Genomic DNA, 60,948 nt, shown 5'->3' on the forward strand with positions numbered 1-60,948 from the left:
GGTGCGCTGGGACGGAGCTGGACAGGCATTACTGGCGCATGCAGACTCACCAGGGTGAGGAAGAAAAGTCCGCGGACCTCCTCTCAAAAAGCAGCCCCGAAACCCTGCGGAGTTCATGGTTCTTCTCCACGGGGGTGGTGCAGGACCAGGCAGTGTTGCAGGTTCACTGTGAGTCGGGCTGGCCGAATGAAAGCCAGCAACCTCCACAAACGATTCTTAACCGTTGACCCTGCCGCTGCTTATCTACACGAGAATCAGGAATCTGCGGTCTCCGACTTAGCACCCAGCCCATTGCCTGGAGTCCATGCGAGCTCACAGAGCACAGCGCTCGGGCTTTCCAAGTGGGAAGCAGGCGGCTGCATCTTGCTTCTGCAGAATGGCTGGTGGGTGTGAAACCTTGGCCTGACCCTGAGCAGACCAGTGCTGGTCCCGTGAGCCACCGTGGCTGCTGCTGCTTTGTCCCTTGAACTGTTGATTGGCATGCCTTCTTCCGATTGAGCACAAGGAAGGGGAGCGTGAAGGTGGACTATCTTTTTTAGGGCGTTCCTCAGGAAAACAGTGTGGCTCTGCCATTTGACCATGTTTGGAAAGCACACGTGTCTCTGAGGTTGACATTTGGATGTAGTTAACCCCGCAGATGAAAGGCAGCAAGACCACCAACCAATAGGTCTTCTAGAGTCAGCGTGTTATGGGCTGCATGACGGTCCATGTTGCAAACGCTGGCTTCTGGGCCTGTAGTTTTATACCCATTTAGCAAGAGGTTATCTTCCTTAGGTTCCTGATAAGGAGCTGGTGTGAGGACCCATCCTGAGTCCCTCTCCTTGGAGATGCAAACGCGATTAAGCCTGCAGGCTGAGCAGAGATGCGGTGAGATAGAGGCCAAGGCCCCTGGACAGCTCCCAGGAGCCACAAAGCAGAGGCTGAAGAGACCAGGATGTCCGCGAGGAAGCCACAGAGAGGGGAGACCTGCCCGCCCCGGGAGCCGGAGCTCTGAATCCAGGCTGCTAGCCTCTTAACCGATGAGGGAACAAGCGTCTCGTTTGTTAAGCCCATCAGTTGTGATATTTCTGCACAGCAGCCCCAGAAAAGCAAGACTCAGAGGACGAAGTGGATCTTGGAAATCATAGCTCAACACGGGAGGCCGCCCAGGGGTGCTGGGAGCTGCTAAGGAACACAGAAAAGGAAGGCTCTGTGGACCAGCCCTGTCCCGTTAAAGAGGCCAGCTCTGGAGCGCTCTGGAAGGTGCTGTCTTCCGGGGAGCAGTAAAAATCACAGCCCTCCCCTCGGAGAGCGCCTGGCTTTTACAGGTGCCTTTCAAGTGTAGCAAGCACGTTCACGTGCGTTATTGCATTCGCTCATGAGAAGTCCCCGAGAGGGAAGTTATTTTTATTCCTACTTTACAGATCAGGAAGGTTACGTGATCTGCAGAGTCACACGGTACGTATCACAAGATGACTGCCCGCCCTTTCTTTGGAACGATGTCTGGTTTCGTGAGTAACCTCCTGGGAGTGGGCGGGGGGAGCCTCAGTAAAGGGCAGGCGTTATCTGGGTGCGGGACTTCAATGTGTTCCATTCAGATTGTTCTTTCCCGTCTCAGTCCCCAAAACATGGCTGGCACCACGCAAACCCTCTGTGGAAATTGGTTGAGAGGCCTGAAAAGGCGCGTCCCTGCTGTAGGCCAGCTTCCAGCCCGGTGGCGACGGTGGGGAAGGTCCCGTTAGCACCCTACAGTCAGGCAGAGCGTGAGAAGGGACTGCAAGAGGGGAACGAAAACAATGGGAGGCATTCTAAGGAGGTCGGGACCATGTGGAGAAGGGAAGCGGGCATTTTTACCAGAGGTGGGACGGAAAGGCTGTTCTGTATTGTGAACTGCTGTTGAGCTGGGGGTGACTCAGGACGATGTTCTGGGCCGCAGAGTGTAACTCCACCCTGTCCTGCATCATCTTCTTGTACAGACCCATTGTCGGGGCCCTGAGCTGGTCCATCGCACGGCGGGCTTCCTTGTTTCCACTGGCACTCTGCTTTGGGCAAGTTTAGCTGCATGGGGCAGGGACCGAGACGGGCATTCGCGCCTCGGGTGTGCAGAGCCGTTGATGGGGCTGTGCTGGGCCACCCGTGGCTGAAGATGCCCACTGACATCAGGGCCCTGCAGGGGCATGAGGACTTGAGCAGAACACGGGGAAGCCAAGAGTGAGGGAGGCATGATGACGCTGGCACGGTGGAACGCATGGATCTCCTGAGGGCTTGGTGGGCCAGGTCCAGGCCCAGGCTCAGCTCCCACGTGACTCACTGAGAGCCCGTGTGCCGGCCCTGCAGCTCTGGCCTCCACCAGGGCCCATGACCTCACTCGAGGGCAGAGAGCCTGTGACTACCATGTGACCCAGCAGCAGCCCAGGGATGGGCACAGTGGGCTAGCAGGGAGAAGCTTGACTTAGAAAGGGCAGAGGGAAGGTTATTTCCAGCATGGAGACTGCCCTGGGTTCGTGAAGCCCATTCATTCACTCGTTCCTTCATTACGGTGGTCATTCAGGAGCCGTTTGTGGATAGGTTTGGGTCCTGTGGGAAGTAGAGAGCTGAGTGTGTCCCTAAGTGAAGCAGAGGTCAGAGGAAAGACAGCTCTCAGGAACATGGATTGACACCAGGCTGCACCAATGAGCTCAGCCGTACAAAGGTGGGAACGGGGGATTAAACCCGCAGGAAGGGACTCTGTCCAAAATCTGGACTCCAGGTGTCCGCAGGGCCATCCTTCCATGAGAGCATGCAGGGGAGACTTATCTTACCCTTTACAGGCCCCGGTGGCTGTCGGTAGTCCTTGGTTTGTGGCTGCATCGCTCTCCCGTTGCCTTCCCCTCTGGGTGGCTGTGTCTTCTCTCCTATCTCCACGCTCCCTTTGTCTTCTGATGAGGACAGTTGCCATTGGATTCAGGGTCTGCCAGCCCTGGTGGCACTGTGGGCAAACATAACTAACCACAAGGTCGGCGGTTCCAAACCGCCATCCACTCTGAAGAAGAAGGATGCAACTCCCTGTTCTTATAATGATTTACAGCCTCAGAAACCCCACCTCGGATTATGTAAATCGGCATGGGCTCAGTGGCAGTAGGGTTTAGGGTCTGATCACCAAAGATGATCTCCTCATCTCAAGATCCATCTTAATCGCTTGCAAAGACCCCCCCCACCCCACCCCCATTAGCAAGCAGTCACAGATCCAGGGATTTAAGCAGCTCTTTGAGGGACTGTTTTCCAGCGTGCTACATTCTGGCCTTAGAAGATCAGCCTGATTTCAACACGAAGACACGAGAGGGGTAGCACGGGCCAGGGACACCAGGTCCAAATGGACATGAGATCTGTGAGGATGGAGGCTGAGGCAGCTGGGTGCCCAGCTCTCCCTGGCAGGTACTCTGTAACCATTTGTCTCTATGTCTAAAGAAACAATGAACCCCTCCCACTTCCTCCACTCCCTGCCACCGGGCCTTCCACTGGCCACTTGAACTTGTTTCTCAAGAGCACTTGAAGTCTCTTGAGCCCCTCTCCTTCTGCCAAAGCCAGGAGCACAACCAGACCAGCTCAATAGCCTCGTTCCCTACATCATAGATGAATACTTGAACAATCTCATGATTGCCAGTTAGCTGGGCCCTGGCCACCACAGTGCCTTCATTTGTCCTGAGGTGGTTGTGGTAGTTATATAATCGTTTGCCGTATTCAGAGTGAAGGGGTGGAGTCTAGCCTATCAATCAGGCAATAGCCAATGAGGCCTCTGTGTGGGCATGGCCTTCTCCTGAGGATTCTGGGAACTCCAGTATTCCTCCTTGGAGGCAGGAGACTCTCTATCTCTGTCTCTCTGTGTCTGTCTCTCTCTTGGCTCACTCCCTGTGAGACATCCCTGTGGAGAAGACACATGGAGAGTGAGACTGATACAGCCAAACCTCTGGAGCTGGAAAAGCCATATGGAGACCACTGCCAGTGCTGAGACGCTCACAACGCCTCTGGGTCCACAAGGTTTCCCCCCCACTGACCTTCCTGTGACCTTCCTGTGTTCGTGTGTTTCGTGAGTCTGAAGAGGACTTCATAGGTTAGTGTCAGACATATGGACTACTACTGGACTTATGGACGTGATGTGGACTGGGCTGGGGTGTTTTCTTAATGTGCTCTTTACATATGAGCTCTTTACATATGAGCGAGATGGATTTGTTTCTCTGGTCTACCCGGGCTAACACAGTGGTCTCAGTGGCTGCATAGAAGCTGTACATGCCTTCCTCACTCTCCGGAAACTTCCTTTTTCCTCTCTCAGCAAGTGCGCTTGTCTGTCAACTACTCCCTCCCCTGCCTGCTCTTCTGTCTGCCAGTCCATCTCTAGCCTCAAGAAACCGCTGGCCTCAAAGGCAAAGCATCCCTCCTCCTGATCCGGAAGAACTTTTCCCCTCCCTTGATCCCACCCACCTTGCCTCCCTGGGAACCAGTTCCCTCAGTGTCTGCTATCTGTCCATCTGTTCAGCCTCTCCATCCTTGGGCTCCTTCTCTTTGGCTGATAAACATCCTTGTTTCTGGCATCTTCCAAGCCAGCTCACTTCCTGATCAGATGCTATATTTCCTGAGAGCAGGAGTCTATGCAGTACAATATGCACCCATTCCAGGGCCCCTGAGAACCCAAGGCCCATGGCCTCCACTTGGAAAATAATCTCTAACCGAATGTCTGATCCTATAACCTCCAAGCTCCTTAGTGTTCCCCAAGGTAAAGCCCAAATGTCATGTGTGTGTGATTAGATATACATATGACGTAACATCCCATGTATAGGCATACAGAGCATCTGAGCAATGCAGCTGGTCTGGCCTCTCACCCTCTTCTTCTGTTCTTCCATCCCAGCTTCAATCATCCCAGAATACTCATGCTGCCTGTCCCCCTGCCGTCCGCCTCTCCCGGGCCCTGGGCGTTGGCCCCATTTTCTCTGGAATGCCTCTTTCCCGATTCCGCACCTGTCACACTTTTGTCCCCCTGCAGGAATCCTCCCTGGCTCTCTCCTCCACGCTCCCATGGAGCACTGCTGAGCCGTGTGGCACAGTGTGTGTGTTCACGCACCTGCCCCGAGAGACGGGGAGCTTATCAGGAGCTACTGCTGGTGTTGGTTGCTGACCAGCCTGCTCTGTCTCATGTCTCCTTCCTAAAGGAAATGCTGCCCATCCTTAGGACATTGGAGCCCACTGTAACAATCCCCTATGACAATAGGCGAGGGCCCGTGCAAGCCAACAGGCTATTGTCTGGGGCCCCTCGGCAGCTCTGAGGGAGAAAGACCTGGCCACCCAACAAACTCCCTGGGGCAGCATCGCCCTGTCCCTTGGGGTCACAAGAAGATACCATCTGCTTGATGGTATCTAACGACAACTGCTTTCAGCCACAATGTCCCTTCCTGGTGGCTGGTCTTTCCTGATCACGTGTCTACACCAAGGACATGAAAGTCCAGCCATGGGTACATCGTCGGAGCAAGCTGTGACAGATTTTTTCCTCCTCCTGGCAGGTCCCAGCACAGGCTGGACCAATACCACAGTTCATTTCTGTCTTGGGAGTAGAGAGGGTCTGGTTCAGTGATTGTGGCCCTGGCGCCCCACACCCACCAGCAGGGGCTCAGCCAGTGTCCACTGGTGGAGAAGTGCCTGTGGGTCCAGAGGCAACTGCCCTTTTCTTCCCATGTCCTGGCTTCCACCTGTGAGAACGAGCACCGCTCGTTAGGAGCCCAGATCGTCCAAGGTGGGAGGAGCCCAGTTTGCTCAAAGGCTCAGCTCCAGGACCACCCCTCTACACTGGCTTTCAAAATGAAGGCTACGCACCACAGTTTTATGTCTCTGGAAGAGGATTTCTATTGTTGGCATCTAAAAACTACATTATCTCGTGGCTCTCTGTTTTCTTCACCATGGAGTCGTCTGGGCATGAGAGTCGTCTTGCGTAAAAGTGAAAGCACAGCTTGATAAAATGGCATGCGATTAGGGAAGCAGACAAGGCCCGGCGTCTGCTTTGGGGAGACTTGGGACTGGCAGGTACATCCAGCTTCTCACTGCCAGAATCCAGCATCAATCATCTTCAATGTACGGGCAAATATTTACTGGACAATTGAAGCTGTTAACTGAACGACGCACATGCGCTTGGGTTGCTGTCTTTTTATGGGAGTAGAAAGCCTTGTCTTTCTTTTGCGGAGCGGATAGTGGTTTTGAGCAGTGAGCAGCCCAAGGCTTACAGTGAGCCTTACAGTGAGCAGCCCAAGGCTTAACCTACTACGCCAACAGGGCTCTGGGTGGCTCTCGGTGGTGCGCTCCATCTGGTCATACCATTGCTCTCTTGCCTGTGGCGCACCAGAGTGGTCACCACGACAGTCACGCCACCCACTTTGCATCCGGGTCTGCTTACAGACTGGCACTTCCCGGAGCATGGGTTCCACTTCACAGAAGAGAAGACTGCGGCACAAAGGGGTTCATATTTTGCCCCAGGTTTCCCATCTCACAAGCAGCAGAGCTGGGATCTGAATGTAGGCCCCCTGGTTCCAAACCCCAAACCCACTGCATTGAGGGGATTCCCACAGTGGCACTCCCAGCGCCCCTACAGGACAGGACAGGACAGGACTGTCCCATGGGTTTCCGAGACTAGCTCTTTACAGGAGCAGAAAGTCTCATCCTTCGCCCGTGGCAGCTAGTGGCTTTGAACTGTATTCCTTGTGGTTTAGCAGGGGCCACCAGAGTCCCCGAATAACAGTATCCAGTATCTGCATGCTATTGTCCAGAGTATTTCCCAGGAAATTTCCGGTCTGACCCTGTCACTTATCTTGTAAGATCAAATGTCTTCTAATCCTCACTTCACAGATGAGAAAATCAAGGTTCCGAGGGTTCAAACCACTAGTCAAAATGGGTTATTTAGGTTTCGATGTGATATTGAACCCTGTCTTCCTTTTGCGATACCATGATGAGGGATGAGTCTTCCGTTTGGCTCCCTCAACTTCTAGCGCAGAGCTGAGCAACGCAGGCTTCTGGAAAGACATTAATTCCCGGAACATATAGCATGGAGCCCTGGTGGCAGCATAGTTATGCACTGGGCTGCTAACCACAGGGTCAGCGGTTTGAAAACACCAGCTGCTCTGCAGAAGACAGACGAGGCTGTCTACTCTTGTGAAGACCTACAGTCTCAGAGGGGGTTGTACTCGATCCTATCGGGTTGCTATGAGTCGGCATCCACTTGATGCCAGCGAGTATCTAGATTCCAGGCAGGAGTCTCTGGGTGCTGCAGACAGGAATGGGAAGGATGGAGGTTTGCGTCTACTCAGGAGCACTCCGGATGAAAGCTCTGCTGATCTCTGGCAGAGAACAAAACATCAGCCATTGAACACGCGATGGAGCCACGTTCGACTTTGATGCACACGGGTCGCTGTGAGTTGGCGTTGCCTGAACGGCAGCTGGTTTTATATTCCTGGCCATGTTCCAGGCATCGTTAAGGTGATACCGAAGACAGTTGGTCCTTACCACAGCACTATGCCTACCTGTCCTCCAGGGTAGCTGGGTGTCAGAATCAGCGCGATGCCGTGGTTCCCGTCACTTGACAGAAAGGCAGACAGAGGCTCAGGCAGCTCACAAAGCTGGCAGGAGGCAGAGCTGGGATCTCAGAGGCAGCTTTGGGCCACAACGCTCTTGTTCTTCTCAGCAGACTTCACCACTCAGTCTCTCCATCTCCACCATGCAGAAGAAAGGAGACTGGTCAAGGGCTGGAGAGCCTGGGGCTGGACAGAAACCCTGCCTTGGGGACACGCTGGAAAGACTTTCTCTCTCCACTCACACCTACTCTAAGCCGCCTCCTCCCTACCCAGCCCAGCCCGCAGAGCAAGCTTCCTCTTGGACCCCTCTGTTGGCATTGAGAAAACCAACGGAGAGACCCCCCCACCCCCACCCAACATGGAGCCACCTGAAATCGCCCTCTGTGGAACAGAAGGGCCTGTGGCCACCACTGTATAAGGAGCCTGAGCTTCTCCACCCGCCTCCAGTCCAACCCAGTTCTTCTCTGTGCCAGGCTCCTGGCTCCCTTCCAGAAACCAAACCCCACCCTCTGCATGCCGGGGCACTTGGGGCATTTCTGCCTCATCTCACATCAGATGCTTCCTGAATGTATCAGTCTATGAATGGGGAGGGCATGTCGTTCAACGGACTGGGGACTCCTCTAGGGGCCAACTCACAGCAAACACTCAAAACTGGTTACTGTTTGAGCAGATGAATGCAGGTTGTCACTTCTTGTTTCTAAGCAATTCTCTGCCTCATTTGTTACGAAGTCACACAAAGCCAGCCGTTAGATCTAGAAGTGACCCCGTCAGCTGTCGGAGCATGGTACTCCTTCCAGTTCCCACCACCTACCCCAACCCCACCCCCTCGAGTCAGGGTTGAAACAAACTTTTATTCTAGAAGGATTCTCAGCTGAGAGGCTGGTGGCCCTAGAGAGCATTCAGGAAGCCACAATTCACCATGGAGAAGGGTTTCTTAACTTCTGGGTCAGATTGATGGTCCTCAGGAGCACTGTCCTGCCTAGGTGCTCGGGGGCGGAAGAAAGCAGCTGGGCAGTGGAGTCGGGTCTCTCTGCATTCCCCCCCTCTCCCCAGTGCTTGCCCTCCTAGGGGAAGATGCCTGGTGGTTCCGCCCTGAATTGGACACAGACGCTTCTGCAACCATGGGAACAAAGGACAGCTGGCTCCTTCAGCTAAAGGTTAGATGGCCTCAACAGCTGCATACCTAGTCCTCCTAGTGATCCTTTAAGACAGGCCACCAAACACAGACTTTCCCTGCCTGCCTGGGAAGTGGGCAGGCTCAGAGCTTCCTAGTGGGGATGAAATTGTGTACCCCAAATATGTTCGAATCCTACTCCCATAAAGAGTTAGAGTCTCAGAAACCCACAGGTGCAGTTTTACACAGTCCTGTCAGGCAGCGAGGTGTCGGAATCAACGTGATGGCCGCAAGTTCAGTTTATTGGTTATGTATGTAGATATCATTTCATTCAGAAAGAGGGAGTTCTCCATTATGTTAATGAGGCCCTGTCCCTGGAAAACATCACTGCTACTCGGTCCATTTCTGCTCTTAGGATTCCCACTCAGAGAAGAACTCTTCCCCACGGGTTCCGAGACTGGGAAACTGGGAATCTTTAGGAGAGCAGACAGTCTGGCCATTCTATCTATCTATCTATCTATCTATCTATCTATCTATCTATCTATCTATCTATCTATCTATCTATCTATCTCTGTCTCTCTCTCTCTCTCTCTCTCTCTCTCTCTCTCTCTCTCTCTCTCTCTCTCTCTCTCTCTCTCTCTCTGTCTCCAAAACTCACTGTCCATCGAGTCCATAGGACAGGGTAGAACTGTTCGGCGCCCCTTCCCTTAGCCCAATGTATCCCCAGGCATCTGACATCTGCGTAGGGTGTGACTTTTGAGACAGAGAAAGCAGATTAGGCACAGATGGAAGCCAGCGCCAGTGGCCAGACAGAGACGGTGGCCTGGAAAGATCAACAAAGAACGGAGCTCAAACAAGCAGCTTCCTTCAGAGAAAAGCCTTCCCTGCGAACGAGCGAGCTGCTGCCCTGACTTTGGACTTCTCGTCTCCTCAAGGGTGAGAACATAAATGTGTGTGAGTCCAGGCCACCACTTGTGGTCTTTCTGTTAGGGCAGCATCAGATAACTAAATGCCTTTGCATTTCATCGACAGCGAAGCTCACTCTGCTCACTCCCCTCCAAGGATCCCGACCTGACAGTTCTTCCTTTGCCTGCAGTCTGTGCAAAGGGGGACCTCCAGAGTCCGATTCCCCCTCTCTCCCCCGCCTAGTCGGGGGTCTCAGCACCCTCCAGACACACCAGGACAGGAGAGCAACACTGTCACAGCCAGAAGCAGAGAGCATGTCTGAGTTATCTGGTGCTGCCAAACAGAAAACCACAGAAGGGTGGCTTTGGGTCATGGCCGTTTGTTTTCTGACACTTTAAGGGGCTAGAGGTCTGGATTCTGTTCTGTGCTTGCTCTGTGCCTAATCTGTCCTCCCCACCCCCACCGCAGCCCCTGAATCTCTTATGGTACTTTGGGTGAGAGTCGCAGAGTGGATTGGTTTTCCATTCACCTGGGTGCAGGCATTTGGTTGTGCCATGGTGCTGGTCCAACACCTTCCCTCTTCCTCCCTGAGTTCCCTGTTTCCTGCTCCTTCCTCTCTCTGAGCTTTGTTTGTTTGGGGGGGGGGGCACAGGTGCTTCCCTGGAGTCTTCACTATCTTGTTGCACTAGAAATGCACCCCTCCCTGGAGGGATTATTCACTTGATAGGCCTGGCTGTTGTTTGTTGCGACCCCAGGGATGGATTCAGTTCCAGGTCTGAAAAATGGCTGAAGACCACAGTCCTGGGGGACCACCATCCTCTATCAGACCATTGTCTGGTGGTTTGTATGATTTTGCGTTTTGTTCTGCATTTTTTGTGTCCTCCCTCACTCTGGGACTTCTCATTGTGATCCTGATCAGAGCAGTTGGCTGTAATAGCCGGGCACCACCTAATTCTTCTGGTCTCAGGGCAGTGTGCCACGGTATCCCACTAGTACTTTCAGACAAGTTGTTTCCTTGAGACTTTGATGTTCTGCTTTGGCCCAAATAGTTGTATCTTTGATAGCAGCTGATAAGTTTTTTGTTTTTAAATTATTATCATCTATTTTTATAATTATTATTCATTGGGATCTAATACATGTATCATCTTAAATAATGCATTTGATCTAACTAAATCTATATAAAATGCCATTTTAAACTAGTTAATATACAACTTATCAATAAGATATTTAACTTCTTGTAATGCAAAGTCTTGGAAAGGCGGTGGTTTGTGCACTTATAGCACATTGCCTTTCGGACCAGCCTCATTTCAACTGCTCGGTACCCACACGTGACTCTCAGGCATTAAGGAATGGTTTTGTTTTTCAGGTATTTAAAAATTTTTGAAATTCAGATTATTCTCCAGCTGTTTTCTCCAGTGCAAAACGTCTCCCTCCCCAGTTCAGGCATGACTCAGGCTTGGAAAGGGTGGCTGCTTGGGGCACAAGGAGAAGCCTTTTCTCTCTTCTTTACCTACCTTTGCACCGCCCCACACCCCAGCACCAGAGAGGTGATTATAAGGGCAAAATCCTAAGCCAGCATGGCGCCTGGAAGTGCTCTCTGCCTTGAGCAATGCCCTGGGCAGGCCTGTTCTCTGATCCGTGCTTCTGCACTGGGACTCCAATTGTTACTCACCGGATTAAAATGTAAAATATTGTCTTTACAGACTATGTTGTGCTGATTGTCCTGGATGTCCTAGAGACTGTGGTCCCACTGGATCATCCCCTCAAAGTGCTGGTTATGGCTCACAAGTGTGCAGGACTTTGCCCTCGTGTGTGTTACCATAGCTTTGAATGTGTTCACCATGGCCTCTGCCATCAAGTCGATTCTGACTCACAGTGACCCCGTGGGGCAGGGTAGAACTGTCCCTGTGCGTTTCTGAGACTGTAGCTCTTATTTATTTGTGGGGGAATACAAATAAGAGGGGTACCCAAAAAAACCTGTAGTTTTTTTCAAAGCTATGTATTTAAATTTTTTTAACAAAACAGCCTGATTTTCTTCAAAGGACTCTCTGTTAGACTTAATATATTTGTCAAATCTGCGAGTCCATTCTTGGAAACATTTTTTCTAAGTCATTTTTTTAGATGGCTGACAGCACCTCCCTCTTTTTTTTCTTTCTTTACCTCTTCTAAATCACCAAATTGCTGTCTTTTCATGTCCCTCTTCATTCTGAGAAACAAAAAGAAGTCACACAGAGTGAGGTCAGGTGAGTCAGGTGCGTGGGGCAAGAGAGGCATGCTGGGTTGGTTTTTGTTTGTTTGTTGCCAAAACTGATGGACTGAGATGGCTAAGTGAACAGGTGCATTGTCGTGGTGGAAAAACCAGTCACCCATCTGCCACGAATCAGGTCTTTTTTGTCACACACTGTTGCACAATCTTTTCAGAACCTCTAAATAGAGAGCTTGATTAACAGTCTGACCTGGTGGAACAAACTCCAAATGCACTGTCCCCCTCTCATCAAATAAACAAATGGCCAAAATGAGAAAACAGAGCTTGTAAGGACCTCTTCGATTCTTCCTTTTTAATTTTGTCATTCATGTTGTGGATATAAATTATATGATTAGGTTTGATATCATGTTTTGGGTTATACTGTCCAGACAACTGATGCCTTCTCCTGCTAGAGCCCCAAAGAGACTCCAACGCTTCACAGGAATATGCAGCCTCGTCTTCCTCCAGTGGTGCACTGGCGGTTTCGAAGTACTGACTTTGTGGTTAGTCGCCCAACACATAACCACTACGCCATCAGGACTCCCACACAGGTGTAGAAATATCCTGTGCCAAGCCTCTATACCAAAGGACTTCAAAAACTTCATGGAAAATATAATTAAAAGGTACCAGAATTTTTCCACAAAGTTCCCGCATAGATACTTCTTGGTGATTTTCCATTCACCTTCTGTTCCACCTGCCTGTCTACCTATCAATCTGCCTGTAGAGATTGTGTGTTCTTACGATGGCTGCAGGATTGTGAGTGTCATAGTAACCTTTGCTGTCATTTTTTTAATCCTTGACCTCCCCCACATGATACATTGCCTTTCCCTTGACCCAAGTGAATAGTCCTGTAGCCGCTAGGTAGTGATTTACTCTCCTTTCCCCCTCTCAACCCTGCCTAGCCTGCTCTTTCACATTTCAAAACTGAAAGGTTTTAAACATGCCTTGCACTGATATTGCCCCCATTGACATAACCAAGAATACCTCACCCCCCAGTACAATTATACCCACAGGCATAGGATTTAGGGTTTACACTACATAGTTTAGGGGAGCACAACTCAACTCAACTCACCTCAGAGAGAGAGAGAGATTAAGGAACAGAGAGTGAGCAAGTAAGCCCTTCATGCTGGAAGACCATGCCCTAGAAAAGATCTCAGAGGGAAATTGCCTGACAAAGAATGTCAAGGAAATGACATTTTGACAACTGGCAAAGAGGCTTGCCTCCCACTTCCTGCCATCCATCTCCATTCTCCCTCTTCAGTCCCTCTCCTCCCACCCTGGATCGTTTCTCTGGCAAGCAGGGTCCCTCCTCAACTCCCTCTGCCCTCCTTGATGATGCTACATTGGGAAATCGTTGAAACCTCAAATCACGGATTGTTCCAAATTCCTCTCAGCCTCCCCCAGGGCCCGGCTCCGGACATGACTCCACCAGGAGTCAGCAGGGGACAGTGGCTAATCTGATGAGGGAGCAAGGAGAGCCCTCCCACCCCTGCCCCCACCCCACCCCCACTTCTGACACCTCTACCCCAGACCTTACATGGGTCCACTTTGGAGGTGGGGGCCTCGGCATCTTCCTCTGAGGCAATATGGGGCGGAAAAGCATCCAGTTCCAGGCTTCCCACACTCCTTGCCCAGGGAAGGGCACACACTGTCTTGCAAGGGAACGAGAATCCAAGGAACCACATGAAAATGGGCCACAGATCCAGCCCAGAAGTGCCCACCCAAGGTCTCCCAACCAGACAGGCAGAGGCAGGGGACAGGAGTATCAGACCCAGTGCAGGAACAAGCTGCTCAGCGGAGCAGGCATGCCACGTGCTCTCCTAGCCTGGACTGCCCCTTGTCCAGTGTCAAAGCTGGTCTGGGGTCAAGACTATGGAGAATCTCTTATCTTAAGACAACTGACTCAGAAGCTGCAGTGCATCATGAAGGCGCCGTCAGTAAGGGCCTCACGCCTCCCTCCACAGCCCCAGCTCTGCCTCCCAGCATCCCACAGCCAAAGAGTCCAATGAGAGCTTTCATAACTCAGTACCCATTCCTGGCCGGCCATTCCCTGATGAAGAGCTTATCATGGCCGTTGTATGTATGGGGACAGAGAAGGTTGGAAGAATTAAGGGGTTTGTCCCAAGTCACACAGCAAGCGAGTAGCAGAGTTGGAACTTAAATCTGTCACTGGGACTTCCAAATTCACTTTGCCGCTCTGTTGTTTGTGATTAAGACTCATACAAGTGGTCACGATAATAATAATACCGTCTACTTCATGGGCAATGTCTCCTTCAATCTTTACAAGACCCTCCTGAGAACAGTAAGCCAACATCTCCATTTCACAGGTGAAAACACCACAGCTGAAACAATGTGGACTTTGTCTGAAGTCATACACCAAATGGCCGAGCAGAGCTGTCAAGATCAGACTGCTTGAAAGTCGTGGAGTCAGAGTTCAGACCAGGGTTTATAAAGAATTTCACCATCAAAGAAAGCTGATGGTGCCTGGCTATCAAAAGATATAGTATTTGTGGTCTTAAAGGCTTGAAGATAAACAATCAGCCATCTTGCTGAGAAGCAACGATGTCCACATGGAATTAAGCACACCAGCCTGTGTGATCACGAGGTGTCGATAGGATCAAGTATCAGACATCAAAGAACAAAAAAAAACATATCATTGTGAATGAGGGGGAGTGTGGAGTGGAGACCCAAAGCCCATCTGTAGGCAACTGGACATCCCCTTATAGAAGAATCGTGGGGAGGAAATGAGTTTGTCAGGGTGCAGTGTAGCCACAATGAAACATTGAAAAGTGTAGCCACAATGAAACAACTTTCCTCTAGTTCTTAGATGTTTCCTCACCTCCCAGCGCCACTACCCCCCCCCCCACCACTGCCAAACAATCATGATCCCAATTCTACCTTACAAATCTGGCTGAACCAGAGGGTGTACACTGGTACAAATAGGAACTGAAAACACAGGGAATCCAGGGCAGATGACCCCTTCAGGACCAGTGGTGAGAGTGGCGATATGTGAAAGGTGGAGGGAAGGTGGGGTAGAAAGGGAGAACTGATCTCAAGGATCTACATATAACCCCCTCCCTGGGCGATGGACAATAGAAAAGTGGGTGAAGGGAGACGTCAGACAATGTAAGACATGACAAAATACTAATAATTTATAAATTATCAAGGGTTCATGAGGAGTGGGTGGGGAGGGAGGGAAAATGAGCTAATAGCAAGAGCTCAAGTAGAAAGCAAATGTTTTGAGAATGATGAGGGTAACAAATGTACAAATGTGCTTGACACAAGGGATGTGTGTATGGATTGTGATAAGAGTTGTATGAGCCCCCAATAAAATGATTTTTTTTTAAATCTTGCCATCGGGGAAACAAGGACCCAGTCTCAGACTAAGGCAGAATGACATCCCTCTTCAACTGGCAGGGTTAGGTTCTAACGGTGAACTTGAAGAGGGAGTGGGTTGGGGAAAGAGGGAGTGTGATCATTTGTTTTCAACTTTTTATTGTATGTTAGGTAGGAATTTATATTCCAAATCAACTTCTCTACGCTCTCTTTAGCTTGCCCTGGCCCACAGGAGAAGAAAAATGTTGACTCTCAAGAAGCTTAGCATTTTATCTTTCTTGCATTACTTCCTCTAATATTTCACCAGCCTCAACAACTGTGGTGTCTGTGTCAACATGTTATCTTCAATCCTTATCGGACAGGGACCACTTAAAAAAAATGTTCCCAGGGGAAGTAAGTGCTCAGCCTGCTTCCTCTGGCAGGGTCTCAGCCTCTAGCCTCCCTTCCTGAGAGTTACAGGCTGGGAGGTGGGCGGGCAGGGGGTGGGAGGGGCCTCTCCTCAGTGGCCAGCTCAGTGCCTGGCACCTAGTAGGCACTTGGTGCACATTTGTCCCATGAATAAATTATTCTCTGATGGCTTTGTACAATTCAACCCTTACCTGGGCATCAGTTAGACTTTAAACACCATAGATTCAGGGCTAAGTAAATACAGGTGCCACCCTGGAAGACGGCTCAGAGCAGGATGGGGCCTGACGAAAGCCCCCACCACCTTAACCATTGGTGTGCTACCTTATCAGGGCCACCTTAAAGATATTTTTTCAAACAATGTGAAGAAGGAGTGAATGACAAGCCACTGATAGGATGACTAAGAACAACCAAGTCTGCTGTGAGCACAGGAAAAGGGACCACTGATCTACTGAGGGAGTCTAGGGAGATGAGCAGCAATTTCATTCAGGAAGCAGCAACCGTTAGCAGTTAACGGTCCCATGTTTCACCCACTAGCCACAGGTCTCCTGAGCAAAGACTGAAATCACTGTTGCCAGTTGGAGCCAGCCTTGCCCAGGAATGAACTGGCTCATTTGGACTCAAGTCTCTGCTAAGAAGGCACCTTTTTACCCCCAAAGATGTATGGGATCCAGAGATTCTTATGCAAATCCTCAGCAAAGGGTCAAAGGGAAACGACCCCCTTGGAAGCCCTGGGGCAAGGGGTCTGTTGAGCAAGTGACAAGAGATGCTATATATGTAAACACACACAGAGGTATATGTAATTCCAACTTTATACAGGCTTCGAAAAAAAATGGAATTTCCCCACGAACTTTTTGAAGTCCCCTGGCATTTCCCAGGGGATGGGGGATGGAAAGTCTCACAGAAGGGACGGAAACACTTTGAATCACAATGAACCCAAGAGTGGACAAGGTCCTGCAGTTGGCATGGTAATTAACAGGCTCGTCTTAATTAGGTTTCATTTAGATTTATTCTCTCGTGTGCAGACATAAAATGTGATTCATCAACTCTCCAAAAGCATTTTCCAAATCATCGGGGAAATGTGGGGCTGGGGACCTGGCCTCTAGTCCTGCACGGGGCTGGGGAGCACGGGTCCCAGCCAGTTACATCAGCCGAAGGTCCAGTGCCCCTGTCTTCTGGCATCCAGAACAGTCTCCGAGGACACATTCCCTCCCCTCCTGGCCAGGTTGGCCTCTCTGCCGGTCCCCTTCCACCGGGTCTGGAGACCCGAGGCTGGGCGGGCTGCTCCCGGGAACCCGCTAGGAGGGAAGGGGCTGCGCAAACCCGCTGCCTCCTGCTGGCTCCCGAGGGGCTGCAGCGCGCGTTCCGAAAGGCCGGGCTCTTCTCTCCCGCCGCCGGTCCTCGCTCTCGGCTCATTTCCTGCTCCTAGCTGGGAATTTTCGGGCCTAGAGGGAAAGTCCCCCAGGACAATTCATGGAACGAGAGTGACAGCGTCAGCTCTGCCGCGAGAGCCAGGGACGAGGCGCTCGGCGAGGCCCGGCGAGGCGCGCGGGCGCAGGGCAGGGAGGCGGGGGCCCCGCGTCCCCGCTGCGAAGAAAGGGGAGCGCTGCTACCGAGCGGAGCCGCGGGGCTGGCCCGACGGAGGGCGGGGGAGGGGCGCGGGCGCGAGGCTGCTCAGTGGGCCTGCGGAGCGAGCGTCGGTGTCGGTGCCTGTGCGCGCGCCCGCGCCCCCGCGCGCGCGCGTGAGTGTGTATGTGTGCGTGTGTGTGTTTGGCGCCTGTCCAGGGTGATTTCCCATAAACCACATGTTCAGCCCGCTTAAAAGGCTGTGCCGAGGAGCTGGCCGGTGAAGCGCGCCTGGGGAAAGTGAAAGTTTGCCTCGGCGCTCTCGCCGCCGCCGCCGCTCCCTGGGCACCCGGCATCCCGGCACGGCGGCGCCGCCCGGCCCGGCCCCGCGCCGACTCCAGCCGCGGCGAGAGCGAGCCAGCTCGGCCGACGCGCCCGCCGGGGACCCCGCTGCCCGCATGACCGCGCGCGGCGCTGCCGGGCGCTGCCCTCCCACGGTAAGCCGCGCCGGTGGCGGGCCGGGCCCAGGGCGGGAGGGACGGGGAAACGCGGCCCCTTCGCCTCCGACCCGCCGGCCGCCCGAGGCTTTCCCGCCGCGCCGGAGGGTCGCGGCTGCCTTCCCGCCTTGGCGCGCGGAGCTGCCCCGGAGGCCCGGGCGCTCAGCGCTGGGTGGGCCCTGCAGCTGCGCCGGGGGATGCGGTGCTTCCCGGGCACGGGGCTGGCTGCTCACCCCACTGCAAGGCGACGAGTGACGCCGAGAAGCTACCCACGGGCAGCAGAGAGGGGTCCCCTGGCGCGGCAGAGGCTCTGTGAGCCAGGGCGCCCCTGCCTCCACTGGCCTCTCGACCTTTTGACCAGCCAACTGCTAAGGGACCAGCGTGGCTGTGCTGCCGGTGTGGGTCTCATGCCTTCCCCACTGGTCACCTTCGCCCCTGCCACACACAGGCTTCTAGATCCTGGAGGGGTGTGGGGAAGTTCAGGACCACAGGGTTCCGACAGTGTCAAGCCCAGCAACCTGCTGGCAGGAGGGAAGGAGGCCGGCAAGCCACTACTTGTTCCAGCCCACAGGCAACCGATGGGGACATCCCCAAGCCTACGTTCGTTCGGGGAACAGGGCCTCCGAGCTGACTTGATGCCTGGCTGTGGAGGGACTAGCCCTGGAATGTTTGCGTGCAAAATGTCATATGGAGGGAGGGAGGAAAGTGGAAGGAAGGCTTGGTGCTTCGGAGACTGGCACAGAGGCAGGGCGGCTCAGGGCTGAATGGGGGTGCAGGGCCCCTGAGCAGGCAGCTCTCAGAAGGTGCTGTGTGACATTGTTAATGAACTGTAAGTGGCCTACCAGTGGGTCTGCTTCCGAGGATCTGTGGAGTGGATGGGAGGCGGAACCTGGCAGGCCGGGAGCAGCAAAATGTTTGGAGATGGGGGAAGGGGTTGCAGAAGAGGGAGAGGGAAGGATTGAGCCACGGGGGAGGCAGAGTCCAACGAGAGAGAGGAGATGAGGCTGAGGAGGGAAAGGGGGCAGGGTGAGGGGATGGGCAAGGCACCAGGAAAGACCGTGAAGGCTAAGCCCAAGGAAAGCTGAGCTGACTTCCAGAGGAGTGGAAGGGGCCCGCTGGCTTCAGGCAGGCAGGGTCTGAGGGCCAGCCATCCCAGTCTCCCCAGAGACCTGTGGACAGTGTTGACGGGCTAGAGGCTGGCCTGCTACCTCCCAGCATCCCCAAAAAGCCGGCAGCAGGGACACTGTCCTGAGGCTGCCCCGCAGAGGCAGAGGCTGGTGAGTAGGAGGAGAAGGCAAGACGGAGAGCAGCCTGCCCAGCCAGATACAAGTTATTGCCTTAACCTTTGGGTGGCTACGCAGCTCTCCCTAGGAGGCAGAACCCGGATACCAGGGCCAGGGTCAGCTCCCCCTGCCCCAACCATGGGGCGGCTGAGTGATCTTTGAATGGTGCCTGAAATAGCTCCAAAAGTCACGAAGCCCTGCGACTTCGCACTGCCCTCCCCTGGCTGGCCTCAGTTACCAGTATCTTGCAGTGGCTGTGATAGGGTGGTCTTCCTCCGCATCCCATCCCCTTCCAGCCTGGGGCCTCGGAGGCTCCGTGGCAGCGAGTTTAGGGTAGAGGTACACCTTTGGCATGACCCAGTTTCCTGCATTGGGCCCTGGACCTGAGGCACCTGGCCTGGGCAACCATTCCCACCCAGGACTGCCTTCTAAACCACCTAGCAGAACCTCCAAACCCCTGCATAACCACCCTCCCGCCCCTCCGCATCCACCCCGGTGAGGCCTGCTGGGATCCTGTATTGAGTGGCATTGGGCCATCCAGGGCCTCTTCCCTTCAGTCCTTGCCCCCTTTCTCTCTACCTCCAACTGCTCTCCATCCTTCAAGGCCTTGCTGAGGTCTCTCTTCTTGCTCCCTGCCTGGCTGTGCAGAGCCAAAGAGGCATTTCCGCAAGGGTAGGTGTCTGCACGCACTTGGGCTTCTCATTGTATGTAAATAAGCATGTTAGTGTAGGCTGCTGCATGACTTCTTTGAGTTTTTCCCATGTGCTGTTTATTTGCCATATTTGTCTCATTGTCTGGATTACTGGGGCTGAGCCCAGATCCCAGAGGCCAGGAAGGTGCCAGCTCTCACCCCACCCTCCCAGCACTTCCCTGAATCTGGAGGCATGCACAGCAGCGAGGAAGGATCGCCCTGGAGCCTGGCAGCCTCTGTCTGGAGAAAGGGAGCGCTGAGGCCCAGGGATAGGGGCCCTTCATGAGGAGGGGGGCATGGCAAAGGGTCAGCAATGACCCTCACTCTGGAGGTGAACAGCAACAGGGTCAGTGGATGCTAAAAGAGGGAGTGAGCTGTCAGAAAAGTGCCCCCACTATGGTAAGAGCTGAGCAGGCTGCATGCAGAGCTTGCTGGAGCCCGAGAGGCAGGTTCCTGTCTGGGCTGGCTAAGCGCCGGCCTTGGAACCTGAAATCATTCCGTGGGTCTCCTTGAAACTTACACCCAGAGCTCTAAGAGGTCTCCAGCAAGGGAAGGGTCTCCTAGGGAACTATGTTTGGCCATGGACACAGCCAGGCCTGTGTGAAACCAGTAGGGAGGAAGGCGTGGGCCCGGGAAGCAGGTCTCCGGCAGGCAGTCTGGAAGTTGGTCCATGAAAGTGGCCCAGAGAGGAGGGGTGCCCGGCTTGGTGTTTGCCGTCGCAGAGACAGAATGACCGGCAGATGCCAGTCCTGTCCTCGGGGATTTTCCTGTGCCCTGAGGGAGTTGGACTGGTGGGCCCACCACCCACGTTGTCATCAGAAGTTCATTGTAGTTAAGCGTAGCCTGGGTAAATCTGGGACTGCTCCTCAGAGGAGGGGGCATTTGGGTGGTTTGCAAGGTTGTGCCGTGGCTGTTAGGAAATCGAGAGAAGCGGGTTCCAGGGTCACGACTGGCTCGAGGCAAGAATCGATTACGTAGGATTACGGGGTTGAGGTTTTTGTTTTCCTGCCCTCCGCAGGTCCTGGGCGCCCTTGTTGAGGGTGGGGGGGGTCTTGTGAGCTGGGACGAAATGACGCCTTCTCTGTCCCAGGCATGGCTGGGCCCCTGGCTGCTCTTGGCCAGCCTCCTGGTGGGCAGGAGTGTTCCCGAGAAGGTGCCCGGCTACTGCAAAGACATGATTACCAACGGCCACTTGAAGATCCTGCAGCACCTGGTGAGAGCGCCACTGTACTGACCTCCCCATGTCCCCCCTGGAAAAACTGAGGCAGGGAGCAGGGTCAGAGAGAGGTGTTGCCAATGACGATGAAGAATCAGGCTGGCTGCGTGATCGGACCTGTTGCTCCCACCCAGCTCCATCGATGCTCCCTCACTTCCAAAACCCTCCCTACCTGCCTGGGTGACCTTTCAGCCGGTGTCCTGTGCTGCCCAGCCGGCTGCCCAGGAATATCATTCACAAATTCTGAGAAGGACTCAGAGGCCTGCTGTCCCTCAGCGAGCTGTGGCCTCCTCCAGGGAGCCTGCGTGGCACCTGGTGTGTCACAGTCCTCCAGCCCCGGTCAGGAGCCAGGCCCTGGACCAGATCTGCAGGGGAAGTGCCTAACTCTCCACCTCTGATTCCTTGGCCCTTGCCTTGCCCAAGTCCCAGGGCTGGAATGGCTTGCTCATCCAGACCACGAAGGGGTTGGTGCCCATCCTACATGGGCCCACGGAGTCTTTCCAAGCATGGTCCAGTCAGGCGGAATCAGTTGAATGTCTCGGCTGCTAGCCTGCTCAGATAGCAATTTACCATCCTTCTGGCCAGTCGAGCAGGGAGGGGCAGCATGGGCTGAGGCCAGCTCTAGGGCCAGCTGGACCCCCACGTGGCCTCCCCACCCTGCACTGCCTGTACCACTCTCCCTGGGTGCCACGGCCGTAGGCACCCACAGTGTTCTCTGAGTTTACAGCCAAGAGCCACTGCTCCGGGGTTTGGGTTGGGGGTAGGTGGGCTGGAGGGCATCAGGCACCAGACCCTGTAGCTCCTGGGTCCCCAGAGCTGATCCATCCTCTGTTTGAATTCCTGTCATGACAGGGATCTCACTACTTCTCAGAGGAAGATTTTGTTCTGCACACGCTTAGATAATCCTTCCTTATAACAAGCTGGCACGGGAGGTGGAGGGAGGAAGCGTCTTGTTCTTCTACGTCCCTCCCCCTGCCTTGGCTCTATCTTTCCAGGGCTGGTGGGGAGAAGTCAAAACACTCAAGCCTCGATCCACTCCCCCAAACGCCAATCCTTGTTAGAAGGAGGCAGGCTCGGGACATCTCAGCCACCCTGACCCCACCGGCCTCCTCTCTCTTACAGATTGACAGTCAGATGCAGACATCCTGCCAAATCGCCTTTGAGTTTGTAGACCGGGACCAGTTGGTGAGTCCCACGTGACAGCCTGTGTAAGCCAAGCGCATGTGGATGTGAGAGCGTGGTAGGAAGGCCTGGACCCAGGCCGGGAGGTGGATGTGGGGCGCCAGGGCCTGTTTGGGTCCAGGACTCAAGGTCCCTGCTTCTCTTTTCTCACACATCATACATCAAGGGCTTCCTCTGGGCCAGGCCCGTTTCTAGCTCATTCTGCCAAGAGCATGATGTGGCACAGGAAGGTTGCTCATCTGTCACCTTCTGAGAGGCTAAGGGAGCTGCCCAGTGATGCTGGACATGGGTTCCAGGGCCTCAGACAAATCTATGCTTCCCTCCGGGGTATCACCTCCATCCTCCCGACACCAGGGAACCGTCCAGCCCTTCCCACCCCCACGTGACACTGCTCACCTGGTGGTGGTTTGGGGAATTTCAGGAGCCTCCGAACTGGCCACCTGCTTCCAGTGGCATGCGCATGCCGCCACTAGGCGGAGCTTTCTGAAACCCCAGCCTGTGGCTCTCACTTCCTTCCCCCAAAGGTGTAGACGGCCCCCTTCACAGCAAGAGAAAGCACAGGTTGCTTAGCCAGACAGTTATGAACTCCCGTCCCCACCGCACAACCTGCTCACCCTTTCCCCCCTATCCCTTGCCAACTTTCTGCCTCCAAGTCTTTGTTCAAACCCTTCCAGTTGCCCCCGCTGCTTCACCTGCTACCCGGAGGTCGTGCTCATCTGAGTTTCCACAGGCCCCCCCAGACACACCTCTGTTAGAACCCAGGCCACGGCCCACCACAATGAGGGTTTGCACTGTCTCCTTGAAGAGATGGTGGTCTCTGCAGACCAAGACTCTGCCTGAATGCTATCTCTAGTACCTGCCCCATTGGGCTTCTCGTTCCTGTGGCTAAAGGCCCAGGTGGGGAGTGAGTGGATGCATGGAACACTGAGCCACTTCTCTGCACCATAAGGAGTCTCTGAAACCTCTGCGTGCTGGAGAGCTAAAGGGATTCATGGGGCAGAACTTTCATAAAGCCACTCTGAGAGGGAAGGAGGGGAGAAGAGAGGAAAAGCGATAGAGGCATTCTCCAGAACCCATCTTCCTGGGTGCCTCTGTCCCGACGAATGCCCCACTCCCAGAACGCCGCAAGTCTCACTGACCAGAAGCCACATCTCCTTCTCTCAGCCCTAACTCCCAGGAGTGGCAGACCCCACAGAGCGAGCTTAAAAGAGCAACTGAGGACAGCATAGTGCCCTTGCCCCAGGGGGGAGGGTGCAGCCCCTGGAGTGTGAGGCAAGAGGGTGTGAGGGGGTTATTCAGCACAGAGCCCACTTCCCCAGGGTGCACAGTCAGACCACACGACTTATATTCTCTCTCTCCTCCCTCTCTCTTTCCCCAGAGTGACCCCGTGTGCTACCTTAAGAAGGCCTTTCTCCTGGTGCAAGACATAATGGAGGACACCTTGCGCTTCAAAGACAACACCCCCAATGCCAATGCCACTGTGCAGCTCCAAGAGCTTTCTTTGAGGCTGAAGCACTGCTTCGCCACGGATCATGAAGAACAAGGCAAGGTAGGATGGTCCCGGAGCTGCCTGCTCTGAGTTAAGGCAGAGGGTGGCTGTGGGGAGCACAAGTAGTGGGGGGACCACTCACTGCCCAAGGACCCCTAGGCACCTGGCCTTGGCCTTCACTGCCATTGTACCCGTAAGCACTGAGTGTTTTCCCTTACCTTGCTTCCCGGCATCATTCACTCACTGACATCCATTCCTCAATCCCACAAGCCTCTGCTGAGGACTCATTATTCAGGAGATGCAGTCTTGGCTTTGACTGTGTCATTGTGGACAAGAAATCCTCATAGGGCTTCTAATCATGGGAGGCTCCGAAAGCCAAACTCAGCCACTGCTACCGAGTCTACTCCAACTCCTTAAGACCCTACTGAGGGCTTGTAAGACTGCGACTCTTTAGAGGAACAGAGAGCCTCGTCTTTCTCTCAAGGAGCAGCAGGTCGGTTTGAACTGCCAACCTTGCATAACCCATAGCACCAATGCCTACCCATAGCACCACCATTGTCTCCTTCAAATGAGGTCAGCAGCCATGAAGCAAACAATGTCACAAACAGATAATAATTAAAGCAGAATTATATTCTTTTAATAACAACTAGCCATCGAGGGCCTACTGGATAGCAGGCACTGTTCTGGGCACTAGGAAACAGTTGTGATGGAAATAGACAAAAAAGCCATGACATTCATGGAACTCGGGTTTGGAGGTGGTGTGGAGAGTGTGAGTCCGTCAACTATGTGGAGGGTAGGACGGCAACAGTGGTGTTGGAGAAGAAGCCAGGGAGACAAAGGCATGAGCTGACAAGATAGTGGGCAGTAAGCACAAGCCCCAGAGAAAGAAATGGGGTGGGATGGGATGTCTCTTGTTGGAATGGGGTGGGAACAGGGATAAAGAGGCAGGCTCTGAGTGAGGAATGTATTCATTTGAGATACAAAGCTGAGTAAGAGGTCGCAAACCATCAGCTGAGAAGTGCCCCAGCCCAGGGTGCAGGAGACGCAAACTTCCGGGGGACAGGGATGTGCGTACCCCAAAACCCCACAGGCAGTGAGCAGGCTGGACATGGGACATGGAAGGGAAAGGACAGAGGAGGCAGAAGCCATCTCCTGGGGGCTTTAAAGATATGGAACTTGGTCTTACTGGCAAAGGAAGCCATTGAGAGGAGGCAAGTGACCGAACCTGACTCAGGCATCATAAGGCCTCCTGGTTGCTGAGTGGAGGATGGACCATAGGGGTGCACATGAAAACAGAGAGACAGCTTGGCTTGGGCCAGGTGGTGCGGTGAAGGGGCAGGCCAGTGGTCGTGTTCTCACCACGTTTGGAGGCAGAGACCCAGCGAGACTTGGTCCACGCGGCTGCTGGGAGGAGCTGAGGGAAAGGGCCAGGGAGGAGTCCCAGGGCATGTTCTTGAGCCGCCGGATGTTTCATCGGTGCTGTTATGGGGCCGGTCAGATGGTGGAGCAGGTGTGGGGGCTCGACCAGGAGCTCTGTTTGGGGACACTGATCTTGAGGTGTGTGGAAATGGCCAAAGAGAGATTTTGAGCAGGTCGCTAAATAGACATCTTGTTGTTGTTGTTGTTGTTGTTGTGTGCTGTGCAGTACGTTCTGACTCAGAGAGAGACTCCGCCGTTTGCACAATTGCCCTTATGTTTGGGCCCATCGACCCAGCCACTGTGTCCGTCATCCTTTTCACGGCACTGCTACTTTATCAAGCATGCTATCTTGAACTATAGATAAGTAGAGATGATAGCTAGCGATGATTGACAGACAGACAAGGATCGCAGGATCAGCAGCATCTGAGTCGTCTGTGCAGCCTGGCGACTGTACTGGGCGAAGAGAATGAGTCGCAGGCTGAGCCCAGAGTCACCCAAGCATTTAGAGTCTGGCAGAAGAGGGGCAGCCTCAAAGGTGAGAGGGAAACCAGGGGGAACTGGGGCGTGGGGGAACCACTGGACCCAAGACACAGCGTTTCAAGATAGAGGAAGGAGCTTTATCAGCTTTATCAAATAATGTTACAAAACCAAGCCTGATAAGGGCCACAAACTCTCCGACAGATGCGCTGCCGGAGGCCAGGACCAGATCAGAGGCAACGGAGAAGCGGAGACACTGACATGGAGGAAGGGTGAGGGGAGGGGCGGCAGACACAGACTCGGGGAACTTTTTTTGTTGAAGGCTAGGTTTTCCATGTGTGGCTCTCCGTCTCGAGGGTCGTAGGTATTGCTTGGGGAGCTTATTTGAAATGCAGGCTCCCAGGCTACTGCCCACAAGAGTCTGACTCACGGGGTCTTAGGGGGTGCCCAGGAATATGCATTCCGCCAAGTAGCCCCACCTAAGCGATGCTGATAAGTGGCTGATAAGACCCTGCTTGGGCTGACACTGGATGGTGAGGGGCAGAGTCCAAGAGTGAGGGACCCCTTGAAGCTAAGGAGACCTGGGCTCCGGAGGGCATCTCACTGCTGTCACAGAGCACGGGGCACTTTGGGGGCACTTTGCACCACCAAGTCCTGTTTCCTCTGTGAGGGATGCAGGGAGGTGTCGGGGGGACAGAAGTTAATGAAGGGAGGAGAGCCAGCCGGTGGACCTCTTTCCTACAACAACTTCAGGGGAGTGGCTGGCAGGAGGGGTTATTTCAATTTTATAGGTGAGGATGTTAGCTCCAATCGGATGATGCGTTCGGTCAGTGCTCCATAGCTGCTGAGTGCCGGAGCTGGACCCCGGAATCCTGTCCACTCACTCATTCATTCATCCACGAGTCTGGTTAGCATTCCCTTCATTGAAGTCCTGTCATGCGCAGAAGAAAGGTCTGGAGACCCAGCTCTAAAACTCCAGCTGTTGAAAACCCACTGGAGCCTTGTTCTCCTCTGATGCCCGTGGGGTGGCCATGAGGTGGAGTTGGCCACCGACGGGTCATTTTTTTCTTCTGTTTTACACACAGGCCCGAGTGGGCAGTGAGTAGGGGAGGGGTTGGTACGTTGCAATGTAGTCAGGCCCAGAGCTCTGCCCAGCCTGGCTCCGTTTCAGGAACTCCTTGTTACTGGGGAGTCCTGAAATGGTCGGCATGTGTGAGAGGAGAGGCAGGCCCAGGCCTGAGCCCCAGGAATGTGGGCACATAGGGGTCAGTATTGAAAGTACCACGGACGGCTGAAGGGACAGGCCGATCTCTCTTGGAAGAAGTTCGGCCAGAGTGCTCCTTAGAGACAAGCACATACTGTGGACGTGTTGTCAGGAGAGGCCAGGCCCCGGAGGGGCAGCAAAGACAAGAAATGCCCTCCAGGACAGGGATTGACACCGAGGCTGCAGCCATGGGCTCGGGCACAGGAACACGTGTGAGGACTACTGGGGACTGGGCCAGTGTGTCGCTCTGTTGTGGGTCGGAACCAACTCCAGGGCCCGTAACAAGAACAGCGGGAGCCAGGTTGAGAAGGGTCTGGTATGGGGGTCTGAGAGGGAGGGAAAACCAGGAGTGGGAAAGCTGCTCAGGGCCTCAGTGGGTGTAGGGCCCAGGTGGCACCAAGCCAGAGAGGGACCTATGCCCCACCACGCCACAGAGGAAAGCTTTCTAAAACCCAAGGCTTGCCGCCGCCTCGCCAGCCCCCAGGTCTGTGTCTTTGCCGTTTTCCTCTCCCCTCTGTGGATAAGATGAAGGAGCCCGGTGGTTCTGGGGTAGGCACTGGGCTGCTGACTGCAAAGCCGGCAGTTCAAACCCACCAGCTGCTCTGCAGGAGAGAGACGAGGCTGACGGTAAGATTCACCATCTCAGAAACCTTACATAGGGTCACTGTGAGTCGGAATGGACTTGAGGGCAGTGGGTATGGATAAGGCGGGTTGTTCCTTTAATTAGATTAAATCATTTTATTGGAGGCTCTCACAGCTCTTATCACAATCCATCCATCCAGGGCATCAAGCACATTTATACATAAGTTGCCATCCTCATTCTCAAAACAGGTCTCTCACACCACGTTCCCTGTCACTCTCTCCACACACCACCACCCACCCGACGCCCGAGCCACTCCTGCTCCTCTTCAGCCAGATCCTGGGGACATTCTCCCTAGAGCCGGGGGCTGCTTACTCCCCTGGTTATACACCCTCAGAGCACTCACACTTGGAACAGTGGGGGGCCGGGCAAGTGACCCTGATGGACCCACCCTCCGAGGGCTCCTCCAGGGATCCCCTCCCCAGGCTCGCTCCCTGTGCAGCTCCCTGCGAATCCCCACAAGGTTGTGTGCGGGTGTCTGAGAGCCTCCCCCAACCTCAGGGCTGAGCGGCAGCCAAGCGCTCAGCCAAGGAAGCAGGGCCGGATGGGAGAAAGAAGATGGAGAGTTTGGCAGTGGGGTGGGGAGCTGGGGCCCACGGTCCCACTGAGCACGGGGCTTCCCTCCCGCGCTCTTGGCAGGCCTGCGTGCGCACCTTCAATGAGACGCCCCTCCAGTTGCTGGAGAAGGTCAAGAACGTCTTTAATGAAACAAAGCAGCTCCTTCAAAACAACGGCAACGTTTTCAGCAAGGACTGCAGGGACAGCTTTGCCAAGTGCTCTGGCCAAGGTAAGTCAGAGGGGAGAGAGGGAGGGGCCGGACTGGCAGGGGCAGGGGTAGGGCTGGCGGGTTGGAGGCAGTGAGGGGAGGGGAGGGACTACTTGTTCTGCTACTCGTGCTCCTGTGTGTGTAGATGTGCTTGTGTCATGTACATGTGTGGCTTCATGTACCTCTGGGTCTTCCTGGGCACATGTCTCCTCTGGCATGTGTGTGCATGTCCACTCACATGTGTCTGCATGCCAAGGCACCAAGATCACACTGCTGCCTGAGAGATCAGGGAGGAGCACAGCCCTCTCTTTGAGGAGCCTGTCGGCGGGAGGCTGTTCCCACGGGCGCTATCTGGCTGAACGTGTGGAGGGCCTGGTGTAGGGGCCAGGGCCCATGCCCCAGCAGCCCTGCTGAGCATCACCAGGACAGCCCGGCTCCGAAAGTCCCCAGGATGCCTGGAGTGTGTCCCCTCAAGGGACACAGGCAGGAGTTGAAGTCTGAGCATCATTCAAACTCTCCCAGTGCTGGCTCAGCTGCATACCTGTGTGTCCTGCGTGTCTTCGTCTCTGCGTCCTGTGCCACACGTGTCCCCCTACAGCTCCCCCGAGACTCGGCCACCTGCCGGTGGCCAAGTCCTATCTCATTGCTTCCGTACCAAGGCCTCAAGCCACGGCCGTGTTCTAGCTCCAGTGGGTTCTTGCCTGTGGCTGTGGCCGTGTGGTCGCTGGCTGTGCATGAAACTCTCTGCTTTCCACCCCGCATGGTGTCTGGGCCAGAGGGGTTCTTGTGTGAGTCCTGGAGGCCCCTTCTCAAGCATGAGGCTCTGGCTGCTGGCACCCTGGCATGGCATCTGGCTGGCCGGAATTCTAGCAAGGCCAGTGGTTCTCTCGTCTTCCCTGACCTTACCCACAGGCTGTGTACGAAGCCCTCTCCCTGCACTGACCCCTGAGACCCCTCACTCCCTCCACCCCCAGGTGGAGTGTGCGCATCCACGCCATCCCATAGTCCTCTCCTTGGCCCCAAGGCCGGGTTAGTGGGTGTGGGGACCCCCAGGCCCAGGCCCCCATTTTCTCGGCCCCTCTAAGAAAGCTGTGCTAGATGCTGGTGACTCTATCTCCTCCCCATCTTTCTCTCTCCCCCTCTCTCTCTGTGGTTCTTTCAGATGTGGTGACCAGGCCTGATTGCAACTGCCTATACCCCAAAGCCTCCCCTAGCAGTGACCTGGCCTCAGCCTCCCCTCACCAACCCCTCGCCCCCTCCATGGCCCCCATGGCTGCCTTGAGCTGGGCGGACTCCGAGGGGGTGGAGGGCAGCTCCTCCTTGCCCAGCGAGCAGGCCTTTCAGTCAGTGGACCCCGGAAATGCCAAGCAACGACCCCCAAGGAGCACCTGCCAGAGTTTGGGGAGTCCAGAGACCCCAGGCGTCGAGGGCAGCCCCCCGGCCAGCTCACCTCCGCCCCACACCTCTGCCGGGGACCCTAGTCCTGGGATGGATGGCATCCTTGACCCTCTGTTGGGCACCAACTGGGCCCCAGAAGAGTCCTCTGGAGAGGCCAATGAGGGTCCTGCACCTCAAGGAACCGAACCCACCACCTCCAGGTCGGGAGAGGGCAGCATCCAGGCAGAGAGTGCCAGGCCCAGCGACCGCCTCTTGGTAGCCTCTCCACCAGCCGGAGCAGATGAGGCCCAGGAGCCGGCAGACAGCGCTGGCCCTGCTTTGCCCAGTGAAGACCCTGCCCTGCCCATGGGCCAAGCCTGGACATCTGAGAAGACAGACAGGACGCTGGCCCTGCCCAGAGGCCATCAGACACCGGGCGCCCCTAGGACACTGACTCTGCGCCCACAAGGCCTCCGCAGAGTTTCCACTCTTTCTGCTCAGCCAAGCCTCCCCAGAAGCCGCTCAGGGGGCAATGTGCTGCCTCTCGGGGAGCTGGAGGGCAAGCGGAGCACCAGGGATCGCAGGAGCCCCACGGAGCTGGAAGGAGGACAAGCAAGGGAGGGGGCAGCCAGGCCCCAGGCCCACCTTAACCCCATCCCTTTGACTGATGCAGGCAGTGAGAGGCAGCATGTGGGACCCTCCGACCCCAAACTCCCTGGCTTTGTCTTCCGCCTGCTGGTGCCCAGCATCATCCTGGTCTTGCTGGCCGTCGGCGGCCTCCTGTTCTACAGGCGGAGGCGGCGGGTAAGAAGAAGGGCGGCGGAGGGAGAGGAGCTGCCGGGGCGGGGTGGAGGGACAGCCCCCCATCCTATAGGCACAGAAAGGGAGCGGACTGAGCACAGCATAGAGAGATGGGGGGCGAGAGCCTCTTCAAGACTGCTGAAGACTCAGCTGACTCAGGGGTCAGCAGAAAGGAATGGGTCCAGCGGAGAAGGAAAATGTGTGTGTGTGTGTGTGTGTGTGTGTGTGTGTGTGTGTGTGTGTGTGTGTGTCTGTCTGTCTGTCTGTCTGTCTGAGCCTTGGGGCTCTGCAGCACTGGGCATGAGGACCCATGATGATTTCCAGTGGGGAGGCCACACAGCTGTCTCTTGGCCCCTGGGTAGCCGGGGACAGAAGGGGAGACTTGCCACTCTTCTGGGCTATGCTGGCTGGGGAAGGGGCCCTTGCTTCGCCTGGGTCTCCCAGCCCCTCAGGAGCCGGCTTTCCTCTCTCCAGAGCCATCGAGAGCCTCAGGCAGCAGAATCCCCCCTGGAACAGCCAGAGGACAGGTGAGGGGCCTCAGGGGAAGGCCTGGGAGCCTAGCTTTCCCTGTATAGTTGCATTGGGTTGGGAGCGGTGGGGGTTGGGGGTGGGGACGGGACGGCTTCTCCCACTTAAATTGAGGAATTGGCAGTGCAGAGGGAATGGGGTGTGGGGGGAGACTCCCCTCATTCTAGGTATCTGGGATTTCTCCTGGCTTCTCGCTGGGGCGTTACTTAGGGGGCCCTTTCTCCCTAAGCCTGCTGACGTCTCATACCAGCTCCATGTCCGTCTGCAGCCCTCTGACCCAGGATGAGGACAAACAGATGGAGCTGCCAGTATAGAGGGATGCTAAGGTAAGACGCTGGTTTTGAGCTCACTCTACCACTTAAAACGAGCTACACCCTTTTCAGGTTCCCCCGGTGCCCCAGACACTCGTACACCCCCTCCCCCCACCCGAAACCCCCCCTCTCCTCTGCTCCCTTTTTCCGTCCATCCCCTGGTGTGGACCACCCTCTCCAGGCCGGCCCTCGGGTCAGTCCTACCGCCGCCGCCTCGGAGACCAGCACCATGCCCTCTCCCCTGCATCTCTGTGTGCAGTCCGCTGTCTTGCAGCCATCTCCTGGACCCACAGAAACCCCAGCCCTCTCTCTGTACTGCCAAGGAATCTGCAGTAGCTCTGGGCTGCTGTTTCAAACCCAACATGTGCGCCGGTGGCTTCCGAGCCCCCACCGCAGCTGCCCTTCCCATGCTTCCCGCTCTTGTTTGCTCCCCCCTCTGGCCGTTCTCCTCAGCCAAGGTCCTTTCCACCTCCCTGGCCCTTAATCACGGGGCCTTCGAACCTCGAACCTCGGGCGTGGAGGGTTCTCAGAGGTCAGTTGGCTCAGTATCCCCCCTCTCTCCGCCAACTGAAGGCCACACACTCCCGATTCCAGGCAGCCACAGCCCGGGCCATCTCCGGTGAGCGTGGAGAGAAGGCTCTGCTGCCTTCCCTGCCCCCTCTACACCAGTCCTTCTGAGCGCCTCATGTCTTTCAAGTCAGTTAGTCATAGCCCCTTGCAGGGTTTTCTGAGCTCCATGGAGTCAAGTCCCTCAAACATTCCTTATATGATGTGGTTTTCAGACCCCTCACCATCCTGGTCGCCCACCTTTGGACATACTCGTTTGTCAATGTCCCTCTGAAAATGTGGCAGCCAGCCCTGGACACAGTCCTCCAGATGTTGTGTGACCAGCTCAGAGTACAGTGGGCCCATAACCCTCCTTGATCGGGACAGTATTCTTCCCCCCATGCACACCTCTTTCCGCACTAAGACCTCAGCACTCTGTGGTCACGTGGTGAACGGGTGCCCTCTTTAAACTCCTAGTCCCGGTCCCCATCCACCTCCATGCAAGCCGGACCTTTTACTTGGACAAGTCTTTTTTTTTTTTAACGGAACTGCAGGACTTGATATGCACCCTTGCTAAAACACCTGCTTATTTCTGTCCATCACCCAGGCCTGGGGAAAATGCTAGCCCCAACTGGGGCCCCCAGGCCTTGAAGAGGGTCTCCTAGTGTCTTTGCCCACGTTCTTGGTAAAGATTCGGCCCTTACTCTTCTGACCCCCACTCCCTGGCACCCCAGACCACGGCCCCATGCCCCCTTCCCTCGGCCCACCACTAGCCCATCAGAAGCCCGCTGTCCTCTGGCGGTTTCCTTCATTCCCAGCCCTCCTGCTCTGTTTCACTAATACTAGAACGGTTTTGCACTTATTTGAATGTTGTTGTTGTAAGTTCTTAAGTCTTAGCTTCTGTGTCTATGTATCTCCCACACCCTACCCAGGTTGTAATCTCCTCTAGGGCAGGGAATATGTCTACTTTTTTTCTTTTTCTTTTTTTGCGTTTTTCTTCTCTCCCGAGTTCTAGTATAGACAGGGCTAATTTACACTTGCCAACAGATCAATAAATGTGGACTGGTCTGACGGATGGACTCACAGCCTCGCCGTGGCCAGCTGTCTCTAGCCGATGAACCTTCTGCCTAATGATTAACCAGCTGATTGACTCTGACTGACTGACCTGCTGGCTGACTGTCCAACTAGTTTATTGACTATTATCTGACCAGCTCAGAAGACAGTGAACCTATGAGCTTTCTTGATTGGGGCAATATTCTTGTAAGGTGACTGGCTAATCGATAAGCTGTCTGATTGGCTAATTGACTGTCTTGACTGCCTGGGTCATTGGGATGAGTCATTTAAGTTGCCAATCATATCCCGTACCAAATGCAAGCAAGTGCTTAGGGCCTTCCCAGGTGCATGCGACAGTGCTAGGGCACTTCCAGAGACTGAGGGGATCTGACCGATGCTCCAAGTGTGTGGCGGGGGCCTATTTAGAAGAGATCAAGAAAACACACCCTGGCATCCTGGGAGCCATTTTGTGGGAAGGCTGGGTCAGCTGGGCCCCTGACAAGGCTGTGAGCTGGGAGGGTGGCAGTGAGCAGCGGTCCCTGGGATGCCACTGTCTGTCTACTGGCTGTCTCCTGTTTAGTCTTGGCTCCCTCCCCTGTCTGCCCTCAGCCCTCCTCTTCCGCCTCTTCAGATTGTCCCACCAAGATCAGGTTGGTCCTGTCCTGAGGTTGCCCCTGGCTGGGAGACTCAGTGTCAACCCCCAGACTGACTGGTGCTCTTCTGAGAGAGATGCGAGAGAGTCCCAGAGGCAGGGACACGGAGGAGGGCTAGAAGCAGAGATGGAGAGGGGAGCTGTAGGCACAGATGGAGACCAAGACTGGAGGCAGAGTTGGAGAGGGGGCTGGAGGTAGAGATGGAGACAGGGACTGGAGGCAGAGGTGGATGGGGGTGGGGTGGGGGTGGAGGCAGAGATGGACAGGAAAGCTGGAGGCAGAGACTGGGGACTGGAGGCAGAGACAGCGAGAGGAGAATGAGCCACACAAAGAAAACTCAGCCCAGGGGACCGGGAGATGGGGCCCCTGGCCGGAGCTTGCCCCACTGGCCCTCCTTCCCTCCTGCGCCCAGTGGGGCCTGTGGCCTGGCTGTACCCAGCATGGCTCCCTAAGCAACCCAGCTGCTTCCTGTATGGGCTCTGGCTCCCTCCAGAGCATGGGAATGGGCTGGGAGCCAGAGGCCGAGGTCCCTTCTTCCTTCCATGCCCACCCCGGGCTTTGCCAGCAGGGTCTGTGGACAAGCCGGGTGGGAGGCACCACACAGGGTCCAAGTCAAACTGTTGGCTGGAGTCCAGGGGATTTCTGCTCTGAGGACAAAGTGTTCTGGGGATGCTGGGACAGGGGGGTGGAGGGGGGGCTTGGAGGGGAGAGGGCAGGGCCCTGACGCCCATGGATGATGGGGGAGGCCAGAGCCCATCCAGGAAGCAGCTGGGTTGCTTAGGGGTTAGCATGCCTAATGGCATGGTGGGAGTTTCCTGGTCCCACCCCTGCCTCTAGACTTTTCCACTCTGGCCTTCAGTTCTTGGTCTTCAGTTGCCTCCTCCCTGCCATCGGAAAGCATCCTTGAGGACTCTCAGATCTGAAGAGCAGGGTGGAGGCGAGGATGAAAAGCCCCTCACCCTTGCCCCCCTGTGACCTTCTGGCCTTGCCAGAGGAGCAGCTGTCCCTCAAGTGTCCCCTTCCGTCCCTGCCAGGCCCCTGAGCAATGAATGCCCCCACCACGCGGCCCTGCTCAATCCTCCACCAACCCCATAGCCTTCCCCTGTGGTCCCTGGTTCCCTCAGGAGGAGGTAGGAGGTGAGGCCAGTCTGGCCAGAGGCTTGGACCGTGTCCAGCGAAGGCCGCCTGGCCCCTCTGTGGTGTCTGAGGTGGCTGGGAAGGCGCGGGAAAGGACGGGAGGAAGCTCTCCCTGCCGCAGCCCGCAGGAACGCGGCCCTGTCTCTCCCACCCATGTCCTCTGCGACCCTCGTCCACTTCCATTCAGCTGACGAGTCTCTCTCTCTCTCTCTCTCTCTCTCTCTCTCTCTCTCCCTACAGCTGGGCGCACAGGACAGCCTCTCCGTAGGCGGAGAAGTAATGGGGCGTTCACCACCAACCCTCCCCAGCCGTTCCCCTGGGATGGTGGCCTGCCCAGGACGAGCGGCCCTGCCTGCCAGGACTGGACCAGCACAGCCAGGCTGGGGCCCCGCCGACTTCAACCCTCTGACCCTCACCTGACTGAAAGAGGGCTCAGGGGAGCTGCCCCCCGAGCTGCCAGTATTTATTATGGGCCCTGGAGGCTCCTATCTGCTTGAAGAAGGCTGTCAAGCCTGGCTCAGGACCCTCAGCCCCCAGGGGCTGCACCGGCTGGCCGGCCCCACGCTCCCTTCGAAGCCAACACCTGGGTCAGGGACCCAGGCCTGTGGACGTGGGAGAGCAGACCAGGGGCTGAGGAACTGGCAGAGCCCTTGTGCCCAGAGGACCCGCCTGGTGGCAAGAGCAAGCAAGGGCACGTTCCCACTGAGAGGAACATGAGACTGGCAGGGCGGGACAGCGTAGGCTGGAGTTCTGGGAAGACGCGTGCAGCCCGAATGACGGGAAGAGGCCTCTGGACCTGCTGCAGGTCTGCGCCGACAGCCCAGAAGATTCTACACCCTTCCCTCACCTAAGTGCCCTCTCTGGTTGCTGGGTGGAGAAGGGAGACTAGCCCTGCCCTCAGGACCTGCCTGGCCTGCTCCTGATGCCAAAGGGAGGGCCGAACGCTGCCTCTGCCCCCCCTCCCTGCTCCCTTCCTTCCAGCCCCTGCCAGAGCACCCAGGAGGCCACGTGGAGGCCGCCCCTCATGAAGGAAGCCATTGCACTGTGAACACTGAACCTGCCTGCTGTACAGCCGACCTGGGCCGCCCCGCCCAGGTGAACAGCCATCCGTCCGTCCGTCCGTCCGTCCATCCTCCCACCCTCCAGCCTCTCCCAGCTTCCCAACCGGGCACCTGAGCTGGCCTCGCCTGTCCATGGAGGAAGCCCGAAGACCTGGCCTTCCCATGTGGCCCTGACACTCCAGGGAGAAGGGGGTGGGGGAGTAGCCCTAGCTGGTCCTTAGGCTGCCCATTGTTCCCCAAGTTGCTGCATCTTGCACTTTGAAGTCCCCAAGAGGGAAGTGACTCATGGGGGGTGGGGGGAGAGCAGAGAGAAAGGGGCTTCAGGGTGAGCTCTGACAGGTGGTTCTTGGCCCCTGGCCCTAAGCCCAACCGCCTTCCCCTCGCCTCCTGCACCAGCCACCGTTGACGGCTGTCACTGCAGTCACCTGGAGCCGAGCGGGCCGGGTCTTCTCTGCTGGGAGCCCAGGACTGGACTGCACCCAGCCCCGCCTGCACTGGCACCCAGTGCCCCTTCTCTTCCCACGCTTCCTTTTTCTAGCCCATTAGGCAGTCAACACCCTCCATCTTTCTCCCCAGGCCCCACAACCATCCCCTCTCTGGCCAGGTGAGTCAGGATGGGAGAGGGGTCAAAGCACCTGCTTTCAGCCCTGCCCCTGAGGGCCTCAGCGGCCAGGGCCTCCCCACCCTGGACAGTGGTGTCAGGGTTTCCTGTTGGCCCTTGGCCCCTTTATGCTGCTGTGCCCTGGTTCCTGCGCTGAAAACCCTGCCCTGCCTGGGCCGCTGGCCCGGCACCGGCCTGCCCTGACAAAGGGGGTGCTCCGGCTCCAGCCCCCTGCCCCAACACCCCCAGGCGATGCCAACAGCTGAGGGCAGGGCAGTGGAGGACTCCCACTGAGGATTTAGCTCTTCTTCTCGAAAACTCTCTATTTGATACTAGAAAGTATGGATTTTAAAATGGAAGTATGGAAGAAAGGAAAAAAACACACACAAACAGGGAAAAAAAAGGCATTACCAACCATGTCGCCCTACCCCCTTAAACGTACAGTATTTTTAAAAAGTCAACAAAGCAAGTCCAACCCATTGTAGGAGCCCTTTGTGGGTGCTTGTTGACACCGGCAGGCACGGGGCGGGCCCCAGAGCCACCTCTGGGTGTCCCCCTGCTGCCCGACAGGAGCCGCTCTTCGAGGACACGGAGAGGGAGCATTGACTCACTCACTGTGAGGTTTCGTTTTTATACTTGGAAGTGGTGAATTATTTTATATAAAGTCATTTAAATATCTATTTAAAAATAGGAAGCTGCTTATATATTTAATAATAAAAGAAGTGCACAAGCTGCCATGTGTGAGTCATGGGGAAAACTGCTTCTGGGGGGGGGGGAGGGCAGGGGAGGGTAGTGGGTGGGTGGGCTGCAGCTGCCGCTTGAGCCCCAGCTCAGAAAGCATTTTCCAGGATATGTGAAGCAGGAGAGTTCTCTCCCAAGTCTCAGCTATTCTCGCTGCCCCAAACACATTCATCTACATATTTGCCTAATAGGGAAGCAGGCAATAATCAGCCAAACCACAGGCCTGGCCACCAGCCCCTGCTCCAGCCCAGCCTGGGAAAATGGCTGGTTGGGCTCTGTCCAAAGGCCAGAGGGGACTGTAAATAAAGGCCAGGGGCCTTGACCGCTGAGCTGTTCCAAAGCAGGGAGAGCAGGCCCGGCCTCCCCCCTCGCTCCTTGCAGCGCCCTGTGGTGACTGAGCACCGTCTTGGGGATCAGGATGGGACTGGGGCTAGGGGCTCAGGTCAGCAGAGAGGGAGAGACCCAGAAGGCTATGTGGGCAGCCTTAGAGCCTGACCCTCCTACTGAACATGCTGAGGAGCCTGACCCAGGATGGACCCTCCCAGGGGCAGAGGGGTGTTGGGAAGAGCCCACAGACTGCAAGCCCAGATCCAGATGTAATCCTGGATGAGTGTGTAGCCAGCGGTCCTCCCCACGCGTGAGAGACTGGAGGACCAAGCTCTGCATCCGTGGTCCTGTGGCTGACTCACCTTAGGCTTAGAATCATCTGGGCTGCTTCAAAAAGCAGCGATGTCCTAGCCTACACCCACCGTGTCAGCGTTTCACCAGAACGCCTCAAGTGAGGCCTGTGTGACCCACGAGGGTGCGCCCCAGCCCCAGCCATGTGGCGGCGGTCTTCGTGAAATAGACACGCGTAAAACAATGGGCTCCTCAGTCCAATCCCACGGGTGCCTGGTGGCTCCCTGCTGGCCAGCACAGAGCTAGATCATTTGCGTGGAGAAAGTCCCCTGGCTCAGGGTATCAAAGTTATGCCAGCACCAAGGGAGCGTGTCCAGGAATTAATGTCCAGGTGCTTCTGTCACCCCTTTCTATGCCCCTCCATCCCTTCCCATCAACGAGTGCTTCTCTATTGAAAGCTTCTCAGAAAAGGCTTTGGGGAAAAAACTCAATTCATGTCTCGTCCTTCGAGACCCAACATGAAAGACACTTCCTCTGAGAAGTCCTTCCCAGCTTGACCTTGAGACGTAAGTCCGTGAGTTAGTTGGGTCCCACCTAAAGTTAGTTCCTTTCTCCTCTGTGCCCCCAGAGACTCCACTTCTCTGACTCTTTGTGAACCGTGCTGTAGCCATCTATATAGCTAGTGCCTCAGAGCCCTGGTGGTGGAGTGGTTGCTAACCTCAAGGTCCGCAGTTCAAACCCACCAGCTGCTCCATGGGAGGAGGATGAGGCTTTTCATAGTCCCATGATGAGTCTAGGGCCGCCACGAGTCCGCATCAGCTCGATGGCAGTGAGGGTTTGCGAGTGCCTGGTGCATGGCACAGACTCAACAAACCAAACATCAGCTCCTTGCCATCGAGTCGCTGCCAACTCATAGCGACCCTGTAGGACAGGGTAGAACTGTCCCTGTGGGTTTCCAAGACGGCTGGAGTCTCATCGTTCTCTCAAGGAGCGGCGGACGGTTTTGAACTGCCGACCTTGTGTCTAGCAGCCCAATGCAGAACCACTAAGCAAAGGATAATACTGAATGCCTAAGCAGAGGCACGGCAATACAGACATTAGCCTGAGTGAATGGGTGGCCATTTCTCACTGGTATTCACCAATGGAATGAATATTGACCACTGTGAGTTAGGGTCTACCAGAGGAGGCTTCCAGCAGAGGGGTTCATGGACACTCATATGTGTACAGGAACGTGCTTTGAGAAAACATCCCAGCCCAGTGCAGATCAAGTCCATAAGTCCGACATTAGCCCATAGGCCCAATACCAGTCTATAAAATCCTCTTCAGGCTCACAAAACACATGCAATGATGCAGAATGTAGGAAGATCACAGGCCAGTGGGTGCAAAGTCTTATGGATTCAGTGGTGATAGAAGCATCTCAGCACTGGCAGGGGTCTCCATGGGGCTCCTGCAGTTCCCAGGGCACAGGTTCTATCAGTATAGTGTCATGTGTCTTGTCAGTAGAGCATCTCTCAGGGAGTGAGCAGAGAGAGAGAGAGTCTCCCGCCTCCAAGGAAGAAATCCAGGAGTTCCCAACATCCTCAGGAGAAGGCCATGTTCACACAGAGGACTCATGGCTATGATCCGATTGACAGACTAGACTCCACCCCTTCACTAGACTCTCAAGTCCCAAATTGACGCCAGATTATGAAATTACCACAGGGTCTCCCCAGGTTCTGCTGGGGATAGGGCCGGCTTTAAAATCAACCTGGTCGCTGCAGATGAAATGTGCATTGCGAAGCTTCCAACAAGGATGGGCAGAAAAAGAAAATCCTTACTTCTCCCCCACCTTTCCCACCCAGGGCCCAAAAGGCCCAGGAAGTATCCAAAAGGCCAGAGACTCTCTGCGGACCTTTCTCTGGGCCTCGGGTGCGGTGTGGCTGCTTGGGAAGTGCCGGGCCAGCAAGGCAATGGGTGCTCTGCCTCCAGAGCTTGGATCGTAGTGTGATTTGGGAGTCTAAGTTTAGAGTACAAGCCCGATCTACCTGGTCTGACATTCAAATGAGGTGACAAACCCCAAAGTGCCTTGTAGACTCCATAGAGCTGTCCCCCAATAAAGTGGACACTGTGGATGCTGTCACGCCAGCTGTTCTGTGCACTCTCCAAGGGGCTTGGGATTTGGCCAGGGGAGGTGGGGGTGGGAGAACAGAAGGCAGAGCAGCCTGGAGAGCAGGGGATGCCGGGGCGGGGGAGGACCACTGTCTGCAGGTCTGCTGTTAAAAGGGCCCAGCCAACCCCCAAACCATGATCCGGCCAAAGGCAGGGAAATGAATCAGAGGCAACCAGGAAGAAGCCTGAGGTCAACCTCATGCAGACAACTGACCACAGTAGGGAAGAGGCTGATGGTACTTGGAGTCTGGGCAGGGGTTTCCTCAAGTCCCTTGAGGAAAGTGCTAGAACCCTTAAGGAGTCTTCAGGGGCCACACAGCCTGAGGCTCAGGTCAGCTGCTAGGCAGCGCTATGGGGAAGAGCCCCCATCCCTCCCCTCTCCCCAACAAACCCACCCCCACCCCCGCCCGCCAGAGCAGCACTTTTGCCCTCTGGGAAGACAGAATGGCCAGGCTGCCCTGCATGCTGGAACTGCTGAGGGGGCAATCTCGGCCACACCCGCCTGGAACACCCCACTGCAAACAGCTCGCTCCTGAGGCTGTGGGCTGAGACCACGGGAAAGCCCACAGGCTGGCTCCGGTGGCCTCGTCCACAGTCCACACTAGGACCGGGGGGCTATGAGTCAGGAGAGATGATGGACTTGGGGTGGCTGTGAAGGCTGGGCCAGGGGAGGTGTTGGGGGAATTCCTGGAGGAGGGCTGGGCCAGACAGACTCAGGAGTCCCTTACTTCCTAGTGTCGGATCGCTTTCTCGCCCCCCTCCCAGAAGCCTTCCTCAGCAGCTCCAGCCCACTGGCTCTGCCCTTGCTCTGAGGTCTTTGATGCCTCCCTACCTACCCCCTCTGCTGTGCAGTCTCTCTTTGTGTGTGTGCACCCAGTGAGATGGGTGAAGCCCATTCTCATCCATTCATCTATTCACCCCCACTGACGTGGGACAGTGAGCATAACTGGTGAGCAAGGGTGTCCGTGGGGAGACAGACGCTGGCCAGGTAATTCCATAAACCAGTGTGTCATCCTATGGGGAGAGGGCAGGCAGGAAGACACAGGAAGCGGGAGAGCATCTACTGAAGGATCTGTCCAGGGATGCGGGGCCTTCCAGGGCCCCGGGAGGGTGAAGGAACAGGATGCCTCAGAGGGTTATCGCTGTTCCTCCTCCTGATCCAGTGCTGCCAACAAGCTTTACTACCACTCTCGACGAGTCCTATGAGGTTGGCACTAACACCCCTTGTATAGACGTGGGAGCTAGGGCTTAGAGAAACATAAAGACTTGCCTAGAATCTTAGACACTACAACTGGCAGAGCCGGAACAGAACTCGCGATGTTTCAACACTCGGACGCTGTTGTTAGGAGCCGTCAAGTTGGTCCCAACTCACAGCAACCCATAGAACAAAACACCGCCCGGCCCTGCACCGTGCTCATCATGGTACGCATGAGTTTCTTGGTGCAGCACTGTGTCCGTCCATGCGGCCTCTGTTTTGCTGCCCCTCTGCTTGACGATGTCTCGCCCTCCTTGCGGTTAAGGAGCGGTCTGGCCATGCTTGTTCCAAAGCGGATCCGTGTGTCCTCTTGGCAGTCCGCCGTGCTTTCAGTATCCTGCACCGGCACGGTAACTCAAATGCATCGGGTGTTCTTTGATCGCTCTAGTTTTCATTCCTAAACTCGCCTTAGCTGGTACTTCACACACACACCAACAGTTCCCGACGGGTTGGTGGGTTGTGAAGCTCTCCAGGTTTTCGGTTTCCTTTTTCCTCTCAGAAGGATTGTGAAGTTTGGCCTTGGGCTGGGAGTACCTGCCAGAGAACCCTCTCTCTGTCTGTCTCCGTCTACTGTTAACCCAAACCCGACACAAGAGAAGACAGCGCCTCTTCAAAAGCTCTGGTCCCATCGCTGCCTGCTCCACCCCCTCGCTTCTGGCCTGCACCCTTCATGTCCCTGCAGTCTCTTCCTGCCTGCTCTGCACACACCTCCCAGGCTCTCTGGTTAATTATTGGCAAACCTGGGCACTGATCACTCCAGCTGGCAACAGGCTTGGTCATTAATCTTATTTTGCCTGATAGTGACCTTCTTAGAGAAGGAGACTGGATATTGGCTCTCCACACACCCAGCATGAGCTCCTCAGGCGGCTGCAGACCTGAGCGGGCATGCCTGGCCAAGGCTGAATCAGGACCACTGAGCGTAACATCTGGACGCACAGCATGCTCTCGTGATCCTTGGGGGACAGGCAGAAGGCCTTAGGGATGGGGGCAGGTCCCTCCCCTTGGCTCCGATGTGTTGAGGGCCATAGAGGAGCAGCATGACCCGGGAACTCTGTAGATGCTCAGTCCAAATTAGTTTTGCTGACATGAGTTCCACACCCACATACAGGAAGTCTGACAGTCCAGTCTTCCAAAGAAATTTCTGGCTTGAAGGGAATTTGGCCAAGGTCCGTGCTATGCTCAGAGTAGTTTTTCCGTAGCAGCGGCAACAACAAACCCTGGGGAGAAGATCGAATCTGATTCCCAGAGCTGCTGCATTATGCATCTTTTAAATGTCCAGTTTTCTGCAACCAAAGCTACTGCAAAGGGCTAAGAAAGCGTGACCCATTCCGAGGAAAGAAGCGGTCCAAGGAAACTGTCCCTGAAGCTGTGCAGATGCTGGGCTTAGTAGACAAAGACTTTAAATGAGCACTTTTAGATGTGCTCAAAGACCCCACGGAAACCACGGCAATTCCGTTCTAAAGAATTCAAGGAAAGTATGAACACAATGCCTCAGCAAACAGAGACTATCTAAGGAGAGAAATGACACAAAAGAATCAAGTAGACGTTATGGAGTTGTGAAGTCAATGAAATGCAAGTTTCCCCGAGAGGGAGTCAACACCAGATATGAGCAGGCAGAAGAAAGAATCAGCGAACTTGAAGATAAGTCAATTGAGACCATAAAATCCGAGCAGTGGGAGGGGCCATTGAGAAGAAGAAACAGAGATCAGAGACAGGCATCATGAAAGTCTAAAAATGAGAGAAGAAAAGAGGCAGAAAGAATATTTAAGGATACAATGTCTGGAAACGTCTTACATTTGAGGAAAATATTAATATATAAATCTGATAATAAATGCAACAAATTCAAGGTAGGACCACTAATAGAGATTGACCCCTAGATAATAAAGTGTTGTCAAACTGTCTAAAGGCAAAAATCCACAGATAAATTGGAAATACCAAGAGAGGAGACTCATCATGTGCAAGAGGTTGACAGCTCACCCATCATCAGAAATTACGAATGCCAGAAGGCAGTGGCATGGTATAGTCAATGTGCTAAATGGAAAAAAAATAACCATGAATTCTGTAGCTAGCAAATTTATATCCTTCAAACACAAAAGAGAAATTAAGACATTCTCCTTCCCCACAAAATAGCACAATCCCTCTGCGCCATCAAAGGTGATCCCAACTCAAAGTGACCTTATATAGGGTTTCTGAAACTCTACACCTTTATGGGAGCAGACAGCCTCACCATTCTCCCATGGGATGGCCGGTGGATTTGAACTACTGACCTTACAGTTAGCAGCCCAACACCTCGCCCACAGCTCCACCAAAACATTGCCACATAAACAAAAACTAAGAGACTCTGTTGTTAACAGAGCTACACCACAAGATATATTCAAGTGAGATAATTAATTAAAAAAGAACTCACATAGGTGATACCCCTGAGATATTGGTAGTAATGTAATTTTACTATGTTGGTAAAGAATAACTTATATTTACACTAACATTGACTAAAACAAACTAAAAGCAAGAGTAAAAGAAAGAAAGAACAATTTGAGAGACTTCTGCAAGCCGAGATAAAAATGACAAGACGTTAACTCATATCCATATACAGAAATAAAGAGGCCTGGTAAATGTTTAAAACATAAGTAAATATCTATAGGAATATAATTATATTATTATCTGTATAAAGTAATAATTCTAGATCTATGAAGGTAGGCAAGAATAAGATCTCGTTTGCAATCATAATAGCATAAAGGAGGGGACGTAGAGAATGGAGCTATAGAGGGGAAATGTGTACAATTGAAATGAAAATGTGTGTTAGCCCGAACTCTAAACTCACTGAGATTGCATCAACTCTGACTCCTGTTGACTCATGGTGACCCCACAGGTCACCATGGTGGCCCCACGGGACAGACTAGAACTGACCCTGGGGTTTCCGAGAATATAACATTTTTCCCCTTTAACAGTTTTATTGGCATATACCTCATACAGCCTACAACATAATGGCTCAATCATACTAAGATTTCTGCAGCAATCACCACAATCAATTTCAAAACATTGTCTTTTTGTGCTCATTTTTTCACACTATAATCAATTATTTTTATTGTGACTTGTTAATTTTGGCTGTAGTCTAAATTCTGATAGCTAAGGGAGTGTTTCGCTTTTAGATTTCAAAGCAATTGGGTTAGTTGAACATTCGCTGAACACTATTCAGTGATATCTTCAGGAGGGTGAGCATCAACCTGGACCATGTCATGAGAACTAACTCTTCTTAGATTGAGGCTAGAAATAGGTGCAAGTCCAAAACCCATTCACGCATCTGTGGTTTACTTGTATCTCTGGTTCACCTTTGAAGCATTGTTACCATTTTATGTTAGAGAACATTATCAACCGTCCCTCTTGTTTGATTTCTTGGCCACTGCATCCATGAACGTTAATTGCGGATCCAGGTAAAATGAAATCCTTGACACCTTCCGTTTTCATGTTAGTCATGATGTCGTCTACTGGTCCAGTTGTGAGCATTTTTGTTTCCTTTACATTGAGCTGTGGTCCAGACTGAAGGCTGGTTTTTCATTGGGAAGTGCTTCAAGTTCAACAAGCAAGGTTGTGTCATTTACATATTGCAGGTGGTTACTGAGCCTTCCCCCAAAGTTGAGGCCATAGTCTTCTTCAGAGAGCCCAGCTTCTGGAATCACTCAGCATCGCGATTGCAAAACACCTTTCTTGAGTTTAAACTGTGCAGCATGTCCGCCTTCTGTCCTGAAGACTGTGTCTTAGTCCATGCAGAGGTTCCTCATGAGCACAGGGAAGTGTGGGATTCCCTTCTCAAGGTTACCCACCCAGTCGAATGCCTTTTTGCAGTCAGTGAAACACAAACATATGTCTTTCTGGTATTCTCTGCTTTTAGCTAAGAACCAAGCGGGCTTGAATTTCCAGCAGTTCCCTGTCAAGGTAATGCTGCAACCATTTTTGAATGCTCTTCAGCAACATTGTACTTACCTGTGATATCACTGGTAAGGTTGTATAACCTGCACAATCTATTGCATCACATTTCTTTAGAATGGGCACAAATAGTGGATGTTTCCCAGTAGGTTGACCAGATAACTGTCCCCTACATTTTTTCGTGCAGATGAGTGAGTGCCCCCAGTACCTCATCAGCTTGTTGAAACGTTTCATTCCATCCATTCCTAGGGTCTGGTTTTTGCCAACACTTTCCGTGCAGCATGAATCATAGAATCCTGGGTTTTAGAGCTGAAGAGGCCTTGGCTTTCAGGAAATAGAGAACTTATGTCTATAATTTTCAGATGAGATAAGGAAACCAAGATGGGGCCGGCAGGAGGAAGGCTCCCAGGTTTCTGCGTATGAAAATGACGAAGGGACCTGATTTCCCCTCAAAGCACAAAGCAGAGCTGTTGGCTGCCTGACCTTTCGCTGTCACCAGCATGGCGGAGGGTTAAACGCTCCAAAGGAATTCATTAGAGGTCAAATTGTCTGCTTGGGTAGGGGTGGTATTGGTGAACGTTAGTTATAGAGTTGGTTTTTACTCATTTTATTGGAGGCTCTTACAGCTCTTATAACATTCCATACATCAATTGTATCAAGCATATTTGTACATATGTTGCCAGCATCATTTTCGAAACATTTACTTTCTATTTGAGCCCTTGGTATCAGTTCCTATTTTCCCTCCCTCCCCACTCCCACCCTTGTGACCCCTTGATAAATCATAAATTATTGTTTTCATATCTTACACTGACCCCTGTCTCCCTTTGCCCATGTTTCTGTTGTTCATCCCCCTGTTGTGGGGCAGGGGGGTATGCGCTGATCATTGCCATCAGTTCCCCCTTCCTCCTCTCCTGCCCCCACCTTCCTCCTACATTTCTGTTCCGGGGAGGGGGGCGGTATCAAACCTGGATTCTATGTGTTGTGAGCTCTTATCTGTACCAGTGTACATGCTCTGGACTAGCCAGAACTGAAAGGCAGGACTGGGGTCATGATAGTGGGGGGTGAGGAAGCCTCAAAGAATCATAGGACTAATGATGAAACATACAACTTTCCTCTAGTCCCTAAACGTTTACTCCCCCCCCCCACCCTCACTATCATGATCTCAATTCTACTTACAAATCTGGCTAGACCAGAGGATGTACACTGGTACAGATAGGAACTGGAAACACAGGGAATCCAGGACAGTTGATCCCTTCAGGATCAGTGCTGAGAGTGGTGATACCGGGAGGGTGGAAGGAGAGTAGGATGGAAAGGGGGAATCAATTATAAGGATCTACATATAACCTCCTCCCTGGGGGATGGGCAACAGAAAAGTGGGTGAAGGGAGACATCAGACAGTATAATATATGGCACAATAATAATAATTTACAAATTATCAAGGGTTCATGAGGGAGGGAGAAAATGAGGAGCTGATGCCAAGGGCTCATATAGAAAGCAAATGTTTTGAGAATGATGATGGCAACAAATGTACAAATGTGTTTGACACAATGGATGTATGTATGGATTGTGATAAGAGCTGTACAGGCCCCAAATAAAATGATTACATTAAAAAAATAATCAGAGGATTATTGTGTGTTTCATGGGTGCTATACCGCACCCTGTGAAACCTTCTGTGAGGGGATGTTTTATTGTCTGCAGATGGGTTTGGGTCTCTGCTCCAACCCCCTGTCATTCTCAACAATGTGTGTTTTTTGTTTTGTTTGGGGTCTTCTGGTGCTTGTTACCTGGTTCTGTCCATACTCATGATCGTACAGGTTGGTGTGCTTCTTACATTTGGGCTTTTTGCTTTTCTGCTAGATGGCTGCTTGTTTACCTTCAAGCCTTTAAGACCCCAGACGCTATATCTTTTGATAGCCGGGCACCATCAGCTTTCTTCACCACATTTGCTTATGTTCCCATCTTGTCTTCGGTTGTCTGTCAGGAGGGTGAGCATCACAGAATGACAGGTAGTTAGAACAAAGTGTTCTTGTGTTGAGGGATGGCTTGAACAGAGGCCAAAGTCCGTCCACTTCCTCGGTGTATTGCCATATAAATCTATGTACATAGACCAGTACCTCTATTTTTATGAATTGCTATATTTACTTAAGTACACACCTGTGTTTACAATCTATTCATAGCTTTGCTTCCTACATCTTTTCTCGATTTCCTTTGACCTTCCTCCTGCCCCACCATCACACTCGCCCTTCTTCTGACTCTTAGTAACTCCTCCCGGCTAGATCGCTGCTGCTCCAGCACCCCCAGGATCTCTACGTCCTCCTCCTTGTTGACTTTAATGCCCTAGTTGTTCCCCTGTCTGTGGCGTTGTTTGCTCACTGCTCCTTTCCCCCACCCCTTCCTCTGAACCAGTTAGAGTACTTTTAGGATTTTTAAGCAATTCTGCCCCACCCTGATCTTACCATGATATCAGCTCCTGGCCAAAGAGCTTGAAGTGTTCAGTGCCAATCTGAGGGCGCTACAGATTGCTTCTGAGTTTAACCTAGCTCACACGGGATCTGCAGGCTCCCTGCCCAGATTCTCTCCCACCACCCCGCAGAGGCATGGCAGCCTGGAGAGGCAGGGGCGGGTCTGCTCAAAACCACCAGGAGCTTCTGAGGTTTGGCATAAATCCTTTCCCACTATGAACCTGAACTCCCAGGCCTTTGGCAGGCGGGAGATTTTGCTTTCACTGCACACGCCACCTTGACTCTGATGTCCTTGCAGGCCCGAGCCAACAGCTTTCCTGTCTCCCTCTCCCAAAGCAGAGAAATGAATGAGGTTCCTCATTCATTGCCAAGGAAACTTGACTGGAGAGTTCTTCGCCTTTTTGTCTTGCTTCCTACCATTTCATTATGGAAAATGTCAACATGGACCAAAATAGAGAGACAATGAGATAAATTTCTATGTACCTAGGTACTCGACTCCAATAATTGTCATGCCAGGCTGGATCTATTTATATGATTGATCCACCTAGACGGCTTCAAACATTTTTAGGGGGGGGGGTTGAATTAAAAGATAAATGTTTGAAGCCCCCTCATATTTCACACAGTTTCACTCTTCCTCTCCACCCCACATTATTTTGAGGCAAATTCCAAATACATCTTTTCACACTTAAAGATTGTAGTGTGTATCACCACAAAAGGTAAGAATATATTCTGCAAAACAGATCACATCTGTTCAGTGATCACACCTGGGAAACTGACCGATTCTCTCATATCATAAAATATCTAAGTGAGTGTTTCAGCATTCCTGCCTAGCAACTGCCGGCTTGATTCTAGATGTTACGTGGATAAGGGACCCAAATGTGATTCCTCCAAGGAGCCCTGGTGGCACAGTGGTTAAGCACTTGGCTGCTAACTGAAAGGTGAGAGGTTGGAAACCAGCAGGTGCTCCAGGAAGAAGGAGTTGGACATCTGTTTCCCTGAGGATGTCAGTCTTAGACACTCATGGGGTCACTGTGAGTCAAAATGGACTCACTGACTGAGTTTCTCATTCACACTTTCGCTTGGTTGATAGGCTCTGAAAGCTCTTTCTCCATAGCTGCCGCATCTCTCCCCATCTGCTTCAAAAACGACTTCTCTGTGCTGTGGAGTTCCAGAGAAGTGGGTTTTGAGGCTGCAGCCCCACAGCGCTTCAACATGTTCACCTGTCCTCCTGGCGCCTAGAAGTTGGAAGTTGGGGATCGAGAGCTTAGTTGGATTCAGGCTTCGTTTTTCCACACGGACACTGGTTATGTGATGTGTTGTGCTATGACCAGGAGCGGAGGCCTGCTTGTCTCTCTTTCTTCCTTGCAGCATTTTTGTTTGTAAAACTTGGGAATGACTTAAATGCCTGATATTAGAAAAATAATTACACGATGAGAGTGCGTCATTACAATGGAATTTTGTGCAGTCTCGACCGATCATGGGTTTTAATGACTTCTGAGGGGTGTCAGGACATAGTTATCACATGATGTTAAGAAAAAAGCAGGGGCCCAAGTAGGAGCTACACATAGAAAAACAGAAGGAAGGACAAAGATTTATGTTAATACAAGTTGTTACTCAGATTAGAATTATGGATGGTTTATTTTCCTTCTTTCGTCTTCCTACATGAAGTGGCTTCCAAAACTCCATGGAAAAACTCCATTTTCTTTCCTTCCTTTTTATTCCATGAACTTCGTGAAGCCGCCTCCTCTAGAAAGAATCTTGAGAGAAGCTAAAACATTGGCAGTAGTGCTTAACCCACCGCACCAGCAGAGTTTCTTAAGTCATTGATCAAAAAGCCAAACTCACTATCATAGATCGATTCTGACTCCGCAGCCCTATGTAAGGTTCCCAAGGCTGTAATTCTTCACAAGAGCAGATAGCCTCAATTTCCTCCTCCAGAGGAGCTGATGGGTTTGAACTGCCGACCTGCAGTTAGCAGGCCCAAGCTTGCCCAAGTGTGCCACCAGGGTTCCTTAAGTCATCCACAGGACCCACAAAATGCTACCTTCCAAGGCCAGATCTAAACATACAAAGCAGTTTGACCATTTGGACTAATTAGTGGTCAGTTGCTGGTTGATCGCTGGTTGTTTGAAGTCTCAGAGTGGTCATTTTGGTCTCCAGGACAACTCTGTCAGTTGCATGGGTCTAGTGGGAACAGAGACCAAGTAATTCAACAGGTCGGAAGTGCAAATGCTTGACTCCACTGGCAGGTACTAGGTTTGGATTTCAAGAGCGTCTAGTCCCACCACCTTCAACTCAAAACTTATCTTCATCACACCCAAATCACTTAGCACAAGAACTCACACCCACAGCCACAGGGACGTGATCTCACCAGCAGCAAGACAGAACCGGCCATTACGAACCCCTTGAACAGAGCTAGTGTTAGTAGAGTCCACCCTGGAAGTCATGCATCAAAGTCCTGCCACCAGGACAATGGGCCCAGATGGGGGGGGGGGCGGGAATTCTGTTTCTGATCCCAACCTTCTTTCTCTTCCTGGTCGATGAAAGCCTAAACCAAAGTCGGCATCAGATACTCATGTATGTAGAACAGAGGTTAGATTTCATAATGCTGAAGCCTGTCCATCTTTGAGACTCGCAGTCTCTGTGATTGGCTGTCCACTAAAGCCCGCGACTGTCTGAGCGCTAACAAAGAGAGAGCTTCAGTTACCTCATGCCTAAGTGACCACATAAGCAGAGGTCCTCATACATGCACACTCAGATGCTGGCAGATGTCTCATATGTGGAGACATGCTGTGGGATCCACACCACCACCCAAATCCTGCACCCACACCTCAACTCCAGAGAAGACCACAGAGCACTCGGGTGACCCTTTAACCCCCCAGGCTCTTCCCTATTGTCCTTGCTCTCCTTTAAGTAGATGACCAGTGGCTATCCAGTCCATTCCAACTCATAGCACCCCTGTAGGACGGGGAGGACTGCCTCGTAGGGTGCCCAAGCCTCTGATCTGGACAAAAGCAGGTTGGCACACCCTCCTCCCATGGAGAAGCTCGTGGGTTTGAACCATTGGCCTTTACTTAGCAGTCAAGGACCACCAAGACCCCCTTAAGTATATTCCTCTCTTAACTCTTTTGTAAGCTTCCCCTGCTTATAAAGGCAATACCAGATGATGGCAGGTAAATGGGAAAACAGCCATATAAATTAAAAAGTCAAAGTCATTTCTAATTTCATCACTCAGAGATCACATCCACCAACATTCTATGGTGTTTTCTTTCATTCTTGGTAATAGGCATATTTATATACTTTAGCATAATATATATATTGTTTCAGATCAGTCATCTGTTCAATATCTCATCATGAATATTTTCCTATAGCATCACCATCTTTTTGTAGATATGATTTTATTCCTTTATCTTCTGTGTTTTCTCGGTTGAGTAGCTAATTTTTTTCAAGATTTACTGAACTTTTACTATGTATGAGATGGGCACTATGGAGCCATCAAACACACATGAATATATAATGTTTCTATCCCTGAGTGGGTGAAAGGCACAAGCTTTCAGACAAAGTCAGACAGGAAGGAGAAAACACACGCATGTCTGAGGAGTGAAAGTGAAGGTGCATAGTCGTGGAGACCTTTATTTTCTGAGCCCTAAACTGAACCACAAGATCTGACCAAAGTGACTTTTGGCAACTCACTGAACCGCTCTGTGACTCAGTTTCCTCACCCTCATCTATAAATTGGGGTTAGTAATAGTTCCTGGGGGGAAACTGAAAAGTTGGAATACTGAAGGATTCTATAGACAAACTACTGAACGATGCAAGGAACATCAAAAGAATATGGATGGTCGGTATAGAGTCACGGCGCTAAAAGGAACTGGTATCAATTGAAACATTTCAACCGGATGGGGCCGCACTGGAAGCATGCGCTTGTCTTATGTCAAGAGGGTACCGATGACAGGGATCTACATATAACCTCCTTCCAGGGGGACGGACCACAGAAAAGTGGGTGGAGGGACAGTGTAAGATATGACAAAAGAATAATTTATAAATTATCAAGGGTTCATGAGGGAGGGGGAAAATTGAGGAGTTGATGCCAGGAGTTGATGTTTTGAGAATGATCAGGGCAATGAATGTAAAAATGTGCTTTACACAACTGATATATGTATGGATTGTGATAAGAGTTGTATAAGCCCCCAATAAAATGATTTAAAAAAAAAGAAATGTGGAAGACAATTACCTGGGAAATCAACTGGAAGAGCCCATATTGGTGCCCATTCTAATGAAAGGTGGCCCAACAGAATGCAGAGATCATTGTACAGCATCACTGACATCATATGCAAGTACATTTTTGCTGACGATCATTCAACAATGTTTGTAGCAGTATTTCGACAGGAAGCTGCCAGAAATCCAAGCTAGATCCAGAAGAGGACATGGAAAGAGAGGCATTGCTGCTGCTGTCAGATGGATCTTGGCTGAAAGAAGACCAGAACGATGTTTACTTGCATTTTATTCACCATAAAAATACATTAGACTAGTTAATCACACATGATGGATAACATAGGAACTCCAGGATGCTCACTGTGCACGCGGGGCACCTAAACACAGACCAGTAGTTAGAACAAAGCAAGGGAATACAGCCTGGTTTAGAATCAGGAAAAAGTGACCTGATGCCAAGGGCTCAAGTGGAGAGCAAATGCTTTGAGAATGGTGAGGGCAAAGAATGTACTGATGTGCTTTATACAATTGATGTATGTATGGATTGTGATGAGAGTTGTATGAGTCCCTAATAAAATGGCTTTTTTTTAAGGATTAGGAAAAGTGCGTTGTGTCTTTTTCATAGTACTTGTTCAATCTCTATGCTGAGCCGAGAAATAATCTGAGAAGCTTAACTATACGAAGAAGAACATGGGATCAGGTTTGGAGGAAGGCTTATTAGAAACCTGTGATATGCAGATGATGCCATCTTGCTGTCTGGAAACAAGGAGGGCTTGAAGCACTTGCTGATGAAGGTCAAGTACTGCAGCCCTCAGTATGAATTACGACTCAATATAAAGGGAAAAAATTCTTCATGACTGGACCAATAGACAACATTATGATAAATGGAGAAAAGATGGGTGTTGTGCTCTGTGTCAGAACCAATCCCACAGCACCTAACAATAACAAGTTACCTCTAAATTACCCTTGAGAACTAGCCCTGTAGATGTGCTCCCTGTCACCAGCCTGGGGCCACAGAGACATTCCACAAGATGTTTAGGACACAATGTTTGATTTCTGGTTTGTTCTCAGAGGTATAGAGTGTGCCACCACTCCCATCTCGAATAAGAGGGCTCAGGGGCCGCTGAAAAACATCAAGGCTTCTAGCCAGTCCGTTCTGCTGAGGCGTTACCTCTCCACTCCAGATATACTGAATCCGAATCTACAGATTAACAAGATCCCCAACCTGGAACGTCTCCGTTCAAAGGCCTGGAAAAAAAAAAAAAAAGGAAAGAGAAGACAAACAAGACCTTCAAACTAACTACTCCTCTCTATTTCTTTTCTAAACCAAAGAGCAAACCTTGAACCAAGACATTTATTCTAGTGCGAACATTCTTCCACAATCTTTCAGCACGCTGTAATACGATACGGAGATATCAGCCAGATAGAAGCCGCTTTGAACTCTTTCATGACTTAATTCTTACTGTGCTTTTAATTCTTCTGGAGATAGCTTTTTGTTTCGCTGAGGTGGTTTTTCATTAATGGGGGCATGCTGAAGGACTGAGTGTGCATCCGAATGTTTGGCAGGTCACATGGGTTTTGATGCATATTCTTGGGGCGCATGTGTCCCGCTGGATTCTGGGAGCAGGGACTCGTAGGATGAGGCCAGGGGGAAGATGATATCATCTTAGCAACTTGATTTGATTTCGTGAAACTTTTCTAAGCATGAGTTAACACAGGAAGGCCTCTGGAAGTAGCTGCACACAACTGCGGTTCGAGCCTCCTCCTCAGGGAGAACGCGTCAGCATCAGGACTGGGTTAAGGTGCTGCCGGCCCTCCATCATAGGATGGGCAGGGGAGGCAACGCATGCACCTTAAACTCTCTCATAGATCCCTGGCTCTGTCCCTGTGAGGCAGCCATGGGTCCTGTGACTCTATTTTGGACCAGCGAGCCCACACTAGAAGCGATTCAAGGAACACTGCCTTCCGTCAGGACACCGAGGCTGGCTCTGAGGAGGGATCTGGTGACGGGGAAACCTCCCTGAGGCTCAGGGAAGACCCACCTCCCAAGGCCCACTCTGAGCATCTTCCTTTTTCCTCCTCCCAGATTAAGATCAACGAAAACTCAGTCTGTGTGAAACTCTGAGCTGTCAATTCCCAATATTCCAATAATTCACAGCGATGGAATCTTGAGACTCTCTGAGCTGACTTGGCCCTTTCATGTTAGCCAGGCCAAGCTCCTTAGCCCATTTGTGTGTGAGGCAGAGACCTCTCCGTGCTTAGCAGGGATAAGAGCTCACAGGTCACGTGCCTTACAGTGTCAAGACTTTATCTGCTCTATGGCATTGGATTCTCACAACTCCATGAAGGAGGTACTATTATTGTCCCACATTTCACCCAGGGTCTATGTCAGTGACTTCCCATAGGTCACGTGGCTAATAAGTCGGAGTTGAAACACAAATTGTCTGTTGACACCTCCCATCTTCCTGTTTACCTAGATTCTGGGTTGGACGTCTAACTGGGAGCGACTCGCCACCTGACCTTAATTCTGCTGAGAACTCACAAGCATCCTGCCTAACACACCCAGGGCTCTGCATGCACATGCAATTCTCTAATGTAGGACTTTTGACTCTGGCATTCCGCCCTCTTCAAAGCGTGCCATTCCTGTAGCCTCTAAGCACGTCCCCGGGGCCCTGGACTCCATGTGTCACTTGCCTGTTTGCAGTAACATAGGGTGTCTCTGGTGGTGTAATCTTGCTTCCTCCCAAGTGGGTGCCAATGTCTGGGGAGCTGGGATCAGGCTCTGGAACGTTCGGTCCTGCTTGCCTGTCCAATTCTCTTTCGAAGAAAATTCCTATTTTCTTAAAGATCGCAATGCCCTTAAAGTTGTGGTAACAGTACTGATTTTAAAAATAAACAGTTGTGATCCATTGTGCTCCAAGGTCCGGCCGATCCCCACGAGCTATCTGTGCTGTAACGTAGGACTTCTCTCCACGAGCTGTCCATGCTGTAACGTAGGAGTCCTCACCACGGGCTGTCCGTGCTGTAACGTAGGAGTCCTCACCACGGGCTGTTGGTGCTGTAACGTAGGAGTCCTCACCACGGGCTGTTGGTGCTGTAACGTAGGAGTGCTCTCCACGGGCTGTCCGTGCTGTAACGTAGGAGTGCTCTCCACGAGCTGCCCCTGCTGTAACGTAGGAATCCTCTCCACGGGCTGCCCCTGCTGTAACGTAGGAATCCTCTCCATGGGCTGTCCGTGCTGTAACGTAGGAATCCTCTCCACGGGCTGTCCGTGCTGTAACGTAGGAATCCTCTCCACGGGCTGTCCGTGCTGTAACGTAGGAATCCTCTCCACGGGCTGCCCCTGCTGTAACGTAGGAATCCTCTCCACGGGCTGTCCGTGCTGTAACGTAGGAATCCTCTCCACGGGCTGTCCGTGCTGTAACGTAGGAATCCTCTCCACGGGCTGCCCGTGCTGTAACGTAGGAATCCTCTCCACGGGCTGTCCGTGCTGTAACGTAGGAATCCTCTCCACGGGCTGTCCGTGCTGTAACGTAGGAATCCTCTCCACGGGCTGTCCGTGCTGTAACGTAGGAATCCTCTCCACGAGCTGCCCCTGCTGTAACGTAGGAGTGCTCTCCACGAGCTGTCCATGGCTGCAGTCTTTCGGCAGATCGCCAGGGTGGAATCCTCTGGGTGGACTCCACTGGCACCTTATAGTGAGTAGCCAAGAGCTCACAGCACCACGCTGGGGGGGGGCACTGGGGGGGACTGTTGGGGGGGGACGACACTATAATAACACCCTGAATGTTGTTCATCCCTAACTTGCAGCCTCAACCTTCGCCCGGGAGTTTCTTCTTCGATGTGGCAATCTGGTACGACGAGTCCTGCAGAGCGCATGGTCTCAAAGATTCCCATTCTGGTCCCAAAGCGACCTCTTAGCTAGGTGACAGAAAGGTCACACTGCCAGTCAAATAGCTCACATTCCATGCTCCCAACAAAGCTCTCCGCGTGTCGTTTTTTAATGGTTCCACTCGCTGGAAGAAAGCTTCCTTAGGAATTCCTGTACAACTTGGCAGCTGAGTTGTTTATCTTTTCTTTCTTTCTTTTTTAACTGTTCTATCCAGATGATTTTTTTTTTTTGCCCTCCTTTGGTGTGCCTCTTTCTTTCATGTGCTTCCTCGTAGATACATTCTCTAGAGCAGGGGTCCTCAAACTTTTTAAACAAGGGGCCAGTTCACCATCCCTCAGACCATTGGAGGACTGGACTATAGTTTTTAAAAAAGCGATGAACAAATTCCTATGCGCACTGGACCAGTCGGCTGCTAAGCAGGACAGGCAGCGGCGGCAAAAACACCCGGTGGGCGGATAAATGTCCTTGGTGGGCCGCATGTGGCCCGCGGGCCGTAGTTTGAGGATCCCTGCTCTAGATTGCAGTGAACAGAGGCATACCTTGTGCTATTGCACTTCATTTATTGTGCTCCACAGATAGTGCGATTTCTTTTATTACACTCCTTTGCTTTTTAACGAAGCGATGGTTTGTGGCACCCCTGCACCCAGCAAGGCTATCTGGGCAGCTCGTTTCCCAGCTGCACATTCTCCCCTCAGGCCTGTGGGCCACACGTTTGTCATTCTCTCAACGCGGCAGCCTTTCCCACAGGCTACTGCACATCAGTCCACTGTAGCATAGTGTAGACCTTACGCTCCTGGGCATCGGAAAACAAGACTTACACGGGGCTTGCTTTATGGTGCTTCCTGCTTTATTGCAGTGGTTTGGGGCCTGTGATATCCTCCGAAGAGATGAATATTTTTTATAGTTTTTGATAGGTATGACTTGATGTTTGCTTAAGAGATTGCACCAATTCATATTGTCCTCAACCAACACGCTTCCCCCCAGTTCTCTTCACACAGGTCCGCCATTTGTACGTACTTTGGCTAGTTTGATCATTCGAGAATGATGGCTGAAGTTCGTTGGGAAACGTTTCTCGTGATGGCTTTCAAGGCGGCATATTCTCCTGTGTGGTACCTTTCCTTCCTTTTCATTTGGTCTTAAAGCAGTTATCTCTTCTGGCAACACGCAGAGAAGAATCCAGACATGAACTGGAAATGTGACTCGTCCTTTCCACTTGGGATCCAGAAAACCAAACCAGACTCCCTGCCTGTGAGTTGCTGTCTGCTCTTAGCGGCTCCATAGGACATGGTAAAAGCCCTGTGGGTTTCCAAGCATGTACGTTTTTATGGGAGTAGACATCCTCATCTCGCCCTCTGGCCGACCAGCAGATGGAGTTGAACCACTGACTTTGGGGTTAGCGGCTCAGGTGGGGTCCACTACATAATCGGGAGTCCTTTCTTTTGGGGATAATCCTATGATTATGATATTTTCGTATATGCTATATTTCATAGGCTTCTTTTAGATTCCTATGTCTGTTCCTGAGGGTTTTATGGGACCTGGATTCCATGTGTCATGAGCAATTATCCGTACCAGTGTACATACTCTGGTCTAGCCAGAAATGAAAGGCAGGACTGGGGTCATGATAGTGGGGTGGGGTGGGGATGGGGGTGAGGAAGCCTCAAGGAACCAGAGGAATGTTGTGTGTTTCATCGTGCTACACTGTGCCCTGGTTGACTTATTTCCTCCTGTGACCCTTCTGAAAAGGGATGTCCCATTGTCTACTGATGGGTTCGGGGTCTCTGTTCCAACCCTCCTCATTCTCAGCAATATGTTTCTTTGTTTAGGGTCTACTGGTGTCTGTTACCTGATCTCATTGACACCTCGTGATCACACAGGCTGGTGCTTCTTCCATGTGGGTTTGTTGCTTCTCTGCTAGATGGCTGCTTGTCTAACTTCAAGTCTTTAAGACCCCAGATAGCCAGGTACCATCAGCTTTCCTCAGCACATTGACTTGTGTACCCATTTTGTCTTTAGGGAGGAGGAGCATCACAGAATGCCAGGTTGTTAGAACAAAGTATTCTTGCATTGAGGGAGGGCATGAGCATAAGGCCCAAAGTCCATTCACTACCTCAATGTCTTACCATGTAAATATATGTACATACCTATGTTTACACTGCTATCCATAACTTTGCTTCCTAGATCTTTCCTCTGTTTCCTTTTACCTTCCTCCTGTCCCACCATCATGCTTACCCTTCTTCTGCCTCTTAGTAATTCTTCTCGGCTAGATTGCTATTGCTCCAACACCCCAGGATCTCTACATCCTCCTTGATGTTGACTTTAGTTTCCTAGTTGTTCCCCTGTTTATGGGGTTGTTTGTTCACCATTCCATTCCCCTGCCTCCTCCTCCCCATAAGTCCCTCCAGAATGGTTCTCATTGCTTTCTCCTTGGGCTTGCTTCCCATGCCTATCTTATATAGGTAGGTGAACCAACAATAGCAGAAACAAAACAAAAAGAAAACAAAGATTGAATAAAAAGGGGGTGCTAACAACAAAGAGCATACATAATTCCAGGTCTGTCCACTGGTTGGAGCTCATTGCTGTCAGTTCAGCTCCCTGACCCTCTTCTTCCTTTTTGCTGACTCTATCCCAATGCTATCCCTTCTACTTTCCCAAGTGTGGTGTCCTTTTCCTGGGACTGATCTCTCCTGATAGCATATCCAAAGTACACGAGACAAAGTTTCACCATCCTTGCTTCTAAGGAGCATTAAGCTGTATCTCTTCTGAGAATTGGTTGTGTTTCCGATACTCCTCAGTACTTTCAATTTGGGGGGGGGGGGGGTTAATGTCATAATTCAAATGCATGAATTCTTTTTGAGTTTTCCTCATTTGTTGTCCAGCTTGCATACGTGTAGGAGGCAACTGAAAATTCCCTGGCTTGGGTCAGGACACCATAGTTCTCAAAGTAGCAACATTGCTCGTCAACACTTTGAAGAAGTCGTGTGCAGCAGATTTGCCCAATGCAATGCATTGTTTGATGTCTTCACTGTTGCTCCCATGAGCATTGATTGTGGAGCCAGCTTCAGTTTTTCTTCATTTAGCATAATGTTGTCTATTGGTCTAGTTGTGATGATTTTATTTTCTTTAGTTGAGTTCTTTAAGTTGTAAGGCATACTAAAGGCTGCAGGCTGATTTTCATAAGCAAGTACTTCAAGTCCTCCTCAGCTGCAGCAAGCAAAGTTGTGTCATCTGCATGTCATAGGTTGCTAATGAGTCATCCTCCAATCCTGAGGGCATGGTCTTCTCCGTGTAATCCAGCTTCTTGAATGATCTCCTCCGCACACAGATTGAATCAGCATGGTGAGAGGGTACAGCATGCTCATGCCCTTCCCTGACTTTAAACCTTGTAGAAGTTCCTGGTTTTGTTCTGAGGATGACCTCTTGGTCTACGTTCAGGTTTCAAAGGAGTATCATGAGGTATTGTGGGATTCTTATTCTTCTCCACGCTATCCATGGTTTGTCTTGGTCCACATAGCGTAGCAACGCCCTTGCGTAGTCTATAAAACAACAATAAGCATCTCTGGTCTTCTCTTCCTTCGGTCAAAATCCACCTGATGCCAGCCATGCTAGCCCTCATTCTACATCCTTTTGGAAGTGGGCTTGAATTTCTGGATGCTGCCTGTCGATGTAGTGCTGCCACTTTGCAATTATCCTCAGCAAAATTTTACTTGCATGTGATATGAATGGTATTGTTGAAAGATTCCCACATTCTGTTGGAATGGGTGGATGCTTTCCGGTTGGTTTACCAGGTAACCGTCTTTCACATTTCTTGGCATAGAAAAGCGAGTGTTTCCAGTGCTTCATTAACTTGGTGACACGTTTCAGTTGGCGTTCAATTGAGTCCTGGAGCCTGTTTCTGGCTAATGGCTTCAGTGCAGCTTGGACTTCTTCCTTTACTACCATCAATTCTCTTTCATCTGCTGCCTCTTAAAGTGGTTGAACATCAAGCAATCCTTTTTGGTACAGAGCTCTATGGACTCATTCCATCTTCTTTTTTTCCTCTCTTTTCATTCCATCTTCTCTTGATGCTTCCTGCATCATTCAATCATTTGTCTACAGAATCCCTCAATATTTCAACTCTAGGTTTGAATTTTTTTCTTTTTTTTTTTAAATACCAACTGGGTTCTTCCATGAGGTTACCATGTTTTCCCCTATTTAAAAATAATGGCTTATGTTTCACTCTAAAATTTATAAAATGTACCATTCTGTATAATTAAAATGTATTCTTCTATATAATTAATTTTCTTTCTATTTTTTCCTATTGTCCCCCAAAAAACAGCTAGTAAGCAGAGACATCACGCTTCATTGTTGTGTTTCTTCTATTTTGTTGGTAATTTAGTCATAAAATAGAATAGCCATGCTAAATAAATTTCTGCTTTAGTTTATTCATTCTTATTCATTCACCCACTTCTCTCTCAACTCGTATTTATTCTAGGTGCTGGGGGCTCAGGTGTGAAAATAACAGACAACTATCCCTGTGCTCGTGGGGCTAATATTCTGGTACGGGTTGATCATTTTAAAAGTAGATGCTGATGGGGTAATAAACAATAAGTCTGATAAGGAGGGTGATAGGGAGCCTGGCATGAGGGCAAAGAGTTGAAATTTTAAATGAGGCACTTAAGGAGGGCAGGGAGGGACCAAACATGCAAATATTGGGTGGGAGAGAGAACTGCAAGTGCAAAGGCTTGTGTTCAAGGTGTGCAAGCAGCCTGGGCGGTGGCTCTAGCACAATGGGGGAGGGTCAGCAGTTAGAGAAGGAGTCCCCTAGGAAAGTGGGGGTGAACCAGGTCTTGCAGGGAAAGGCTATGAACTGTCCAGATACTAGTGTGTAATTGGGATGCACTACCAAGCCTTCAGATGGGTTCGAATGAAGGAAAGACATGGCCTCACTTACCAGCAAGACAAGGTGACTCAGGTTGGGGTGCTGAGAAAGGTTGCAGGACTCACTTACCAGCAAGACAAGGTGACTCAGGTTGGGGTGCTGAGAAAGGCCGCAGGAGAGCAAAGGTGAGGAGCCCCCAATAGTGGCGCAAACGCGAGGCAATGGCGTCTTAGCTCGGCCGTGAGCGTCGGTGGTAGGTTCGCTATCTGTGTTGCAGGTAGGCTGATAGGTTTGGTGGACATCTTAGCTGGCGGGAGTGAACAAAAGGTCCGGGTGACTGGGTACTTTGATCGGAGCACTGGGGAGAGTGGCGTAGGCGTTCTCTCAGATGGCGCTGCCTGTGGGAGGGCCCAGTTTGGAGTTTAGGATTCGTCCCAGGAGGATGGAGATGCCATTGAACATACATCTGGGGGTGTTCCTTCCGAGGGACTAACGCTTTTCTTGAAAATAGTCTATTATGAGTCAGGTGAAAAGGACATATAGTTTGATACATGTGTTGCTTATAATATATTTTAAATACTGTGTGTCCCAATATTTCCCCACTTTTCTCGACTAGTCCCTAAAAAGGATAAGAATTATTGGACTTCCATAATTATTGTGAAGGCCTTAAGGTAGCATTTAGGAAGCTTCGGCCAGGCATGCTGGAGTA

General features: G+C 52.2%; 1 protein-coding gene across 3 annotated transcripts; it reads left to right on the top strand.

Annotated features, from left to right (window-relative positions):
* Positions 1-17,399: 17,399 nt before the first annotated feature.
* Positions 17,400-36,861, top strand: CSF1 (colony stimulating factor 1). 3 transcript variants are annotated; one of them, XM_075559181.1, is made up of 9 exons: positions 17,400-17,634; positions 20,699-20,821; positions 21,947-22,009; positions 23,385-23,555; positions 27,935-28,082; positions 29,224-30,242; positions 30,714-30,766; positions 30,997-31,093; positions 34,708-36,861. In XM_075559181.1, the coding sequence occupies exons 1-8, from the start codon at positions 17,596-17,598 to the stop codon at positions 31,079-31,081; spliced, it is 1,701 nt and encodes a 566-aa protein (XP_075415296.1). In that variant the 5' UTR covers positions 17,400-17,595; the 3' UTR covers positions 31,082-31,093; positions 34,708-36,861. The 3 variants fall into 3 exon arrangements, with proteins under 3 accessions (XP_075415296.1, XP_075415302.1, XP_075415311.1); XM_075559187.1 differs by having other exon boundaries at positions 31,018-31,093; XM_075559196.1 differs by having other exon boundaries at positions 31,036-31,093.
* Positions 36,862-60,948: the final 24,087 nt, after the last annotated feature.

The sequence above is a fragment of the Tenrec ecaudatus genome, chromosome 1, assembly GCF_050624435.1.
Source record: "Tenrec ecaudatus isolate mTenEca1 chromosome 1, mTenEca1.hap1, whole genome shotgun sequence".
NCBI lineage: Eukaryota > Metazoa > Chordata > Mammalia > Afrosoricida > Tenrecidae > Tenrec > Tenrec ecaudatus.

What these genes read in the sequence shown, in the direction of transcription:
- CSF1 (XM_075559181.1), top strand. Translation starts at nt 17,596, where the DNA reads ATGACCGCGCGCGGCGCTGCCGGGCGCTGCCCTCCCACG. An exon ending in ATCATGAAGAACAAGGCAAG is followed by an intron (nt 23,556 to 27,934) that starts GTAGGATGGTCC and finishes CGCTCTTGGCAG; the next exon opens with GCCTGCGTGCGCACCTTCAA. An exon ending in CTGGAACAGCCAGAGGACAG is followed by an intron (nt 30,767 to 30,996) that starts GTGAGGGGCCTC and finishes TTTCTCCCTAAG; the next exon opens with CCTGCTGACGTCTCATACCA.